Source organism: Pinus tabuliformis, chromosome 6 (assembly GCF_031772625.1).
Source record: "Pinus tabuliformis cultivar Carrire ecotype Pingquan chromosome 6, CPIR1, whole genome shotgun sequence".
Classification (NCBI taxonomy): domain Eukaryota; kingdom Viridiplantae; phylum Streptophyta; class Pinopsida; order Pinales; family Pinaceae; genus Pinus; species Pinus tabuliformis.
Window position 1 is genome coordinate 179,154,525 of NC_142292.1, and position 72,089 is coordinate 179,226,613.

The following is a 72,089-nucleotide window of genomic DNA, read 5'->3' on the forward strand; positions in this document are numbered from 1 at the left end:
TTCCCAGTTAACTTCTAAGAAACTATGCTTTGTAATAATGCTAAATTAACATCAACCAAATGCTATTGTATAAGCATGGAAATTAAAAGCATCAAACATCACTATTGTGCAAGTAAAGGGACTAAAATAACTTTGTTTTTGTCTTTTTGTTCTTTTCATGCAAAATCAAATATGCAAACTAATCTCTTGTGGTGATGTGGCAGGTGGTTTGGGGATGTTTAAGGATGGTTGGAAGGTTTAGGAGATGCCTGGATGGTGTGGGAGACCCTTGGGTGAACTTTGCGAGATTCCTAGAGGTTTTCCCTCAATTCGGCCTCAAAACAGGCCACTACAGGGAAACCTGCAGGATTCCCTGTATTTCTACAAGATGCAGCCGAGAGAAAAACGAGAGGTGTTGGAGGTGATGGAAGGCTTAGGGAAGGTGGTTGATGGGTGGAATAGAGTGTGAAAATTCCTAGGGTCACTCAGAAGTCAATAGTAAGGTTAGGAGATGGTTGGATTCGCTCAATGTGCTTTGAAGAATTTCTATGTAAAATGATGAAATTAGTGTAGGAAATGGTGAAAGAAAGGAATGATTATGGTGGATGAAGTGGAAAGTGATTTATAGCTATGAGATCTTTGTTTTCTCCTAAAGCACCTGCTCTATATCAAACATGTATAATTTCCAAAAAGTCATGTAAACAAGAAGCATTCGCATAAGCTATAAAAGAAAAATTAATGAACTAACTGTCTACCTTGTGCATGAGGAAAGTAGTTGAAAGGAATGGAATCAAGGATGAGATCTACTGCAAGAATGAAGATAGAAGAGATGGCAATGCAATCCTACTTTGCATAACTGATCAAATACTAGCTTAAATATAGTAAACTCTAAAGCTTATGAAAGAAATAGAAATCTGTGTTTTTGGGGCTGCACAAGGGCCCCTTCCTCAAATCATGATCCCAGAGGGAAGAAGTGAGGCCAAGACACCTGCTGACAGCCTTTTGGTGCTTCTTTTATCCCTACTAACCTACTAGTGAAGTAAGGCACAAATCGAATCAAACTAATAAACAACCAATCAAATCTACACTACTTTTCAACGAAAATACCTCTAAAGACAAATTAACAATGAAGCTATGAAACTAATGCTAGACATACAGATAAAAAAAGAGGAACCTTGGCTGCTAGGATTGGGCCCTAACCCAAGATCTTCAGTCCTCTTAGTTAACTCAGTGTTAGCTCAAAACAAAACTCATTCTTATTACCAAAACAGAAAATTACATCAAAATCTTCAACAAGTCTGGAGCTCAAAAATAAATTAGAGTTTTACAAAAAAAGTTGAATCCTAATGAGGCTCCATGCCTCTCTACTTATACAACTGAAGTCCCCAGTTATTTCCTTAAAATTAGGTAGGCTTAGCTCCCAAACTCAAGATAAACTAGCTCTTTGTCTCTCACTTGCTCGGCTACCTTCTAATCCTCATGACTTGGCTGCGTGCACTCCAAACTGGTGTGATAAATGAAGGAATATTTGAATGGAGGAGAAGTAAATGAGGAGGATTTACCTCCTACAATCCCTCTCCCTTGTCCCATTCTAGTTTCAACCTTAGTCTTTGCCAAAATTCCTTGATTTCCTCCTTCAAACCTGCAATCAATGCATATTAGTCCACTAGGCATGACATCCCACTCTAACTCATCTCATAAACAAAATATAATCAAAAACATGTAATAAGTTGTGAGAAAATTTGGTTTAACTAAGCTAGGATGTGAATTAAGGCCCATATAATTACCCAATGATGAGGCTCATCAGGTAGTATTAGATGAAACTAAAATTGATAGTTTTGGTGACTGTATGCCTATTAGCCCCATCAAGCTTGATTATGAAGCCATCCATTTATCTTATGTGGCTCATTCTAATCTAGTCTATTCGATCAATTGGGCTGATCTTTCATTAGATTATGGAAAATCTTCGAATCTTTTCTCTCATGAATTCCCTGTCGATGAGAGCATCATGGAGATCATGATGCCAGACAATGTGTGGTGGGACAATCATCACCATCATTCCTCCTTTTTAGACTCCATCGAGGATAATCCTAATGAACTTTAACAAAACAATATCATTGATCTCTCTACCAATAATGATTCCATTCACGAAGTTTATTCAGAGAAAACCTATCAAATATTGAAGAGATTATCCCTCTCGATATCTTGATTAAACCCAATATTGTCGAGAATCTACATATCACTGCATCTTTCTCTACATATGATATTAAGACTTACAAAGCTTTATTTCGGGATTTTGAGATGTATTTTCCTGTTCTTATGAATAAATTCCAGAGATCAATCCAAACATTGTGGTTCATGAAATAAAAACGTATCCTGATGCTAAACCATTCCGACAGTGCCTTCATCCGTCCATCCCAAGAAGGTTGTCGCAATTGAATTTGAAGTTTTATAACTTCTACACATTGAGTTCATCTATCTAGTCGCTTTGAATGATTAGGTGTCAAATATTGGTCCTGTCATGAAGAAACAAGGAAAAATTCGTGTATGTGTCAATTATCGGGACATAAATCACACTTGTCTAAAGTATAAGTATCCCACCCCATTCATTGACCATATTTTTGATGACTATGCTAGTTGTGAGATCTATTCATTCATGGATGGATTTTCCGGCTATAATCAGATCGACATTCTCCCATTGAATCAACCTAAAACTGCATGTATTTGTCCATGGGGCACGTTTTCATACTAGAAACTTTCTTTCAGATTGAAGAATGTTTGGGCTACGTTTCAAAGGGCGATGAATTACACCTTACATTATATCAAACACATTGTGCAACCTTATGTGGATGACCTCCCTGGTCACTCGAAACGTTGACCTAATCACCTGATGTATCTTAGGGCCATTTTCTTATGATGTAGGCATTACAATATTCGACTAAACACTCACAAATGTGTGCTTTGTGTTACCTATGGATGACTTCTCAGTCTTTTGGTTTCAAAACATGGAATTCATATCAATCCTCTGAAAGTTTAGGCGATCATAAATCTACCTACGCCTTCTTCCCTCCTTCATCTCTAATAACTCCAAGGGAAGGATAGCTTTCGATGGAGGTTTGTCCCTAAATATGCTAAGTTTACCAAAGGATTCACTTTCCTGTTAAAGAAAGGGATTCCATTCCATTGGGACGATGCTGCTCAAACAATGTTTGATGCCTTGAAAGATGTATTGGTTCACGCATCTCTGTTATATCCCCTAGATTACCAGCGTGACTATTTCTCATATCTTACCGCTCTAATTACTACCATCGCAATGGTATTTATCCAAGAGGATGAGGTAGGGACTAAACATTCCATTTTCTACTTGATTCAGAATCTCAATCATACCGAATTCAAGTATACTCACATTGAGAAGTTAGCATTAGTGGATGCTCAAGCTATCCAGAGATTCTGCCATTATATACTACTCCAGAAAAATATGTTCATTTTGGATTGTAACCCTCTGACATACATTTTGTCACGTCAATTTCTAAGGGGAAAGTAATTCAAATGGATCGTCATCCTACGGGAGTTTGACCTAGAATTCATCAAATCAGAGTCAAAGAAATCCTCAATTTTCACTGAGCTGATCTGCGACCTTCCAACTGGTGGTTTTGAATCCATGTTCGAAAATTCAATCCCAAATGAGTCGTTGTTTCTGATCTCTTCATCTGACCCCTGGTATGGAGACACCCTTGTAAATCTCCAAACCTAGACTTCTCATTCTAATACCTCTCGCTCTGGGCAACGACATATTCGATTTCATGCCAAGGATTATATAATCATTAGCGACACCCTTTATCGTCATGGTATCAATATGGTTTTCCGAAGGTGCCTCACCCATGAGGAAGTTAAGAAAATCCTTAAATAATTCCACTTAGTGGCATGTGGTGATCATTTATCTGGTTATGCTACCGCACAAAAGATCCTATGTGCTGGTTACTTTTGGCCCACCGTTTTTCGTGATTGTATCCTCACTGTACAAAAGTGTCATTCATGCCATATTTTTTATCATAATACCCATGTTGCACCTCCACCTATGCATCCTATTGTCTCTATAGGTCCTTTTTCGAAATGGTGTATTGATTTCATGACATGTAACCCTCACTCGGTCAGGGGACATGTCTATATCATTGTAGTGGTTGATTACTTTACCAAATGGACCAAGGCGATGCCTACATTTAACAATACCGAGGAAACAACTGCATATTTATTTTTTGACCATGTCATCGTATGGTTTGCCATTCCACAAGCCATAGTTACGAATCACTGAAGAAATTTCTAGAATAATATGATGGATGAAATAACTTCCAAGCTAGGACTTTCCCATGAAAGTTCCACTCCCTACTATCCATAGGCGAATGGACAAGTTAAGGCTATAAATAAGGTTCTTAAAACCATGCTTCAACGTATATAGGGGTCCATAAATTGGACTAGAATTTGCTTCTTTTTTCTTCCTTGTGGGCATACCGAACCTCTATTAGGACTTCTAATGGATTTACACAGTTTCAACTGATTCATGATCTAGAAGTTATCCTTCCAATAGAATGTGTGATTTTGTCATTGAAAATGGCTATAGAACTTCTTCCTACCACTTCTGCAGAAGAGGACTGTCTTTTACATCTGACACACTTAGATGAGACATGGTTTGATGTCACTTTAGATAATGAAGCTCATAATAGACGTATCAAGGTGCAGTGTGACAAGAGTGTCAAGCCTCACATCTTATCAGAAGGAGACCTTGTTATTCTTTACAATCAAGTGTCTGATAAATTAGGTTCAAGAAAGTTCGAGCCAATGTGGCTAGGTCCATACATTTTCAAATGTGGTCTTGAAAAAGGGACCTATGAGCTAGTAGATTTTGATGGAGTTCCACTAGCACAAGCTAGAAATGGGTTGTACCTTAAAAAGTGTTATGGTTTATTTTCCATAGTACACTATGTACATGTTGTATATAGGTGTGTTGAGTGTATTTTCATTGTTTCCCTTCAAAATTTCCTTTAGTTTCTATTAATCCCATTTACATGTGGTTTTTAGATGTCAACTTCCTTGGAACCATTTGTTGGTTATGATGATGGTGCTAGGCATAGTACTCAGAACCTATCTTCAACAACATGGTCCATATTCACTCTAGATGATGACTTAGTGAGTCTAAAAGTTATTTGTATCACTCACTCTACCAATAACATCATTGCATATAGCATATTGATCGAACTACTACCTAATTATATTTCACATGGTATCCGTCGTATAGTCATCAGATTGGACTCACGGCTTGTAGTACTAATGTTGACTCATGTTTACTCAATTATAAGTCCAACTATGATTTGCATGTTCTTAAGGGTATGCCTTCTAGAAAGACACTTTGATTACATCCAATATCAACATATTTATAGAAATCTAAATACATTGACAAATTCATTATCTAATCATGTTTTAGATAGACATTTGTGACACATGTAAATAATTTCAATACACATAACATCAACTGAAAATGATAATAGAAATGTAGGAAACAATGAAGACATTTATATATAAAAAAAAATAGTTTTGCAAAATTTGGGCTTGAGACACATATGGCCACACGGCCCATCATATACAAAAATATACATGAAAATATGGTTATATGCCTCCTAGTAGACTAATCATAGTGCTCATGATAACATTCAATTGCACGAGCTACCTTGTGCAGTAGTTGACCGACACGGCCTAGCACTCCAATAGTATGTCGTTGTAATCACATAGGAAGTTAGTTGACTATGGTCTCAGATATGCAATGTGTCATCCCCTCCATATGATGCTCCACCTCTGCGAGGGTCACTACTATGGTGATATCTTATATTAATTCTCATCCTAATGTCTCTACATGTACTAGTGTTGGTGTCGGTTGCAGGTATCCTTCTCGTTGGAGATATGAGACATGTGAAGGTCGAATGGGTCTAATATTTGCATGTACAAATCGATATTTTAGTCTCAGAAACATCAAAAACACAAGAAAAAATTGTAAAACTCAAAATAAAAAATTGTCAATATATCTTACCTATAGAACTCCATTGCTCTCCCTTGACAAACACAATCTCTGGGTCTCCACAGAAATCCACTCCTACGTATGTATAGTCATCTACCATAATAAACTGCATGCACAACCATCTAAACAAAAGTAGTGTGAAGCTCATGGAAGATGGACCTGCAAGGAGGGACATGAGATCTATCCACCTACTCATCTGTGGAACTCTCACATCAATGGGCTTGAGTGAGATATGTTGAAGTCACAGTAATGGAATCCTCTCTAGAGCAAAGGAGATCAAGATTTCTCCATAGCCAAAGTTATTTAGTCTCCCATATTTTTCTTTAGCCAGTTTTTCTTTCATGTTTACCAATGCTCCCTCACTCCAGTTGAAGACAGTTAGCTCTATGCATTCTAGAGAGTACTTCATATATGACCTATTGGCCACATGTAGTGTAGAGCAAATTGTCGATATGGCAATAATGAACAGGATTGTCCTCATAGGAAATAAAACCACATATTTTATATTGATTTTCCTATCATTGGTTGGATAGGATCGAGGTCTGCAATGAGTACAACATAATCCTTGACTTTTTCTCCTCCCTTCTCATACCTGTGAAAGAGACAGGGGCACCTCATCTAGATAGAATAGTCAATGTTGATCTAGATTGTCATTGATGTCAATATGGAAATATTCTAGGATACTAAATGATGATATGAAGATAAGGAGAAGAAGAGAAGATCCATGAAGAAACAAGAGCAAGAATCCAAGGAGCAAAGCCATCAGGGAAGTCATTGGAAAGACATTGGAAGCCATTGGAAGTCAAGAACAGGAGCAGTCAAGAATAAGAGGAAGAGTTCATCAGAAGCCATTAAGGAAGCAGGTTATCGCATATGCCCAAGGGTAAGTGCTATCGGAAGAAGAAAGAGCAACAACGATATCAGAGGAGTAAAGAAGAAAACATTGGAGGAGCCATATTGGGAGTATCACATGTAATACATGCCCAAGAAGAACTGATAGGAAGAAAACAATGGAGGAGCATAAATAAAACTATCGGAGCAGTGTATCAAAAGTCATAGGAGTGAAGAGAAGCCATAGGAGAGACAAGCCAATACAAATCAGATCTATCACATGTTCCAAGAGTAAGAGCCATATTAGAGATATCGCATGAAATATTGGAAGAAGCAAAGAGGAACACGCAGCAAGGAAAGAGCCAAAAAGAGGAACACATCATCAAAAGAAGAGCTATTGGAAGAGCAAAAGAGTGCAGAAAAGTCATAGGAGTGAGAACCTAAGAGTAAGAGCCATATCGAAAGAATTAAGGAGAAATATCGAAGGAAGGAACAAACCGTGTAAACCCTTTAAAAGTTCACAAGGCATTGGAGAAATCAATATCGGCAATATTCATCGACGGATCTATTATGTGCCACTACCCAAAACCCCCAATGCGATATGTACTAAGGACCCAAAACATATTATGGAAACAGACCTATACAATATCACATTCATTATGTCGTAAGTATTGAAGTTGTTATTACACTGAAATCCCCAATTACGATATGTAATACGGAACTGATAGTTCCATTACATATGCCTTAATATGATATCGCATCTGCCATACTGCAAGTGTTTAAAGCCTTGTCACGTTAAAACTGCAATTGTGATATTTTTGTGGAACTAACTACACCACTATGACATAACTTAATGTAATATCGCATCCGTTGAATCACAAAGTTCAAAAGGGATGACATGTTAAATCCGTCAATTGCAATATGCTGGACCCGCTGCACCATTATGATACGTCCTAAATAAATATTGCATCTGTAGCATATCGCAAGTCTTGAAGAAATGTAATGATGGTAAACTGCGATTGCAATAAGTCTTGTGGACCCCACAAACCACCGATTATGATGGAGCTATGGACCCGACGGATCTATTGATGACTGTTTAATATCATATTGCGTCCATTTCGTTAGTAGTAGTGGAATCACTGTGTTATGTGCAAACCTCCGAAAAACTGCAATTGCGATTAAGGTGATGATGAGGCTGGTGGGACCACCCATTATATGGTTTTAACTATGTTAATATGTGAAGATCGATGATGTTGTTATCAGAGGACAAAGTATGTTATTGGCACGACTTATAAAAGACCTCCAGAAGTTGCGATTGCAGTTAAAGGAATGATGTGGCATGTGGGATCTCCAATGTGGGGGTAACCTCTTTGGTGATGTGATTTCCATGAATAATTAAGTCTGTGGATGAAAGGGCCTCTCTGATACAATTCTAATATGCGACATCATAAGTCGACCTCTCTTCCGAATGAACATGTATTTTGAGTATTGGTGAACTCGAAGAGACAGAGGAAGCTGAAGAGTGGGAAGCCGAAGATCAAGTGAGAAAAGGAGGAAGCTAAAGGCCCAGCACGAAAGGATGAAGCCAAAGGTCAGGCATATCTGGAATCTATAACAGAGAACTAGAAAATTTTACAGTGTGTGAACTGGAAGAAAGATAGAAAGCAGTAGGTCCAGCAAGATAGGAGGAAGCCGAAGGTCCAGCAGGACAGGAGGAAGCTGAAGGTCCAGCAAGACAGGAGGAAGCCAAAGGACGAGTGTTGGCTTATATGGGCCTGACCCAGGTTCGGAAAAATTATGTAGCCAAACAAATCCCGCAGCTACCGGCCCTTTCAGTAATAGCCCGCGGAGCACGGACTGAGGTCTCACCTGAGGTAGCAGGGGAGGGTGTTGGAACTAGGTTTTCGCACCCTTGGGATGTCTATATGTGGTCTGGAAGGTTCACGCACCATCTTGCAGCTTCGCACTGCTTTGTTTCACACAAATCTGACTTGGAATAATCCTTATTACTTATTATTGCATTGTTTATGTATTCAATCTAATTATTGTGGTCTTCAAGCAAGAATTTATCAGATTTAACCAGTTCGCACACTTAGAATGGACTTAGATTCACACGCATTCATAATATAATCATATGTGCATAGATTAAACAGTTATTTTAACCATACCAAAAAGCCAGATCCATGATAATTCAGATTCAACACAAAATTACAGAAGCAATTTATCTTTATTTCCACTGTATCACCAATACATCCAGATCCACCCTGCGCACTCAGCTGCAGGGGTCCACACACATAGTTGTGGACTTTTCCAGGCCTCTGTGCACACAGCTGTAGGCCTTTATCCCTTCCCCAATACCCTCGACTCGGTCTTATAGACGATTTCAGACTTTTCTCCTAAAAAACCCATTACAATTCAGATCCAAGACCATGCCTAAGAAAAGAACTGCCTGCTCCCCATAGAGCCACGCTCTATTTATACCTTCCTATGGTTTTTGGACCAACTTACTTCCTATTATTCTATATTATTTCTTGGGCGGACAACCCTTTGACTCGACTTTTTACATTTCGCGCTCTGCATATTTTGGAGGTTTACAATATTTTTATCCTAACGTCTAGGCTATCAGACCCAAAACTATTATGCAGGACCTCTGCTACCCAATAGTCCCCCAACACAATCATCGTGACTCATCCCAAGTCACTCATCGGTGCGGCACAACATGCTACCTTGGCTTCGCGGTTCACCTCCCTCTGAGTGATGCTCGTCATCCTACTGCTTCTTCGTTGTCTCTTACAACACTTCGTCCGACTCCTGCTTCATTGTTTCTCCCAAGTCTGGTGACCGATAATGCTCATTGTGCTCTGTTCAGTTAACATAGAACACCCCCCATAGGATTTTAGCTCGAGCGAGGGATCCGCATACGCGACCTCCTTGTACCACTATAGCCAATTCCGACCTTTGTATCTGCTCTTTGCACTTTCTGTTGCAGCTTGTGTTGCAATTTTGCAAGATCTTTGCTGCTATCCGCGAAATCCAAATCCTCAAGGTACCTCAGAGACAACATATGAACTACATTGCTGCCAGTGGTCTCCGACGGTCCATCCTTCCTCTATTTTGTTGTAGCTCGCCAGCCTGCCCCCGAGCGGGGCGACGACATCCAGACCAATTCTGCTTTGTGTCTACCCTTTTTCGGTACATCCCCTATTATTGATGTTGCATGCTGCGGGACGCCCTCAGTTGTCAACACCATGGACCTTAGAGAGTCATGCTTGCCCATCGGTCATATCACCATCCTTGGGCTTACTCCTTATGCATAGATAATGAAAAATTCCATATCGATACCCACCATGTGTTTTCCAAAAGTGTAGGTCACCCAGTGGATGCCCCTCAATGATTTATAAGCGGTTCGAATTTCAAATTCCTTAGTTCCTTCCCGGTCTAACGTCCTCATGTAAAATTTGCAGCAGCTCGTTCCATCGCTAGCTCGTACTCCTCCTCTTAATTGCCCACCACCCGCTCCCTTTTGCCATAGTGAAAACATCTTGTCATCAATAGTGACAAGAACGGTCACCTTTCCTCTTAGCAATGCATCAGTGCAGTCCTTGCCACGTGACTGTGGCCTTTGTGGTTGGCCAACTCTATTCGTATCCTGGTAATCACGCTTCTTTTCCCCAGCCTCCTTTATCGTCCCACGCTCTCTTTCAACTAGCTGGAGCAGTGAGATTGTCCCTCGGTCGATTAGTCAAACGGGCATCCCTCTCGTGTAGAGCTTCAGGCGACTGCCATTTACTCGGCCCGGGAAGGGGTCTCCATTGAGTTTGGATAATTGAACCATGCCACCATCGGTAACTTCTTTGATGACATAGGGTCCCAACCAATGCATTTGGAGTTTGCCAGGAAATTTCTCAAACTTATTATCGTATAACAATACTAGATCATTCTCCTTGAAGGTGTGTACCTTGATACAGTAATCATGCCATGCTTTCCCACATTATTTCTACACTTGCTGATGGAATCCAGCCAAAAACCGTTCCTCCTCCAGTTCTTCTAGCTGTGCGAGTCATTCCTCCAAAGCCTCACGATCGGTCATTCCTATTATTGCAGTGATCCGTAGACTAGGCACAATATATTCCATAGGCATAATGGCCTCTTTACCATAGACTAACCGAAAAGGTGTCTGGCCTATCAGCTTCTTGCACGTGGTTCAGTATGCCCATAGCACAATAGGCATGCACAAGTCCCAGTCATTTCGCTACACATTACAAACCTTGGTCAATGCGGTTTCCAAGATTTTGTTGAATGCCTCGATGGTCCCATTCGCTTGCAGGTGGTATGGCGTACTCTGTTGGTGATATATCTGGAATTCCTAAGTGAGTGCGCTGATCATTTCATTCAGAAAATGCGTTCCCTGATCGCTCATGAGAATTTTGGGACATCCAAACCTTGTCAGTATGTTCTCAAACAAAAACTTTGCAGTAGTCGCAGTTGTGCAGTCCTTAACCGGTTGTGCCTCTACCCATCGGGTCAAATATTCTGTCACAGTACTGATGTAGCACGCGCCCATCTTCCCTCATGGCTTGATAGGTACTATGGAATCGATTGCCCACTTCTCAAATGGCTGTAGTGTCATCTGTGGCTGGAGTGGCATTTCATCTCTCTGTGATGGTTTCCCCGTCCGTTGACATACGTCGTAGGCATGACAGTATGCTTTCGAATCTTGATGCAGAGTGGGCCACCATAATCCTATGTGAAGAATCTTCTGGGCTGTGGCGCGACCCGCATAATGTCCGCCATCAACCCCCCCCCCCCCCCATGTGCTTTAGCCAGGATTTGTCCTCGCTCGAACTCTGGGACATACCTATGTAATATTTCATTGGTTCCCATTTTGTAGAGGTGTCCTATAATCACGGTGAAGTCTACTGCGCGGATCACCAATTCCCTGTTTTGTTGAACAAAATATCCCTGTGGCACAGTTCCTGTAGTTAAAAAATGGATTATATCCTCAAAATGGCCATCTTCTACGCACGCCGCATATAACTGTGCATCTAGGAGTTCGTCTTCTAAATTTGTGGGCTCTTCGCCAGTCTCAATTCAATACAGGTGATCAGGGCTTGCATTTAGACATCCTGGCTTTATGATGACCTCAAATTCATATTCCTAAAATAGCAGCAACCATCTGCAAATGCACCCCCCCAACACAGGCTTATTCACTAGGTATTTTAACGCAGAGCGTTTGGTATACATCTTAAAGTGGCCTCTGAGCAGATAGTGGTGGAATTTTTGAAGTGCGTATACCATCGCTAATCCCTCTCACTCAGTAGTGGAGTAATTATTCTCAGCTTTTGACAACTGGTGACTTGTGAACACAATCGGATGGTCAATTCCCTCCACTCCTGGTTGAGTAAGCACCGCCCCCAATGTGATACATGATGTGTCAACATGCACATGAAATTCAACGTCCCATTTCGAAAAGACCAATATAGGGGCGGATGCCATCTTTTCCTTAAGCGTCTCCAGACTTTTGTTGCATTCCTTGTAGGTTTTAACCCCATACAGAAATTACTTGCATACGAATTCTAAAACGCAAAGAATAAACAATGCAAGAGAATAACACATAAAACACATATACACAGATATTTTCCCCTGGATCCCAAAACCGAGACTACCAGCTTGATTTTTCATTATGTTCGTTTCAATGTTATAATACATATTTATACATGCCGAAGCATCCAATGCCATGGATCGAAAACCATCGTGTCCAAAAAACATGTGCGAAAATCATGTACAAAACCATAGGTGGGTCTGCCCAACCTAACATAGGGTCCAAAATCGAGACCCCATAAAGTGGGGTTACAGGTACCCCTCAAACCCCTTGTGACCTCCCCCCCTATAACCCCCAGTTAACTACGTGGGCTAGTCATGGAAAGAATATAACACAACCCAACATTCTCCCACTTGTTGTTTTCTTTCCATAGGGGGCCACAAGAGAGCTTAGTCATTTTTCTAGCCCTGAAACGCCCATTGTCTCTCTACACCAAGAGAACTTCTCAGAGCTCACAGATTTCGTCCATGCATCTGCAGTATTCTTCAAAGTGTCCACCTTTACCAGCAATACCTTTTTGTCTTCTATCATATCCCTCACAAAGTGATATTGAACATCAATGTGTTTTTTCTTTGAATGATATGCGGGGTTCTTTGCCAAGAAAATTGCACTTTGGCTGTCACAGTGTATCCTTATAGCTTCCTGTACTAACCCCATACTTGAACACAATCTCTGCAACTAAACTGCTTCCTTGCTGGCATGAGTGGCTTCCATGTATTCTGCCTCTGTAGTTGATAGTGCCACTACAAATTGTTTCTTACTCATCCAACTGACTACACCTCCAAATAGGTTAAACACATACCCACTTGTAGATCTTCTCTGATCTAGATCTCTAGCCTAGTCTGCATCAACAAAGCCACGAATATCCAACACTCTATCCAATCCTGGCCTTCCTTGGTAGCACAAACCATAATCACTATTGCCATGCAAATACCTGAAAACCTACTTCACTGTTGTCCAATGCTCCTTTCCTGGTTTTGACATAAACCTGCTCAATACTCCCACTGCATGTGCAATGTCTGGTCTAGTACAGACCATTACATACATCAGGCTATCGACTGCACTTGCATATGGAACACAGGACATGTCCTCTTCCTCTTCTTTTGTCTTGGGACACTGTTCAGCAGATAACCTTACACCTACAGGAATAGGAACCTTCACCAGTTTACTATCCTGCATATTAAACCTCTGCAGTATTGTCTTGACATACTTCCTCTAGTTTAACCAGAGCTTCCTCTTTGCCTGATCTCTTTTAATTTCCATGCCCAAAATATATTTTGCAGCACCAAGATCTTTCATGTCGAATTTGGAGGACAATTGCATTTTCAAATCCTAGATAATTTCTTTGTCATTTCCAACCAACAACATATCATCCACATACAAGACTAGATAAATAACACGCTCACCAATTAATTTAAAATACACAGAGTGATCTGCTTTGCTTCTAGTGAAGCCAAGTCCCCATATAAATGTATCAAATTTCTGATACCACATACATGGTGATTGTTTTAACCCATACAAAGACTTCTTTAACATGCATACCATTTCTTTGTTACCCTTCACCGCAAAGCCTTCAGGTTGCTTCATGTAGATTTTCTCTTCCAGATCCCCGTGAAGAAATGTTTTCTTCACATCCATCTGTTCTACCTGAAAATAAAAAGCAGCAACAACAAATAAAGTAATCTAATAGAAGTTACCTTAGAAATAGGAGCAAAAATATCACCAAAATCAATTCCTGGCACCTAGGAATAACCTTTTGCTACCAACCAAGCTTTGTATTTCTCCACTTTTCTTTCCGCATTTGTCTTCTTTTTGAACGCCCATTTTCTACCAATGGGTTTCCTTCCAGCCGGCAACTCCACCAGATACCAAGCCTCATTTTTGTGAAAAGGTGCCATTTCATCAACCATGGCCTCTTTCTAGAGTTTTCCATCCTCTGAATCCACTGCTTCCTTCACAGTTCTGGGATCATCATCAATAATAGACAAAGAAAAATTTGAACAGAAAGCAGATGGACTATACCTTTCTGGCTACCTTCTTTCTCACAGCTAGAGTTTGTGGCTCTTCATTTTCTGATTCCTCCTTTGTTGTAGAGTCTGATTCTTTCTCCTTTAGCTCAAACTCTATCTTCTCAGGTTCCTTTCATTGGATTTCATGTTTAATAACATCTTTCACCTCTCTGAACACCACATCTCGGCTATACATAACCTTCCTTGTTACTGGGTTCCAAAGCTTATAACCCTTTAAACCATCCTTATACCCAATAAAGATGCACTTTTCAGATTTACTATCCAACTTGGTTCATTTCTCCTTTGGAACATGTACATATGCATCACATCCAAATACCCTTAGATGTGAAAGAAAGGGTTTCTTACCAGTCCATACCTCTTGTGTAGTCATATCCTCCAATGTTGATGAAGGTGACCTATTGATCAAGTAACATGCAGTATCCACCGCCTTTGCCCAGAATTCCTGTCCTAACCTGGCACCACTAAGCATGCTTCTTGCCCTTTCCATCAACGTCTTGTTCATTCTTTCTACAACTCCACTTTGCTGAGGTGTATATGGAGTAGTCTTATGCCTTTATATACCACACTTCTAACTGAATTCTTCAAATTCCTTGCTGCAAAACTCTCCACCATTATCTATCCTCAGCACCTTTATCTTCTTCTCTGTCTAATTTTCCATGAGAGCCTTAAATTCTTTAAACCTGTCAAAGACTTCAGATTTCTTCTTAAGGAAATATATCCATGTATTCCTTAAGAAATAATCTACAAATGATACATAGTACACAGACTTACCCGGTGATGGAACCTTCATAGGTCCAAACACATTACTGTGCACAAGCTCTAATATTTGTTTCGCCCTCTTACTACCAGAGGGGAAACTCACCAGATTCTACTTCCCATATACACAATTTTCACAGAAATCAAAATCCAGAGAGTTATTACTCATACCTTCTACCATACCTTTACCATGAAGTATTCGAAGGCCTTTCTCTCCAATATGTCCAAGCCTTTGATGCCACAACATGGTCTTCTCTCTACAGACCACTAGATTTTCTGCTCCACTTTCAGGAACCACCAAAATGCTACACCCATCAATAACAGTGCTACCTTGTAGCTTGTACAGAGTTCCAATTCGAACTCCCCGCATCAATACCAGTGCTCCCCAAACCATTTTGCAGGTATCCTTCTCGAACACCATTTTTACACCTGCATCATCTAGCTTGCTTACAGAAATCAGATTTCTAACCAATACAGGAATATGCAGAACACCCAGAAGTGTTCTAACCCTTCCACCTTGCAACTTCAACTTTAGTTTTCTACGACCAATAATTCTAGCCTTCCTATCATCCCCTAAGAAGACATCACCACCATTGTATTTCTCATACTCGCAGAACCACTCTCTATGGGGAGTGAAGTGAAAGGATGCACCTGAGTCAATCAACCATGCCTCATGATCTACATGTGTACTTGAAGAAGCCAAGTACATATCCCCACCTTCATCTGAGGTGGTTTTTACCTCTGCAGAAGAATCATCATCAGATCCCTTTCCTTTATTAGGAGCTTTAGATTTATAGTCCCTTTTGTAGTTCCCTTCCTTTCCGCATTTCCAGCATACCACCTTTACAGGCTTTCGTGGAGATTTAGATCTCCCTCTAGATTTAGATCTCCCACTCAATGACTTATTTTTGTTTCTGTTCTGGGACCATCCTCGTACAAACAAGGCATCACCATTCTGGTTCTCCATATTTTTCTGTCTCATCTCCTCCATCAGCAAGGATGAGACTATTTCATCAAACTGCAAGGCAGTTGCATTGCTACCTATTGCAATAACTAGACTATCCCATGAATCTGGTAGAGAACACAACAAACTGATGCACTTATCTTCATCTGAAATTTTAACATCAGCAGATGCTAACTGACTTACCATAGTATTAAATGCATTCAGATGCTCTGTCACCAAGTCTCCATCTTTCATCCTTAGGTTATACAGATTTTTCCGTAGGAACAGTTTATTCACCAGAGACTTAGATTAGTACAAAGTCCCTAACTTGTCCCAAAAATCCTTCACTATAGCTTCCCCTAATACATTTAGCAATACTGAATCTGAGACACACAATCGTATTGTGCTCTTTGCCTTCTGATCCAACTTCTTCCATTCTTCATCGGACACTCCCATTGGTTTAGTACCTAGATCTATCACGATCCATTAATCTTTATCCACCAACAGATCCTCCATCTTGAGTTTCCACAACTCAAAACTCTGACCATTAAATTTCTCGATCTCTATCTTTCCACTGCTCGCCATCTTCTTTCACCACCAGAATCGATCTCGCAGATCTTCCACTGAACAGGGTCTACCATAGGCTTGAGCTAAACCCCTCAGCAACAAAGGTGTCCCCTTGAAGCCAAAACAAATCCGATACCAAATGTAGGTTTTAACCCCGTATAGAAATTACCCGCATACGAATTCTAAAACACAGAAAATAAACAATGCGAGAGCATAACACATAAAACACATATACATAGAGAGTTTCCCCTGGATCGCAAAACCGGGACTACCATCTTGATTTTTCATTATGTTCCTTTCAATGTTATAATACATATTTATAAATGCCGAAGTATCCAATACCATGGACCGAAAACCATCGCGTCCAATACCATGGACCGAAAAACATCACGTCCAAAAAACATGTGCAAAAATCATGCACAAAACCATAAGTGGGTCCGCCCAACCTAACATAGGTCCAAAACCCTTACCCCATAAACTGGGGTTACGGGTACCCCTCAAACCCCCTGTGACCTCCCCCCCTCTAACCCCCAATTAACTATGTGGGCTATTCATGGAAAGAATATAACACAACCCAACATTTCTCATTCCAGCAATATGTAGCATCCTTCTTCAGCAACTTTTCCACTGGAGCCGTGATCTAGGCATAGCTTTTGATGAACTTCCTATAATAGCCTGTGTGTCCCAGTGAGGCGCGTAGTTGTTTGACGCTTCGTGGCATTTGCAGATTGAGTATGATAGCGATCTTTGCTAGATACACCATCAGGCCTTGCTTACAGACCACATGGCCCAACAGGTTCCCGAATGGGACAAGGAAAGTACACTTCTTTAGGTTTATCACAATCTAGTGTCGACGGAAAGTATCCAGCATTAACCGTAAGCTCGCCATGTGTTGCTTAACCAGTCTAAACTGTTATCGGGAAATCTAGTGTCCACTCGGATCTGCTAGTCCCACTAAGATTGGTAGCTATCTTAGAAACAATCAAACTAAAACCACTTTTGTTTTCCTTTATGAGAAGTAGATAAGAGTGGAATGAAGGACACCAACCTTAGTCTTGCGCTTGGTTCCTTGCTTGATTCTTCTCCTTTCTGACAGATCCTTGCCACTTCTCCTTTATCTACCCAGCTTCAAAGAGCACCTGTGGAATCAAAACAACATAATACTATCAAAGAACAGAGATCTACAATCATAAACAATATAGGACTAGATATATATTGACCACACAAATGCATATATCATCAAACATACGAGAATGTGGAGGAAAACTTGAATAGCTTTATTAATAATCAAGAATAAGCAAAGAGGATTACAACCAATTGTTCTGACCGAGTGTCATACTCCAGCATGAAAGCCCTTCTTTCACGTCATGAAAAGCTTAGATCACCCAACACTATGATATTCCAACAAGAAACCAACAGCACTTCCTTACAAGATACAAAATTCCAGCCTCCGGATCTCTAAGATGAGGGATCCATATATAGATGATTGCAGTGGGGTGAGTCAGCTTCTGGGATTCTGATTAATTTCCTCTCTCTAATAGTTCTTGATTCCACTTGGATATTGATGATCTCTTACTCATCCCTGGGCGAATTCAAAGAAGCAAGTGTCACAGGAGAAGTTTCTGGAAGATTCCATGATCATCCACCTCGCAAAATGCCTCTACCATTTGCCCACTCTTGCCCATCGCACCCTATAGAAGGGTTTTTCAGTATGCATCACACCTCCCATGTGCATTAGGTGGGATGCATCGCACTTTGACCATGGAGTAGGTGAGATGGTACAATTTTGACCAGTTCTGAGTAGTTTTTCATGGAGAACTTCTGGGAGATGATGTAATCAACTGACCTTGTTCTTTTAGGGTATGGAACAACACTTTTATGGACTTAGGAGCCCTTGGTTTATGGACATGTCTGATTGGGGTTGCAGTGCCCAAAAATGTCTATAACAGTTGCCCCCTAAAGCATGAGGTCGTTAATCTTTTGATGTCAGGTGAAATGCTTTATCATGAGGATCTGAAGTTTTTTCGAGCTGGAAGGCGACCTGTAATAAGATACAATACAATTCATTATCTTCATAATATTTTTCACGATCTAGCTGAGGCAGGCATTCCCATGCTCAGCTTTATAAATTCATTTTCATGTACATAAGACAGACAACCGTCTATGCGGGAGACTGATGATTCTAATAGAGTCATCACCCTTTGATTTGGATGATATCTGTGCAGCAGCAATGTACATTTGATGTCTTTATTTTCCTGAATATATCGCAGCCTGGATGGATGAAACTAGATTCAGGGTCTTCAAACTCGTTCAATCTTCACTCGGAGTACAAGTTGATCCATGTGAAAGATGTTCTGGAGTTGAACATGGAAAGACATCGCCTGATTACCAGCCAATAATGTAAGCTGTTAACAGACGCGAGAGGAATCACCGATAATGATGATGACCCTCAAGGTACTACAGTACAATTCGCGTGGTGTGAATAAGGGACTTGGCGTCGAACACCACGCAAAGTCTTTCGGTCGAAGGCCATTGATGTAAACCTGTCGCCGGAAGTGAGAAACTTGCCATTGAGGCATGCAAGTTTCAAAGTACTGAAGGGGTTGTTCCTAAGTCGACTTATTGGATAATGAGCTGATGTCGACAAGAAGTGACTTGCCGTAGGAGGGCCTTAATGAATCCCACATCTACGACATGGAATGGAGTAAATGATTTTAGAGGTGAAAACGGTCTGATGATACAGGGTTCAGGGTGGCGGTCATGAAAGAATGGAGTGTGAATGTATTGCAACGGATGAGACACAGGTGAATTCTCTGAGTGACTTCTCTTGAACATACCGGCGACACTGACATGATGGATTGGTAGCGTTAACCCCAAATGTCGATGGTGTGATGAACCAATGGTGATATGACCAGTGAACGGAACAACCCAACCCGACTCGGATGCGGAGTGAAAGTGTCATGTTCAAGAGCGACTTGCTACCAATAAATTTTTTTCAAGTTTTCTTCCCAATTTTTCCCCAGTCATTGCTGACCAATCCCTCTTTATTTTTGTCAAGCTTGAGGGGGATAACATATGCTTGTTCTATAATTTTCCCTTAGGGCAAACCCGTCACTATATTTTAACGAGCCTAACGACAGTGAAACTCGTTCTTGTCTGTATGGACAAGTTTGTCGCTATTCGGTTTTAACGAGTTTAACGACAAAGATAACTCGGTCCTTTTCAATTTTAGAGAGTCTGAAAGGGATGTAAAGGAAACTCCAATAATCCTTTTTTGTCATGTAATCCCTTAAGTCCGAAAAAGTATAAAATAATACAAAAGGGATGAATTTTTGGTAATTTTAACGAGCCGAACAAAACAAGTGCTAGATCCTTTTCTGTAATAATCCCTTAGGTCCAAAAAGATTAAAATCTAGAGGGATAGCACTTCCGGTCGCTTTAACGATCTAGAGAGGCCATTCGCTCGGCAATATTTTCATGTTTTACGAGTCAGGTGAAAAGAGCTTAAAGGAGACTCGTTTTTGAGGAACGAGTGATAATTTCGGGTAGCAACTGATTCCAGGTAAGGTTTAGAATTTTCCAATCACGGCAGTGTCACAAGGATGGCTAACAGGATCGCTCTTTGCAACTATTCCTCAAAAGGGGTAAACAATCAAATGGAGGTGAATGATCGGCTAAAACAAAGTGGAGGTGATGATGAGAACACGACCAGGGCTCAAAAGCTGATGATAATGCATTCACAATGGTTATTTACCAGAAATTGGTTCATTTTTTAATGAGCTTAAACTCTGGGGGAACGTTTGCTCACTTCTTATGTTTAATTTTTAACGAGCTTGAACTCCAAATAAAAACTGCTCGTGTGGGTTTATTTTTTAACGAGCTTGAACCCTGCGGTAACACTGCTCATGGCGAGTTTATTTTTTAACGAGCTTGAACCCTGTGGTAACACTGATCATGATAAGTTTGCATGCCCCAGCATAATAATGCAAATCGAGGTGCATGCCCCCCAAGCTTCATTCCATTCCACTCGGTGGTTGGAATGAAGGTTTACCTCCGAGATCTTTGAAAGACTCGACTTGGAAAGGGAGTTGTTTCATTTTTTAATGAGGTTGACATAGTAAAAGAACTATCCTCATAATCCACCATATTTACAGTATTTGATAGAAAATTGAAAACTGAAGGATGATTAAGGTTGCCAGAATAATCCTCGTGGTAATCCAGAAGATGGGAACAATGGTGGTAATCTTCCCATGGTGCCTCTCCTATCATCTTTGACTGAATGATTCCTTCATCTGTAGAATGAATAGGCGACCAAGGATCTGAAGAGGTGCCATATTCCTTAGACCTATCTATCCAAACACTCAATGAGCATTGATTTGGGTTTGCCCCCCCAGCCAAGAAAATTGATTGCTACAATATTTCTATAATGGCGATGATCCATGCTGTCAAAATGTTCAGGAATCTTCTGAATCTAGAAGATATCATATTGTAGGTTCCCACCGTGGCCACTTCCACCAGATTGTTTGGAGGCAGTAGGGAAAATGTACCCATCAATGTAGGGTCTTTTAGTAGGCCTACTCCAATATTTTGAAGCGAATGAGGGCTTCCATGGATCATCGGAATGCTTCCCATAACTTGTGAACTATTGGGGAGAAATGTTTGTTGGTCGACAATTGTAATTCCTCCTTGAAATGGAAATGCAATCTTCCTGAAGTAGGTTGACACAACGGCTGCCATAGCATATATCCAGGGCCTTCCCAGTAGGATGTTGTAATCGAGTTTTCCATCAATTACTTCAACATAAATTTCTACTGTTTTTCCCCCCAGTTCGACTTGCAAGTTACTTAAGATCCCGTATGGGGTGTATGTTCATCCATCAAATGCTTTTAATGTTGTCGAATATCGTGACAAGGGTGGAGATCCTAAAGTTTTCCAGCAACTCATTGACATAATACATGTAGATTCCCCCTCATCAATAATAGTTCGATGAATAGTTTTGTTGAGGGCTTTCACTTGAATTAGGAAAGCTAGTTGAGCTGGTAACTGAGGGCCATATCCTTTGTGATTAAAGGACATAAGATTGGAATCCGTTGGGTCAATCCCACCTATTGCTAATAACAAAGCCTACTTTTGAGAGGGGCAATTTTGCAGTACCTCAAGTGTCGACATAGCGGATGGAGATTGGGCTAGATCCTCCAATATATTATAATGCTGTGCTGCTCTGGCATGAGGATTAAATGTCACTTTGTGTACTACTCCCTTTGGCGGCTTTATCGTTAGTTCAGGAATTATGGGTGGCACAACTTCAGTCGAAGTTGTTGTCGAACTACTAGGTTGATCATTGGCCTTGTTGTCCGACAGCTGTGGATTCCCGTAATCTTTATTCCTTGTCGATATCAAAGCATCGTTTTGCTACTTTGAAACTGACAACATTAGCACTTGGGATGGGGAAGCATTGTCACTAGCAACCAGATTTGTTCCTGGATTTGGAAACGGATCAGTCAATACTGCCGATGTTTTGGAATTCTTGAAGAATTTTCTAAGCTCATCTTTATACGGACACTCTCTTGTCCAATGATCCTCATCATATATTAGGCATGGACTTTTTGGTTTCCTATCTCCAGAAGGGTTTTCAAAAGATTTTCTAGGGGACGACTCTTCCTGTTTTTTCTTTTTCCCTTTCTTTTTCTTCTTACCTCCTGGTTGCTTGGTTTCTTTGCCTTTGTCAGTTGATACGGCATTTACTTCCGAGGCGAGAAGTTCTTCATTTGCATTTTGACCTGAAACCGTGCAGGCTTTCTTCGACTTAGCCTTTGCGTTTTCGTGTTGGTCGTTCCTATCATGCCGTCCCTGGCATGAGAGTCTTTGTTTGATTTAGGAGATGGGGGAACGGAAAATTCCGGTCTAGGAGCATCAGGGATTTTATCGTAGAGCGTGCCAAACTGAGTACAGATCAAGTCTAGATATTGCTCATGAGCAATTACTTGCTCTTCAGTGATGACTCCTCCCTTTGCCACATCTTCTGTAATAGAAGGTAACAATGACTTAATAAACCATTCATCCAATAGCTGATCAGGAACATATGTTTTTACCATGCTACGACGACGTCGCCACTCATGAATATGATTGGATATGTGAGTGGATGTCGTTTGCTTGAAATTGGTAAGAAGCTCTGTTCCCATTTCGTACCTTATAGGTAACTAAAAATGGGTTAAAACGGTTGTGGCTAGGGCGCTAAAGTTATCAAACAAAGCTCTAGGAAATTTGATATACCATTTTGCTGCCAGACCAGTTAACATTCGCTGAAAAAGGCGAAACCTGATCGAATCATCATTTAGGGTGTTAGATGAACACCACGGGTGAAAGGTCATCACATGATTCAACGGGTCTTCACCCAGATTTCCATTAAATTTAGGAATATCTGACGGAAGTTTGTGAGGAATCGCTGGCCACCAAGGGGCGTAAGTAATTGGATCATTAGTTAGCCAGTTTAGATCTGGTAACTCTAAAGTTGCCACGAAGGGCAACTGTTGATTCAGGTTTGGTGAAGCATACCCATGATAAGATGGGATTTCCTGAGTAGTGGGTCTTTGCATACTAGCATAGTGCATTTGATGTTGATAACTTTGATAAGGTTGATGGGCATAACCATTATGAAATGGTAGATGTTGCCCGTTTTGAATATAGGGTTGTGAGACCATGTGTTGTTGCCCAATACTAGCTGTTTGATCGAGATGAGGGGTAATGGTACCCGTTTGAGCCTGGGTCACTCCAGTTAAGGAGCCACTAACCGATGATTGTGGTGGTGTCGCAGGGACAAGGGGCTGTTGGATTGCGACCTAAGAGACCTGAGGTTGGCATACAATAGGTAACACTTGTACTTGCGACACCGTCACAATAGCCGATGTAGTGGGGATATTTGACATAGGCAAACTTTGTTGCATTGAGTATACAACTCTTGGTTGCTGAGGCAGTATTGGCATCCAACCACTGGATGTAATTCCAGCATAACCTGAATTTTGTTGGGAACTCTCATATGTTTGACCTCCTTGAGGAGACAATGAAAGGGCATATTGCTCCCCATACGGTGGTAATCCGGTGCTTAAGGGAATTATTTTCCTTTGAGGACCAGACTGCCAAAATTGACATTGCGAAGGATCAATTTGCTGAGACTCAACATAAGAGATTCTAGATATTATTCTGGACAAACAAACAGGAACAGACCATACCATCGAAATAGCCCCTGGATGGATCCCATCCAGTGATTTTGAGCTAGTTGCGATAGATGGTACACCGGCGAACATTGTCGGAGTAGCAACAGGAAGTTATGCCGCTGCTGTGTCAGATGACACAGTCCTAGATGTTGATGGTTGTTCAGACATATCTAGTCTATCCAAAAGGTTTCCTAGTGATTCTACAGGAACTTCTGATAATGGTAGACTAATTTCTGATGAAGAAGGATATAGAGTGACCCCTACTCCAAATTGCGATGGAGTACTAGATGGTGGATCCTCTACAATCTCTTCTATAGCAATCAAACCGGGTGGAAGAGGTAGACCATCAGGTCCATAAAATATTTCCGGTGCCAAAGAAGGTATAGATTCTATAGTGACTGATGTTTGGGGAACAACACCTTCTGAATCAGCTATGGATGGAGCTGGTTTAGGTATATAAGTGTTTACCTTCACACTAGGATCAGTTCTACTGTCCTCTTGTGGCTGCAGAACTTCTTCTGTAAAGGAAGGGGTACAGAAATGTTTGGAGTAACCAGAGTCTTCGAGGGTGTCGGAACACTTGTTCCATCCCGACCAGGGGACTTTGAGCCGGTTAAACGAGTTTGCTTTGTCCGGAATAGTTTTGATTCTAGGGACAAAGACAGTTGACTCATAAGTCTCTGCGAACGACGAGGTTTCAATTGACTTTCTTCCACGATTGTGGATTACTCGATCAACTAAAAATAAAGGGGAAAATGTTTCCGAATTAAATGAATTTTAGACGCTTTGACACAACTTGTTTTTTCAATTCTTAAGAGTCGAGAAAAAACAAAAGATGACTCTAGTCGCCTTCGATTTTTAATGAGCCTAAAGTGACAAGTGCTCAGATGGACCTTTTCCTTTAAGGAGTCTGAAAAGGAACGAAAGAGACTACTCCGGAAATCTAGGCAGAGGGATTACCAAACCAATCGCAAAACTACAGAATACTTTTTATGGTACAGCAGTCAATCTTCCCGAATGCTGTGTTCAGTGCATTGCGATCGATAGGTCAGTAGACACGGCTTCCTATGGATAAAGGATATAACCTATTGTGGTCTCCCAATATATACTCGACGGTATGTGGGAGCACAAGTCCATACTGGGACTTGTCATCTCAAAGAGGAGGAATCACCCAACCAATAGTTAAAGCGACAGTTACCAGGCTTTACGACGCCGGAATACGTCTCTAGCCTAGACTTCTAGATGTTGTGCGTTAGGTTCCAAAGCGTTTTTAGGTTCATTAAATTTATTTTACAGTTGATCTTTCTTAAGAAATTTGCCTTTCAGGTTCACCACGTGACGTAGATGTACAATTCCTAAAATGCAATCTAAGATGATAAACAATCGTTTAATCTTCTTTTTGCAATGAAAATCCTAGCTACTAAAGAAAGAGAGAAGATATTCTTTCAACATAGAGCAGAGAGCACACACTAGATGCATTGTCCTAAATCAAACCAACAAGCTGTCTAAATGCAAATGCACATGCATGTATTTGTTTTTAGCTTTCTTAATGTGTGGATAACAAGAAGAATGCTAAGTACAAATCTGAATTATTTTTCAAAGCAACAGTACTAACAAATTTCTCTTCAAAACGAAAGGAAGACAATGATGACACTTTACTATTTTCAATTGAAAACTGCTTTCGACACTTGAAAAACTACTAATTCAAATCAAATACAAGAGTAACTATATAATCGGCCATCAAGAACAATGGAATTCTTTTCTTTGACTGAAAACGACACTTTCAAATCAAAAGACGACAGTTCGACTATGCTACTACTTCGTAAAAGAGAACTGAAAATGGCGGAAAATACATAAAACATTCACATTTCTTTGCACAATGGAGGTGGAATTATGGAAAGGAAGGGGGTTTCCATAGTGGTATATTGATCACAGATAGCAAAACTCCACAATAGAGCTGAAAAGAGTGAAGAAAAACCAAGACCTGGAGGAAAAATTAGCCTTTTCTGATCATCGCACCTGTAACACAGGGAAACAGCGATGCATCCCACCTACTGCACATGGGAGGTGTGATGCATACTGGTTTCCTTGAAGAGAGGGTGCGATGGTACCAGGAAGAGACTTTGCTTGGCTCTTGGTCACAGTTTGCAACTCAGTTCAGGGATTTAGGCCGAGCAAATGATGTATAGCAAATAGAAATCACAGGTGTTGATCTAATGAGGTTACTAGAGCCACCACTAGGGCAATTAGAAAGTTTGTAAATTGATTGTTCAATTTATAAACAAAACCCGGAGATAGACTGAAGCAGCATTGATCTACTTTACACTTCAGTTCGAAGGCTAGCTAGCTTGACTTCAGGCTCCATCTGTAAGTTTATAAAACAAAGAAATATAGACAAACAAACAATCTATTCGCTCCCCAGCAGAGCCGCCATTTTGTTATCGGGAAATCTAGTGTCCACTCGGATCTGCTAGTCCCACTGAGACTGGTAGCTATTTTAGAAACAAACAAACTAAAACCACTTTTGTTTTCCTTTATGAGAAGTAGATAAGAGTGGAATGAAGACACCAACCTCAGTCTTGCGCTTGGTTCCTTGCTTGAGTCTTTTCCTTTCTGACAGATCCTTGCCGCTTCTCCTTTGTCTACCCAGCTTCAAAGAGCACATGTGGAATCAAAGTAGCATAATACTATCGAAGAATAGAGATCTACAATCATAAACAATATAGGACTAGATATATATTGACCACACAAATGCATATATCATCAAACATACGAGAATGTGGAGGAAAACTTGAATAGCTTTATTAATAATCAAGAATAAGCAAAGAGGATTACAACCAATTGTTCTGACCCATCATCATCCTCCAGCATGAAAGCCCTTCTTTCACCTCATGAAAAGCTTAGATCACCCAACACTATGGTATTCCAACAAGAAACCAACAACACTTCCTTACAAGATACAAAATTCTAGCCTCTGGATCTCTGGGATGAGGGATCCATATATAGATGATTGCAGGGGGGTGAGTCAGCTTCTGTGATTCTAATTAGTGTCCTCTCTCTGATAGTTCTTGATTCCACTTGGAGATTGATGATCTCTTACTCATCCCTGGGCGAATTCAGAGAGGCAAGTGTCACAGGAGAAATTTCTGGAAGATTCCATGATCATCCACCTCGCAAAATGCCTCTGCCATTTGTCCACTCTCGCCCATCTCACCCCATAGAATGGCTTTTCAGTATGCATCGCACCTCCCATGTGCATTAGGTGGGATGCATCGCACTTTGACCATGGAGCAGGTGAGATGGTCTAGTTTTGACCAGTTCTGAGTAGTTTTTCATGGAGAACTTCTGGGAGATGATGTAATCAGCTGACCTTGTTCTTTTAGGGTATGGAACAACACTTTTAGCGACTTAGGAGCCCTTGGTTTTTGGACATGTCTGATTGGGGTTGCAGTGCCCAAAAATGTCTATAACATGAACACGATCCAGTCATCAAGATAGACCTCTAAGAACTTGTGTATAAATTCCTTGAAATCCGCTACCACTATTCGTGAAAATATCACTAGCGCATTCTTCAGTCCAAAGGGCATCACCATGTACTGAAAGCAACCCCATTCGATGGTGAACATTGTTTTGCTTCTATCTTCTAGTGTGATCTTGATCTGGTGGTATCCTGAGAATCCATCTATGAAGGAGTAGGCTTCCTGCCCCCCCACATTTTCCAATGCCTCATCTGTAAATAGTGTTGGGAATGGATCGTTAACACAGGCATAATGGAGCTTCCTGAGATCCACACAGATGTGAATCTCACCCTTCTGTTTCTTCTCCTGCACAACCATCGAACTTACCTAGTTGGACTCCTCGACTGGTTCAATGATTCCAGTTGCCAGCATCTTGTCCAACTCTTCGTGGACCTTTTCTTTATATTTTGGATTCAATCGGTAGGGTCGCTACTTAACTGGTTTTGCGTCTAGCTTCAACATTATATTTATTATTCCTAGGTCTCCTAGGATACCTTTGAGCTCCATGATTTTTGTTGGGAATAAATCTCAATATTCCGGAAGCAATTCGACGACCTTATCCACTATGGCGTCATCCCAATAGTCCCCAAGCGTTGCATACCTGGGCTCTTCTTCTGTTCCGCTATTGACCTGTTTTGTTTTCAACAGTGCCGTGATATCTGGATCTTCGATTTCAGGCCCACGCACTGCACGACTCCCCTATTTTTCAAGAATATTGATGTTTCACGAATCGTCCTCATCATCTTCTATCTAGATATTATAGCAATAGAGAGCCTGGCTCATCTGTCGCGACCCGTCGGGTTGCATAGTTTCTTCTCGTTCCAGTGGCATCTTGAAGATGGAAGCCTTTACCAGCTGTAACGCGTCATCCACGGGATCCATCCATTGATCTTCAAATAGGAATGTAGACAAAAACCCTTCGCGTAAGATATCCCACTTACCTATGTCATGCCGGAGCTCCACTTCAGTGTACCAGTTTCTGGGAATAACATCCAAGGTGTGATAAAATAAGTGCACCCATTCTAGGTGAGGTTCCTCTCCATAGGCTTTGATCCATCTGGTAAGGTGCATGCACAGATCATCACGTCCATCATATTTCTCCGTTATGTGTAGTTCTAGATTTCCAAATCTGATCTTCATCATGCGCCTGCAACCGCGCCAATCCTTGAAAGTCCCTTCATGTGTGCCCCACAATTGCACAGGCATTCTGCGCAATGCCCACCTCAATGCATCAAACCGTTGGTGCTCTGGTATTGCGATTTCAAATTTGGTTATGAATTCATCTATTATTGTCAGCCCATCATATGTCAGCAATACATGATCCTCGACCCTTACGCAGTACAAATATTGGGTCACCATATTGCAATGTAGCGTGGTCACTCCGTTCAACCTATTATGCCACCGCTCGTCTTCTTCATCTGAGTCAGTGGTACAAGACTCTACATAGCCCCATGAAATTCTTCTATCCTCCGTTGTCTTGACCCAGTCTTGCCTTTTTGCAGCCATTCTATAGATACCACCTGATCCATCGTTGCTTTCTTCGTGGTGCACGGGTTCAATATAGCGTGGTCCTTTAGTCAAATCTAGCAAAACAACTACGCGGAGTGACTTTGTTTCAAATATCATTGTCCACTTCTTTAAATTAATAACCCTATTCATGTTGGTGGCCCAGTCTATTCCTAACAACACAAGATAAGGTGTACTTTCATCCATGATTTCAATTACTTCAAAGTCCATCGGAGTACTTGCGCCGTTAATATCTACCATAATTCCTTGTAGCCTTCCCATGGGTAGGACCTTCTGCTAGTTTTCCATCCACAATTGGATAGGGGACTGTTGGTCACTTTAATTGTTTAATAATAAAACAGTTGAGTGCCACATAAATTATCAACCCGGGAAAGTATGATTATTCCAAAGGTGACTACGCACTGTATGTACTCAATATTAATGGTATTAAAAGTTGTAGTATAAACAATCTACTATGTATTAAATCCCTACTCCGTGTTACAGCAGTTACAGTAGTTACAGCCTATTGCAGAAAATGAAGTAAGAACAAATAACTTAAAGGAAACAAATCTGCAAAAGGAAGTGATGGCTATCCTGCAACAAAGGATCAGGACCCTATCCTCAGAGTAAGGACTTTCAGCACCTGCCTCTGTTGTCTAGTTCACCCATACACTTTGTAAATCCTAATCACTGGTGAGGCACTCATATGCAACATCAATCAGTTAAAAAAGAAAATAGAGTTTCAGCAAAAGTAAATATCATTAGAAGCAGTAACTGTGATATAAACAGAAAACACACACACACACCACACAACAGAAAGAGATGGGTGAATCTTGTGATGAAGGTGGGCCCTGTCCTTCTCACAAGATTCCCCAAAACACAGGAATTAAGATAAAATACTCAGAACAAGATTGTATTCATCTGCCAATAAACCATATTACAAAAATAGATTCAGTCTCATCCCTTCACTACAAGTTCTGTGTTACAGTTTGTTCCCCTCCTTTCTGTCCCCCTCTCTAATGTAGATGTCTCCTCTTTATAGAGGAGACATCTATTACAAAATATTTTCATACATTTTGACTCAACCCTTTTGTACCAAAAATAAGAAAGTCAGTTCTTAATAACAAAATATTGTTACAGCCATGAGGATCATGATCATTACGACCAATATAGTAATCGGTCAGACTCCTTTGCCGATGCAGATTTGTTATGCAAATCCCAACTGTTCCTCAAAGTGCACGTGCTATTCGTGCTGTTTCAGCTTCGAGGTTCATGCTATTCTTGTTGTTTCAGCTTCACGATTTGTGTTGTTTCCGCTGTTTCAGCAACGGCAAAATGTGATCCTGCCAGTTAGGTAGTTTCAGCAATTAGTCAACACTTTAATCAACTTCAGGGAACAATTATAAAGATAGCATGATTACGTGTTGAATAATTAAACATATAGCAATGAGGAAAGTTATTCCTTTTGGAGTGATTAAGCCAAAACACTAGCAAAGGCTTCCAACTAAGGGTTGAAGAGGGTAATACAATGGCAAAATATACAGTAAAAAATAAACAAAATGGGAACCTAACATCCCCCCAACTGAAAATGTTGCATGTCCACATGCAACGTCTAATCTGAATCAAACTCAGAATACTGGGCTGAACAGTGTAGATTGCTTATGCAGTAAGTGTAGAAAGTGTTGTCAACCATGTCTCTGAACCCTTGGGCATTCTGAAGTCTTTTCCATGCTGCCAATTCTTCCTTTTTAGTCAATGTAAATTGAGCCTTGTATTGTTCTCCAGGAAGCCATAAGAGAGGGAAATGAAAACAGTAACCAATCCACCGTTCAGCATATTGTCTCATGCATTTTACATAATCAAGTATCTGTGATACTGTTGCCTGAAGATTGAGGGGATTGTAGGGATTGTATTCCCGTCTTTCTTTGGGACAGTGTTCCCAGAATAATTCATTTGCTTTTATGGCCAGAGGTCCTTTACCTTTGACATAATGTTGGCAGTCTTCCAAGACTGCTGCTTACAGATTCCTAATGTGATCGGTCATCCCTGGTTCTCTTAGATTTCGTTGATGTTCCATAAGGAAGATAGCTGCATTCTGTGGTTCCGGACGGATCCAGAGAAGACAGTTCTCCTCATTGTGTTTTGCAGACATGAAAGCATTCTGCCAAGTGAGTTGGTTGGCCAAAAAGGAAATAAAATCTCTTATTTGAATATCACCACAAATAGAAAGTAAATTAATCTTTCTATCTTCAGACATAGCCTCATTGTGAAGATAGAGTTCACACAACAAATTCTGGTCATTGTTTGGTGCTTCTGCAAAAGTTTCAATGAATTGCTGTGGTGTAGAGACCTGGTGTGGTCTTCCATCCTTTATTGCTTTTAATTGGAGGAATGCTAAGCGTTCTCTCAAGAATATAGAATAATTAAAAGAAGGCTTTCTTGTAGCCAGTAAGCGTTGGACCAAATCGAAGATAAGGGACAGTCTGGCCTTTAATTGCTTATTTTCTTTGTGCTGTGCATGAGACTGTTCCATTGCTTCCCAATTCCTATAGGCATAGTTAAACCATAATGACTTCTGCTGTTGAAATGCCTTTCCTTGGGAGAGCTCGTATTCTGCTTTCCATGTGTTGCTTAATTCTTGAAAACTAGAAGTCTATGCATGAGCATTGCTAACACAGGGAGGTTCAGTTTGTATATGCACAGTTGTAAAAGATTTTGATTCTGGTTTCTGCTCATCAATAACTTGGGTAGGCCGGGGTGGTTCTATTTCTTCTTCTGAAATCCTTGAAGACCCTGCTGGTTCTTGTGTAACAGCAGGGTGTTCCTTTTTGAATATAACAGGGCTGGCTCCAGTCAATGGGACTGCAATTATTTTATATCCTGCTTGAGTATAGATATCCCCACATTCACTGCACATGTATTCACTGTATTGCTCTTTCTCTACACTCTTTTCAGCTTGAGATGCTACCTGAGCTAACATGTACAGATTGAGTTCTTCTTTATAGGCTTCCCTAGCCATTGCTAACTCTTTCTGATAGGCCTTAATTTCTGATTTTAAGAACTCATTTTCTTCTTGTAGGGAGGCTAGAGTAACTGGGGCTTCTATAGTTACAGATTCCAAAGGAGAAGAAAATTGTTGTTCAGCATTAACTTCATCATATGCGTCCCCAACAGGTGGTTCTTGTGTTTCACCTATTGGGTCAGTTTGTGTATCAGTTTCACCTAGGGCATCTTCTTCTTGCTCCCCAACAGGTGGTTCTTGTGTGGCACCTATTGGGTCAGTGGCTGGTTTTTGTGTAACAGCCACATGCAGGTCATCTTCTTTTTGCTCCCCAATAAGTGGTTCTTGTGTGGCACCTATTGGGTCAGTGGTTGGTTCTTGTGTAACAGCCACATGCAGGTCGTCTTATTTTTTCTCCCCAACAGGTGGTTCTTGTGTGGCACCTATTGGGTCAGTGGCTGGTTCTTGTGTAACAGCCACATGCAGGTCATCTTCTTTTTTCTCCCCAACAGGTGGTTCTTGTGCGGCACCTATTGGGTCAGTGGCTGGTTCTTGTGTAACAGCCACATGCAGGTCGTCTTCCTTTTGCTCCCCAACAGGTGGTTCTTGTGTGGCACCTATTGGGTCAGTGGTTGGTTCTTGTGTAACAGCCACATGTCCTATATCAGCTTGGATGTCTAGTTTGAATTTGTCGGCAGCTGGTTCTTGTGGAGCAGCTGCCTCTGTTGAGAAAAATGATGTTACAAAATCGTGAACACTTTGAATTTCAGCATCTGAGGGTGAAGGAGGAGAAGGTTCAGGGCTATGCGGAATACGGGGATTTAAAATGATAGGAGGAACGGCCTTAGTTGTTGCAAACAACCTTGTTCGTTGCCAAGGTAGGGAACTAGGAGAGACAGTAGTTTTCCTCTTGCGAGTACTTTTACTCATGGAATCATCAGAAATAGTAGCTGCCTTTACTGAGGCCCTGGTTCTTCTTTTTAACGGGGTTGCAGTTTTCTGTTGCTTTTTCCTTTTAAGGAAAGTGATGAGGGTATCCTCGTCTGAATCATTGGTAGGGATATGAACTATGGGAGTGGACGGTTCGGCTTCATCATGGGGTGAGGACTGCAGTAGATTTTCAGTGCTTAATTGGGGTGTTCCTGCTGCTGGTTGCTGAGTTTCAGCATCTTGTTGGGAATTTTCTTCATTTTGCTGAGGATTTTCCTCAACATGCTGGGGAGGGTTAATGAGGGGAGGTGGGTTATGCAGGGCGAGGCCTCTGTTTATCAAGAGTTGGACCAAACGATGGTGCGTGAGGCAGAGGATTTGGTGCCTAGCATTCACAGTGTAGTGTGCCATATTTTTCAGACATCCAAGGAGATAATAAGGCATATTTACTAGACGACCATGCCGCAAATGATTTAATAAGACAAAGTCATGTTGGTAGACTACCTGATAGAGGCCCTCGCAAGTGAAGTAGTGCTTGACGAATTCTGCAACTTTTGGCCAAGGTGGTGGTAATGACCGAAGCGCAACACCCCTGCCTTTGGCTTCCACCTGCTCCCCAGGTAACAGGAAATCTTGCTGTGCATTGAGGATAAGATGCTTCCTGTTAAACCAGTGAATGCCGTTGGTTGGAAGCCCCGAAACTTGCGCGATGTCTTCTTCTGTTACTGGGATTCTCACCCCTTGGACAGTAGAGTACCCCTCCCTCAAATTGCATGCAAATTCGAGAACCTGCTGCAAATCAAATTCCGGAAGTCTTCTGAAATAGTCCTCCCATCCTGCTTGTAAGAAGATTTGGTATGCATTTGGGTAAAGTTCCAGTAATGTCGTCGAGTCGAGTTCATGTCTAACAGGATCTCCTCCCATGGTTACTATTTTAGGCAGAATACAAAGTGCAGAGCTGAGTTGCCGAGGTCGAAACAGAGCAGAATGTTGCAAAATGAAATTATGACGTGGTAAGGCATAAATGAGGTGGATTAGACACAACCGTGAGGAATAGGGATGGTGGTGATGGGCATGTCCTGTAATGATTACGATATTTCGATAATCCCCCCCCAACTGCGGCTGAATGATATGGTTGCCAGTACGACGCTTTTAGCGGTCATGTCAACTATCTCCTCATTAACTACAATTTAATATTCACACATAACATGCATACCTTTATAATTACCTTTGGTTGTTGTGCCAGAAAGTGTTATCTCGTCCTTAATAGGTCAATGATCATTATAGAAAGGGTTTGTAAGGTGTGAGGGTTTTTATCCATGAGGTTTTTATTATTCACGAGAGGCAGTAGTGAAGGGGTATTATTAACAAGATAAATGGCTGATTCCTTTGAACAAAGAATGATATGTTTCTTTTTGAAATAATAGTTCATTCTCGGGATTAAAAATGGGGATATTTAGGAAAATAGAAAAGATTGGTGTTTAAGCAGTGGAATTTGGTGTTTCGACACTGGAAAGTGGTGTTTTAGCAATGGGAAATGGTGTATCGGCAACGGGAAATGGTGTATCAGCGACGGGAAATGGTGTATCAGCAACGGGAAATGGTGTATCAGCAACGGAAAATGGATTATGATCTAGAATGACATGGCAATGCTTTTCCAAGCTGCAGATTAATTCTTCCTATATTGGAATTTTTCTTTTCAGCCACCATCCAAAGCTAAGATCTGCAAAATAATTAATTGTAACATGGCAACTCTTGACAGGGATTATTAGTTAAGAAATCTAATCTAAAAATAAATACATAAACAGGAAATTAAGTGCATTGAGGAATAGCCGGTTCCCCCAAAAAAAACATAGTGTATGTCTGTCATGCAAGTAGCTTTGAAATCCTCTTTAAAAACAGGCCATTGATACAAACGGAGTCGATACCCATTCACTAATAATGGTGTTCTACTATCATCAATCGTTAGGAGTCTGATTGTTCCATTTGGAAAAAACAGCATCTACTTCATAAGGTCCTAGCCACCTTGTTTTTAATTTCCCTTGAAAATTTTCAAAACTGGAGTCATATAGTAAGGCCCAATTACCTTTTTGGAACTGCTTGTGCTTAATATTTTTGTCATGCCACCTGCTTCTTTGCTGTTGTATCATGGTTGTTTGATGGATGGCATCCAACCTCTTTTCATCCAATTCCTGAAGCTGCTGCAACCTAGCTGTCTGTGCATCAGTCAAATCAAGGTTAACAGATAAAGCAGTCCTTAAGGTTTTGATTTCAAATTCCACAGGAAAAACAACACTTTTACCATAAACTAATTCATAAGGTGAAAAACCGGTAGTGTTCCTCCAAGTAAATCTGTGAGCCCATAATGCTTCAAGCAACCTTTGAAACCAGTCCCTTCTATTCTCCTTGACTGTCTTTGTTAAAATGGCTTCTATGACTTTATTTGTACTTTCCACTTGCCCATTTTCCTAGGGGTGATAAGGTGTAGTCATTTTATGCTTGATGTGTTATTTCTGGAGTGTATTTTTGAAGCCATGAGAATTAAAAGGAGGTCCTCCATCTGTAACTAGCTCTCTAGGCAAACCAAACCTAACAAAGATTTCTTCAAATAGAAAAGTTAACACTGATTCTTCATTAGCTTTGATGAGTGCCTTAGCTTCTACCCACTTAGTCATATAATCTGTACAAACCAATATATAAACTCTTTGATTGGATGGAGGATTGATGGGACCTATAAAATCTAGTACCCATTTTTCAAAAGGTTCAAGTATTACCTGGGGGTTAAGTGGCATTTCATCGCTGTGATTAGGCTGGCCCATTCTCTGACAGCTGTCGCAGGCCCTAACATATTTCTTTGCGTCCTTGAAATTTGAGGGCCAATAGTAACCCATTCTGAGAACTTTGTGTGCTGTTTTTTTGTCCGCAAAATGCCCTCCACAAGGGCCATCGTGGCAAGCCTTCAATCTATCATAAACTTCATCTTCTCTGATGCATCTTCGAATCTCTTGATCGAGTCCTGTGTGAAAGAGACACCCACTTATCCAGCTGTACCTAGCACTTTGCTGAACGATCTTTCTTTTCTCTCTGTGCGATAGGTGTGATGGTAGTTTCCCTGCAACTAAGTAATTGGCAATGTCTGCATACCAAGGTGAGTGAGAAGATACTACAAATAAATATTCACCAGGAAAAGAATCATCCACTAGAATATTTTCATCAGTTTTTAACCAAGAAAGAAAATCAGCAACTACATTTTCTTTACCTGGTCGATCTACAACTGTGATATCAAATTCTTGTAATAATAATAACCATATGGTAACTCGAGCATTTGTAACTGATTTGTTCATTAAATATTTAATGGCCGAGTGATCAGTATGCACAAAATTAGTGTAACCAGTAATATAATGTCGAAACTTATTAATAGCATAAATAACTGCTAAGAATTATTTCTCGGTGACTGTATAATTAAGTTCAGCAGGGGTCATATTTTTGCTAATAAAATAGATAGCATAGGGAAGATTGTTTTCTTCTTGACCCAAGACACCTCCAATTGCAGTATCTGAAGCATCAGAGGATATATGAAAGGGGAGTGCCCAGTCAGGTCCTCTTAAAATGGGAGTTGTAGACAATTGAAGTTTAAGTTCATTGAATGATTTTTGACAACCATCAGTCTACTTAAATTCAGCATTTTTCATAAGTAACACAAACAAGGGAGAAGCTATTTTAGAAAAATCCTTGATAAATCTTCTATAATATCCAGCATGTCCTAAAAAACTTCTTACATCAGTTTGTGTTTTAGGGATAGGCAGGGTCTGAATTACTTGTACTTTAGTTGGATCAACCTGAATTCCTAGGAATGAAATGAAGTGTCCCAAAACAATACCTTGATTCATCATCATATGACATTTTTCAGTAATTAAGGAAAGATGTGCTTTGATACACCATTTAAGTACTTTTTCAAGGTTTTGTAAAGCATATTCAAAAGTCACACCATAAGGAGTAAAGTCATCCATAAATATTTCTAAGGAATCATTAAGCATATCAGAAAAAATTCTTATCACTGCTCTTTGAAATGTTGATGGGGCATTACATAGTCCAAATGGAAGAACTCTATAGGCAAAAGTCCCCCATGGACTAGTAAAAGTGGTCTTGTCCTGATCTTGGGGTGCAATCTTGATCTGATTATATCCACTAAATCCATCCAAAAAGGAAAAGAATCTCTTACCTGCCAAATTATCTAGTACCTGATCAATAAATGGTAAGGGAAAATGATCTTTCTGAGTAGCCTTATTTAGAGCTCTATAATCCACACACACTCTCCATTTCCCATTTTTCTTAGGTACTATTAATAATGGTGAAACCCATTCACTATCAGATATAGGATATATAAATCCTGCATTCAATAGTTTTTGAAGTTCTTCCTTCACAATTTCCCTTAAATTGGGATTCATTCATCGTTGGCATTGGCAGACTGGGCGGGATCCTTCTTTAATATAAATACGGTGAGTACATAATTCAAAAGAAATTCCCTTCATATCTATGTAATCCCATGTGAATGCTTGTTTATTCTCGTGGAGTAACTTCATTAACTGTTTTGTTTCAACATCTATTAGGTTAGGGTTTATATTTAATGTTTTTCCAGGTTCGATTTCGACTGCTATACTTTTGGAGGGGGTGTCAGCTGATGTCTGAGATAAGTCTTCAGTTTTAAGATTTTTCTGTGATTCAGATTCCAAGATTGTAGTCAAGTGATCATGTGTTTCAGAGTTAACCAAAGAAGGTTCAGAAATAAAGCTACTAATTAATTCATCTTCGGTTGAATCTTTAAAAGTTAGGGCTTGTCCGACAGTCAAGATGGGTTGAGTCTCATCATCCTCATAATCTAACCACACAGAGTTATCATTATTAATCATAGGTGTAGCATGAGGGTACAGAGTAAGCTGTTTGGTTTCACATCCATTAGAAATGTTGGGTGTGGAGCCTGATTATCTTCTATATTCAAAGGTATCGCCACATAGGACCCCAGTTCGAAATGGGGGCGGCAACGCCGCCCGTAAAATATTCGCTGCAGGGGGGGTCCAGGGGGGGGCTTCGGGGGCAGCGCCCCCGAAGCTAAAAACAGCTGTAAAATTGCCTTGTAAAAGTATAGTAATTTCTAGTCAATCTGGGCCATTCATTAGGCGGATGATCTGATGGTAGAACTTATGTTTAGTTTAGGGCTTTTTGCCCTAGAAGGCAACCCCTCTCTTTGTATGAGGGTATTGTATTTGAGGCTGTGAGATAGATGTGTATTCTGTGAGCGATGAATAGAGAGGTGAGACTGTGAGAGAAAACAGAGGATATTACAGCGGATTTGTTGTAGGTTGTGTCTCTTCATTTTGCTGGATAATAGAAAGGAAGGACTGGCTGTTCGGGGTGGACGTAGCCCAAACTGGGTGAACCACGTATATCTGTGTCTCTCTTGTTTTGTGCGTTTTTCTGTGTTTATATTTCTGCAATATTTTATGTGTTCCATTGCTCCGTAATATATAATTTTCTAACAACTGGTATCAGAGCCGAAGGTCTATTTGGCTGATAAACTCCCAGGAAAGAAGGGTTCCTGGTTCGAGTGGGAGTAATGGCGGAAGATGGTAAGTTTAGGGTCGAGAAATTTAACGGCCAAAACTTCTCGCTTTGGAAGATGCAGATGGAAGATTATCTGTATCAGAAAGATCTATACCTACCATTGGGCGGAAAAACAAAGATGTCGACGGGTATGAAAGACGAAGAATGGAACCTTCTCGATAGAAAGGCACTTGGAACAATACGGTTGTGCCTTGCTGCGTCAGTCGCCTTCAACATTTCAAAGGAAACCACGACAGAGGGTTTGATGCAGACGTTGTCGAAACTATATGAAAAACCCTCGGCCTCAAACAAGGTATTTCTTATGAAACGGTTATTTAATATGAATATGTCGGAAGGTGGATCTGTTGCAAACCATTTAAATGATTTTAATACAGTTACAAGTCAGTTAAGCTCTGTAGGGGTAAACTTTGATGATGAAGTTAGAGCTCTGTTATTCTTGTGCTCATTACTAGAAAGTTGGAATGGTTTGGTAATGGCCATTAGTAACTCCGTTTCTGGATCTAGTACTTTAAAGTTTGATGATGTTGTCGGTGCTATCCTTAGCGAGGAAATGCGTCAGAAAAGCTCCGGTGAGACATCGGGAAATGCTTTGAGTGCAGAGTCTAGAGGAAGAAAAATGGAAAGAGGAAAGAGCTCAGGATATCGCAGTAAATCAAGGAAAGGCAGATCCAAGTCCAGATCGGGGATAGTGTGCTGGAAATGTGGAAAGAAAGGACACCTGAAGAAAGATTGTAGATCTCGAAAGGGAAAAGAAGGAGATGCACAGCAAGAAAACAATCATGAAGAAAATGTGACAGGTGAGGTTTTACAAGATGCTTTGATTCTTTCTTTCGAAAATATTACTGATTCCTGGGTGGTAGATTCAGGGGCTTCATTCCATGCCACACCTGATAAGAAATACTTTCATGACTATGTTCAAGGAGATTTTGGACAAGTTCGTCTGGGTGATGATAAACCCTGTAAAATCGTTGGAATGGGTAAGGTTCTTGTAAAACAGCAGAATGGAAACCAATGGCTATTAAAGGAGGTAAGGCATGTTCCAGATCTAAAGAAAAATCTAATTTCAACAGGGCAGTTAGGCGGTGAAGGTTGCGTGACAACTTTCACAGATAAAGCTTGGAAGGTCACCAAAGGAGCCCTAGTAATAACAAAAGGTGAAAAGGTTGGTACATTGTATTTATGCAATGGTATTTCTAACTCTGTTAATGCTTTAACTTCCAAAGGAGCAGATGCAGCATTATGGCATCATAGGCTCGGACACATGAGTGAAAAGGGGATGAAGATTCTTCACTCAAGGAATTTGTTGCCAGGTTTGAAGAATGTTGATTTGGACTTCTGTGAAAATTGCATTTATGGAAAACAAAAGAGAGTCAGATTTCTCAGAGTTGGGAAAGAAAAGAAGAATGAAAAATTAGAGCTTGTGCATACAGATGTATGGGGACCTGCTCAGGTATCATCTCTCGGTGGCTCTCGTTATTATGTTACTTTTATTGATGATGCAACTAGAAAAACTTGGATTTATTGTATTAAGAATAAATCTGATGTATTTGATACTTTCAAGAAATGGAAAGCTTTGGTTGAGATTGAGACAGGAAAGAAATTGAAGTGTCTTAGATCAGACAATGGAGGTGAATATTGCAGCAAAGAGTTTGATAGGTACTGTTCAGAGCATGGAATTCACAGAGAGAAGACAGTTCCAAGAACACCACAAGAAAATGGTGTGTCAGAAAGGATGAATAGAACAATCATGGAGCGTGCAAGGTGCATGAGATTGCATGCAGGATTGCCTTTACAGTTTTGGGCAGATGTTCTAGATACTGTTGTTTATCTGATAAACAGAGGGCCTTCAAGTTCCTTGGATGGTGGTGTTCTAGAGGAAGCATGGACAGGTAAAAAGATAAACTACTCTATTTTAAAGCCTTTTGGTTGTGAGGCCTTTGTCCATATTGATAAAGAAAATAGAACAAAGCTTGAGGCAAAGTCAAAGAAATGTACCTTTATTGGATATGGTGTTAATGATTTTGGTTATCGCTTATATGATTACGAAAATCACAAAATCATTAGGAGCAGAGATGTAATATTCAATGAAAAGGTCTTGTATAAGAATCAGTTGCAGGAAAAGAAACAAGAAAAGGAAAACAAGGAATACGCAGTTCTTGATGAAATCACTGAAAAAGTAAAGGTGCCTGAAAATAATAATAATCAAAAACCACAACAACAGCAACCACCACAACAACAACAGGCACCCCAAACACCTGAAAGTGGTGTTAGAAGATCTACCAGAATAGGTAGACCCCCTGAACGATACTCTCCTTCATTATATTATTTATTGTTGACTGATTCCGGTGAACCCGAATGTTATGAAGAAGCAATGCACGTTGAAATCAGGAAGAAGTGGGAGGTAGCCATGGACTCCTTAATGCATAACCAGACTTGTGATTTAGTCAGGTTGCCTGTAGGAAAAACTACATTGAAGAATAAATGGGTTTACAGGCTGAAGGAAGAAGATGGAGGAAAACAGAGGTATAAAGCTAGACTTGTGGTGAAGGGGTTTGCACAGAAGAAAGGTATTTATTTTGATGAAATATTTTCTCCTGTTGTTAAAATGACTTCAATCAGAACTATTTTAAGTCTTGTAGCAGCTGAAGATCTGCATCTTGAGCAGTTAGATGTAAAGACAACCTTTCTCCATGGGGATTTGGAGGAAGAGATATATATGCAGCAGCCACAAGGATATGAGGTGAAAGGGAAGGAGAAACTAGTGTGCAGGTTGAAGAAGAGCTTGTATGGCTTAAAACAGGCTCCAAGGCAGTGGTATCTAAAATTTGACAAGTTTATGTCTGAACAAGGTTATACTAGATGTCACTCTGATCATTGTGTTTATTTGAAAAAGCAAAATGATGGCAGCTATATTATATTGTTACTGTATGTAGATGACATGCTTGTTGCAGGATCTAACATGTAGGAAATAAATGTGCTCAAAAGAAAATTGGAAAATTCATTTGCAATGAAGGATTTGGGAGCTGCAAAACAAATCCTTGGTATGAGAATAACTAGAGACAGGAAAAATCGTAAATTAACATTGTCTCAGAATGAGTACATACAAAAGGTGTTGAAAATATTTAACATGCACAATGCAAAACCAGTTAGTACACCTTTTGCTAGCCATTTCAAACTTAGCAAGGAAATGTGCCCAAAGACCCAAGAAGACATGGATTATATGTCTAAAGTTCCATATGCATCAGCAGTTGGAAGCTTAATGTATGCAATGGTCTGCACAAGGCCTGATATTGCACATGCAGTGGGAGTTGTAAGCAGGTACATGAACAATCCAGGAAAGGAACATTGGATGGTTGTGAAATGGATTCTCAGATATTTGAAAGGTACCACAAATCAAGAATTATGCTTTGGTGGTTCAAACATCTCCCTACAAGGATATGTTGATGCAGATATGGCAGGTGACAGAGATAACAGGAGGAGCACTACAGGATATGTATTTACTGTTGGAGGAACAGCTGTCAGTTGGATTTCAAAAATCCAAAGTGTTGTTGCACTTTCAACAACAGAAGCAGAGTATGTTGCTGCTACAGAGGCTAGTAAAGAAATGATTTGGTTACAAAGGTTTATGGGTGAATTGGGTAAGGAGCATGATATGGGCACGTTATACAGTGATATCCAAAGTGCCATTCATCTTGCAAAGAACTCAGCATTTCACTCCAGGACTAAACACATACAGCTCAAGTACCATTTCATACGATCAGTGTTGGAAGATGGAGAGTTGAAGCTAGAAAAGATACACACTAGCCAGAATCCTGCAGATATGCTAACAAAAGTTGTAACCAGGGAGAAACTGAGAGTATGCTCAGTTTCAGTTGGTCTTCAAGGATGACGATGAAGATGAGAAACAGCCAGGTCCAAAGAGGATTCATTGTCCAGCAAATGGAGCTCAAAAGATCTAACATGTAGGAAATAAATGTGCTCAAAAGAAAATTGGAAAATTCATTTGCAATGAAGGATTTGGGAGCTGCAAAACAAATCCTTGGTATGAGAATAACTAGAGACAGGAAAAATCGTAAATTAACATTGTCTCAGAATGAGTACATACAAAAGGTGTTGAAAATATTTAACATGCACAATGCAAAACCAGTTAGTACACCTTTTGCTAGCCATTTCAAACTTAGCAAGGAAATGTGCCCAAAGACCCAAGAAGACATGGATTATATGTCTAAAGTTCCATATGCATCAGCAGTTGGAAGCTTAATGTATGCAATGGTCTGCACAAGGCCTGATATTGCACATGCAGTGGGAGTTGTAAGCAGGTACAGGAACAATCCAGGAAAGGAACATTGGATGGTTGTGAAATGGATTCTCAGATATTTGAAAGGTACCACAAATCAAGAATTATGCTTTGGTGGTTCAAACATCTCCCTACAAGGATATGTTGATGCAGATATGGCAGGTGACAGAGATAACAGGAGGAGCACTACAGGATATGTATTTACTGTTGGAGGAACAGCTGTCAGTTGGATTTCAAAAATCCAAAGTGTTGTTGCACTTTCAACAACAGAAGCAGAGTATGTTGCTGCTACAGAGGCTAGTAAAGAAATGATTTGGTTACAAAGGTTTATGGGTGAATTGGGTAAGGAGCATGATATGGGCACGTTATACAGTGATATCCAAAGTGCCATTCATCTTGCAAAGAACTCAGCATTTCACTCCAGGACTAAACACATACAGCTCAAGTACCATTTCATACGATCAGTGTTGGAAGATGGAGAGTTGAAGCTAGAAAAGATACACACTAGCCAGAATCCTGCAGATATGCTAACAAAAGTTGTAACCAGGGAGAAACTGAGAGTATGCTCAGTTTCAGTTGGTCTTCAAGGATGACGATGAAGATGAGAAACAGCCAGGTCCAAAGAGGATTCATTGTCCAGCAAATGGAGCAGCGGTGGAGTTGCTACAATCAGTCTCCAAGTGGGAGATTGTTGGGTGTGGAGCCTGATTATCTTCTATATTCAAAGGTATCACCACATAGGACCCCAGTTCGAAATGGGGGCGGCAACACCGCCCGTAAAATATTCGCTGCAGGGGGGGTCTAGGGGGGGGCGGCTGCGACCTTTGGGAGCCCCACCCTGGCCGGGGGTTTCGGGGGCGCTGCCCCCGAAGCTAAAAACAGCTGTAAAATTGCCTTGTAAAAGTATAGTAATTTCTAGTCAATCTGGGTCATTCATTAGGTGGATGATCTGACGGTAGAACTTATGTTTAGTTTAGGGTTTTTTGCCCTAGAAGGCAACCCCTCTCTTTGTATGAGGGTATTGTATTTGAGGCTGTGAGATAGATGTGTATTCTGTGAGCAATGAATAGAGAGGTGAGACTGTGAGAGAAAACAGAGGATATTACAGCGGATTTGTTGTAGGTTGTGTCTCTTCATTTTGCTGGATAATAGAAAGGAAGGACTAGCTGTTCGGGGTGGACGTAGCCCAAACTGGGTGAACCACGTATATCTGTGTCTCTCTTGTTTTGTGCATTTTTCTGTGTTTATATTTCTGCAATATTTTATGTGTTCCATTGCTCCGTAATATATAATTTTCTAACAAGAAATTGTCATTGAACCTTACCTACAGCTGATGAAGGCATTTGCTGTAGCCAACCAAGGTTTCCCTAAGATCAATGGATGACCCCCCAAATTTGTTTTGGTCTGTAATACCACAAAATCAGCTGGGTATTGTTATAGACATTTTTGTTCCTTACAGCTCTAAGCATGAAATGTCCATAAACCAAGGGATCCTAAGTCCCTAAAAGTGTTGTTCCTGCCCCTAAAGGAACAAGGTCAACAAACTACAGCTTCTCCTAGAAGTTCTCCACCAGAAACTGCTCAGAAACAGTCAAATCAGGATCATTTCAGCTGCTCCACTAGCTAGCTGCGTTGCATAGCACCCCACTACACTAACTAGGTGCATTGCAACGCACCTAAATGCACTACCAGGGTGCGCTGAGCGGGAAATGACAAATGGCAGTGTCATTCCGCGAGGTGGATAGACAATGGAAGCTTCCAGAATCTTCCCCAATGACACTTGCCTCACTGAGTTTGACCAGGATGAGTAAGAGGCTCTCAGTCTCCAAGTAGAAGCAAGAACTAACAGAGAGAAGCCACAAGTCAAATCATAAGCTGACTCATCCTCTTTGCATACATCTATATATGGATCCCTCATCCCAGAGATCCAGAGGCTGGAATTTTGTACTTTGCAGAGAATTGCTGTTGGTTTTGAGATAGAGATCAGTGCATTGGGTGATTTATGCTTTGTTGGAGGTGAAGAGGGGATTCCTTTGCTGGGGGGTTGATGCTGGATCAGGAATCATCGGTTGTAACTCCTCCTGGACCTTCTTGTTATATCAATAAAACTATTTGAGTTTCTCCTACATGCTTGTGTATCAATGATGTTTTGTTATATTTGCATGTTTAGCTTAAATCTGATCCTAAGTTATTTATGAATTTAAATCCATGTCTTTGTGTAGTTTTCCTCTTCTGTGATCTTGCAGGAACTTGGTGAAGCTGGGCAAGTGAAGGAGCAGGTAGCTGGAAGCTATCAAAGAGGAGAGAGATTGGATCAAAGGACTAGCGCAAGACACATGTTAGTTCATCCTATTCCTCTTCATTTACAGTTCATAAAGAAGAATACGAAAGTAGTTTTCCTTGTTTGTTGCTAAGGCACTGTCACACCTTAGTGGGATAGGGGCATTCTGAGTAGACACTTTTCCAAACAAAAAAATGGCGACTCCGCTGGGGATTGTGTCTAGTTAGTTTGTTTGTGTTTCTCTTGTTGTTTGTTTCATAAACACAGAAGTAGCAATCGAACTGCATTTGCCATTATCAAATGCAAAGTAAATGCCTGCTACTTCAATCCATTCACTGGATTTGTTTATGATTTGAACAGCTGATTCACAAATGATCTGATTAACCTTTGTGATAGCTCTTAGACCTCCTTTAAATCATCCCTCTGATTGTACCTTACTGATTGCTTTTACTCGGCCAAAATCCATAGATTAAACTGCAAACCGTGACCCAGAACCCGGATAGAAGTCTTGTTTCTACCCCAGCGCAGGCACTGTGAAGAAACTCTGCATTTCAATGCAGTTCCCGAGAGGGCTACCTGCGCTGCAATTCAGTTTCTCTGTGTAACAGGTGCGCTGATCAGCCTAGCCCTGTGCAGCTGAGGTTCATTGCTTCATTTTTTTCAGTTTTGTCTCTGATTTTGCAGCCTGTGATCAGTGTGTGTCTGTTTTAAAACCCCTTTTCTTTGCCTTAATTCTACCTCCTTTGTACAAAAAGACTGTAGATGTTCTTTGTGTGTTTGTTACATCATTTACAGCTTTCCATTGAAAGAGTAAAATAGTCATACTGTCGTCCTTGGATTTAGATCTGTTGTAAGTGTCGATTTTGATCTTAGGAGAAAGTTTCTTTGCTGTTGACAGTCGATTATGCTTTTACTTTTGCCTTTGGTTTGAATTTGTCACTTTCTAGTGTCGAAACGAGTGTTTATTTCAAAATCATAAAGTGTCGTAATCTTCTCTACCTTTTGATTTCGAAAAGAAGCTTGTTTGTGTTTTTTCACTTGAAAGCAAATTCAGATTTGTACATCAACTTTCTTTTTAGGCATCAATATTAAGAAAGTGAAAACAAATACATGCATATGTGCATTTGCATATTGATAGTCTGTTTGGCTTGATTTAGGAAAAGTGCATCTACAGTGTGCTCTTTGCTCTTTGAGAAAAGATTGTGTCTTTCTTTTCCCCTTGTAGCTAGGATTTTCATTGCTGAAAAGAGATAAAAGATTTGCTTATCATATTTAGATTGCATTTAGGAATTACATCTACATCTCGTGGTGAACCCAAAAGGCAAACTTCATAAGAAATATCAACTAAAAATAAATTGAATGAATCTAACAACGCTTTGGAACTTAACGCACAACATAGAGGTCTAGGCTAGAGATGTATTCCGGCGTCATAAAGCCTGGTAACTGTTGTCCTCACTGATGGTTGGGTGATTCCTCCACTGTGAGACGATAAGTGCTAGTACGGACTTGTGCTCCCACGTACCGTCGAGTATATATTGGGAGACCCCTATAGACTTAAAACCTTTTATCCATAGGAAGCCGTGTCGGCCGCCCTACTAATCGTAATGCACCAAACACAGCATTCGGGAAGATTGACTGTCGTACCGTAAAAAGTATTCTGCAGTTTTACGATTGGTTTGGTACTCCCTCTACCTAGATCTCCAGAGCAGTCCCTTTCGTTCCTTTTCAGCCTCCTTAACGGAAAAGGTCCATCTGAGCACTTGTCACTTCAGGCTCATTAAAAATCGAAGGAGACTAGAGTCATCTTTTGTTTTTTATCGACTCTTAAAAACTGAAAAAACAAGTTGTGTCTAAAGCGTCTAAAATTCATTTAATTCGCTAACATACTTCCCCTTTTTATTTTAGTTGATCGAGTAATCCGCAATCGTGGAAGAAAGTCAATTGAAACCCCATCGTTCGCGGAGGCTTACGAGTCAACTATCTTTGTCTCCAGAATCGAAACCAGTACGGACAAAGCGAACTCGTTTAACCGGTTCAAAATCTCCAATTAAAGTTAGAACAAGTGTTCCAACAACATCCGAGATTCCGGTTAATCCAAACATTACTGGAAACCCTGCCTCTACAGAAGAAGTTCAACAACCACAGAGGGACAGTGATACTGATCCTAGTCTGAGAGTAAACACTTGTGTTACTGAACCAGTTCTATCTACAACCGGTTCAGAGAGTCTTGCTCTTCAAACATCTGTCGCTGTCGATTCCACCCCTTCTTCGGCACCAGAAATATTTTACGGACCTGACGGTCTTCCCCTTCCACCTGGTCTGATTGCGATTGAAGAAATTGTAGAAGATCCTCAAACAAGTACTCCAACGCACTTTGGAGTCGGGGTCACTCTATTTCCTTCTTCATCAGAAGTTGGTCTACCACCAGTGGAAGTTCCTGTAGAATCGCTAGGTAATCTTTTGGATAGACTCCAAATGTCTGAACAACCGTCAACATCTAGGACTGTGTCGTCTGACACAGCGACAGCAGAACTCCCTACCGTCACTCCAACAATGTTCGTCGGCATACCATCTGTCCCAACTAGCTCTCAACCGCTAGAAGGAGCCCACTCAGGGGCTATTTCGACAGTATGGTCTGTTCCTGTTTGTTCCTCCGGAATAATATCCGGCAACTCTTATGTTGAATCTCAACAAATTGATCCATTTGGAGGTCAATTTGGGCAATCTGGTCCCCAAGGGCAAACAATTCCCTTGAGTTCTAGATTACCACCGTATGGGGGGCAGTATGCCCTATCATTATCCCCTCCGGGAGGATATCCATACGGGAGTTCACAGCAATATTCAGGTTATACCGGAATTACCTCAAGTGGTTGGGTACCTATACTACCTCAACAACCAAGGGTTGTGTATTCGATGCAACAATGTGTACCTATGTCGAATATCCCGACTACACCAGCTATTGTGACAGTGTCATAAGTTCAAACGCTACCTGTTGTATGTCAACCTCAGATTTCTCAGGTTGTAATGCAACAGCCCCTTGACCCTGTGACTCAACCACAATCACCAACTAGTGGGGCGACACAGGTCCAGACGGGTACAATTACCCCACACCTTGGTCCAACAATTATTATAGCGCAACAGCACATGGCTTCTCAACCATGGCTGGTGCAATACCAACAACCACAATTCCAACAAGTATACCAAGGTTCTGAGCAGCAAATCTTTGCGAACAATGGACAGCCGTACATTCAAAACGGTCAAAATCAACCATTTTACAATGGTCATGTCCACCAACCGTATCAGTCATACCAGCATCAAATGCATTATGCTAGCATGCAAAGACCAACTGCTCAGGCAATCTCGTCTTACCCTGGGTATGCTTCACCTAATTTGAATCAGCAGTTACCATTCGTGGCAACTATAGAGTTACCTAATTTAAACCGGTTAACAAATGATCCAATTGCTTACGCCCCTTGGTGGCCAGCGATCCCTCATAAACTTCCATCAGATATTCCTAAATTTAATGGAAATCCGGGTGAAGATCCATCGAATCACGTGATGACATTTCATCTATGGTGTTCATCAAACACCCTAAACGATGATTCGATAAGGCTTCGCCTCTTCCAGAGGACGTTAACGGGTCCAGCGGCAAAATGGTACATTGAATTGCCTAGAGCTTCGTTCGACAACTTCAGTACCTTAGCCACGACCTTTTTAACCCATTTTCAATTACCGATAAGGTATGAAACGGGAACAGAACTTCTTACCAACTTCAAACAGACAACAGCCACTCACATATCTGATCATATACATGAGTGGCTACATCGTCGTAGGATGGTAAAAACGTATGTTCCCGATCAGCTATTATCTGAATGGTTTATCAAGTCATTACTACCTTCCATTACGGAAGATGTGGCAAAAGGGGGAGTCGTAACGGAAGAGCAAGTTATAGCTCGTGCACAATATCTGGACTTGATCTATACTCAGTCCGGCACGCTCTACGACAAAATACCTGACGCCCCTAGACTGTAATTCTCAATTCCTCCTCCTCCTAAATCGAACAATGACTCTCACGCCGGCGATGGCATGATTGGCACAACAGACACGAAATCGACAAAGGCTACATCTAAGAAGGCCCATAAGATTTCAGATCAAAATGCAAAAGACGAACTTCTTGCTTCGGAAGTAAATGCCGTATCGACAGATAAGGGCAAAGAAACCAAACAACCTAGAAGCAAGAAGAAAGGCAAAGGGAAGAAGAAGAAATAGGATGAATCATCACCTGAAAAATCTTCTTCAAACCCTCCTGGAAATAGGAAACCCTCCACAGGGTGTCACATATGTCATGAGGATCATTGGACGAAAGAATGTCCATACAAAGCTGAACCTAAGAAATTCTTTAAGAGTTCGAAAACCTCAGCAGTGTTAACTGATCCGTTTCCAAATCCAGGAACAAACCTGGTTGATAGTGGAAATGCTTCCCCGTCTCAAGTGCTAATGTTGTCGGTTTCAAAACAACAAAATGATGCTTTGATTTCGACAAGGAACAAAGATTACGGGAATCCACAGCTGTCGAACAACAAGGATAAAGATCAACCAAGTAGTTTGACAACAACTTCGACAGAAGTTGTAACACCCACCATTCCTGAATTAACAATAAAACTGCCAAAGGGAGTAGTACACAAGTCGACATTTAATCCCCGTGCTAGAGCGGCGCAGCATTATAATATAGTGGAAGATTTGGCCCAATCGCCATCTGCTATGTCGACTCTTGAAGTACTTCAAAATTGCCCATCCCAAAGGCAGGCTTTGTTATCAGCCATTGGTGGGGTTGACCCAAAGGATTCCAATCTTGTATCCTTCGACCACAAAGGATACAATCCTCAGTTACCAGCCCAACTAGCTTTCCTTATTCAAGTGAAAGCCCTCAACAAAACTGTTCATCAAACAATTATTAATGAGGGGGCATCCACATGCATTATGTCGACGAGTTGCTGGAAAACTTTAGGATCTCCAACCTTGTCGCGATCTTCAACGACATTAAAAGCATTCGACGGAAGGACATATACCCCATATGGTATCCTAAATAACTTGAAAGTTGAAATAGGGGGAAAAACAGTAGAAATAGATGTTGAAGTCATTGATGGGAATCTTGATTACAACATCCTACTAGGAAGACCATGGATATATGCCATGGCAGCTGTTGTGTCGACCTATTTTAGAAAGATTGCATTTCCCTTTCAAGGAGGGATTACAATCGTCGATCAACAAAACTTCCTCCCCAATGTTTCTCAAGTTACAGGAAGCATTCCCATGATCCATGGAAGCCCCCATTCACTTCAGAATATCGGAGTAGACCTACTAAAAGATCCTATACTAATTGGAACTTTCGCTCTTCAACCTTCAATCAATCTGGCGGAAGTAGCATCGATAGGAACCTGCAATATGATATCTTCCACAAAGATCTCAGAAAACGATATCAACATGGATCATGCAATGGTTTTTCCCCCAATCTCAATAGAAATATTATAGCAATCAATGTTCCTAGCATGGGAGGCAAACCCGAATCAACGCTCGTCAAGCATTTGGGTAGATAGGTCTAGAGAATATGGTACCCCTTCAGATCCTTGGTCGCGAGTGCATGGAACCGACGAAGGAATTGTACAATCAATGTTGATTGAAGGGGCACCATGGAGTGATTGCCACCATCATTCCCTTCTTCTGGATTATGAAGAAGATACTCAAGATGACCTTTATCATCCTTCAGTTTTTGAATTCCTATCAAATACTGTAAATACGGTGGATTCCGAGCGAAACTTGTCCAACATTGAAGAGACTATCGCCATAAACATCTCGACCAAAACAAATGTTGTAGAGAATATTTATGTTGGCAAATGTTCTTCTCCTTTAGAACTGGAAATATATAACGCTCTTTTTCGTGAATTCAGAGATGTCTTTGCTTGGTCATATGATGAAATGCCAGGCATTGACTTGAGTATCGTTGAACACGAAATTAAGATGTATCCAGATGTCAAACCGGTAAGACAACGGCTACGGCAGGGGCACCTCCAAAGCTCCAACAAACCAAGATCAAATGAAATGGTACAATGAGAGGTAAAAACACTTTTTAATTCCTTTTTACGTAGTTCAAAGTAAAATATTAGCATTTTAATCTCATTTTCAAGCAAATGTTGTTCATTTCTAACTATTTTGATGAAGCAGATGAAAATACAGTACTATCTCTGGAAAGACGAAACTATTTATGGTAAAAAATCAAAACAAGACCATTAATCGAGCAGTTTTAGCACATAGTTCAAGCTCGTTAAAAAATAAACATAAGACCGAGCAAGTGTTTCAATCCGCGTTGAAGCTCGTTAAAAAATGAACTATCCTCTGGTAAATAAACACCGTGAATGTAGCATTATCAGCCATTAAAGCCTTGGTCGTGTTTGCACCGTCACCTCCACTTTTCATTGGCCGATCATTCACCTCCATTTGATTTTTTACCCATTTTGAGGAACAGCTGTGAAGAGTGATTTCACTAGCCATCCTTGTGACACTGCCGTGATTGGAAAATTCCAACCCTTACCTGGAATTAGCTGCTACCCATTTTATCACTCGTTCCTCAAAAGACGAGTCTTCTTTAAGCTCTTTTCAACTGACTCGTAAAATATGAAAAGAATGCCGAGTTTTGGCCTTCCATCTCGTTAAAGCGACCGGAAGTGCTATCCCTCCTCTAGATTTTAATCTTTTTGGACCTGAGGGATTATTACACAAAACGATCGAGCGCTTGTTTTGTTCGGCTCGTTAAAACTATCGAAAATTCATCCCTTCTGTATTGTTTTATACTTTTTCGAACTTAAGGGATTAGATGACGAAAAAGGAATTTCGGAGTTACCTTTACGTACCTTTTCAGACTCTCTAAAAATGAAAAGGACCGAGTTATCTTTGTCGTTAAACTCGTTAAAAAGATTAATAGCGACAAACTTGTCTTTAGACGAGAACGAGTTTCACTATCGCTAGGCTCGTTAAAACATAGTGATGGGTTTGCCCGAAGGGCAAATTATAGAACAAGCATATGTTATCCTCCTCAAGCTTGACAAAAATAAAGAGGTACTGGTCAGCAATGACTAGGGAAAAATTGGGAAGAAACTCACAGAATCTTTATTGGTAGCAAGTCGCTCTTGAACATGACACTTCCACTCTGTGCCTGAGTCGGGTTGGGTTGTTTCATTCACCGGTCACATCACCATGGTCACGCCATACCATCCACATTTGGGGTAAATGCTACCAATCCATCACATAAGTGTCGCTGACATGTTCAAGAGAAGTCATCCAGAGAAGTCCCCCGTGTTCCATCCACTACCATACATTATACTTCATTCCTTCATGACCGCCATCCTGAACCATATATCATCAGATCGTTTTCACATCCATCAAAATAATTTGCTCCATTCCGTGTCATTGATGTGGGATTCATTAAGGCCCTCCTTTGATGGGTTGCTTCTTGTCGACACCAGCTCATTATCCAAGAAGTTGATCTGGGAACACCCCATTCAGTACTTTGAAGCTTGCATGCCTCAATGGCAAGTTTCTCACTTCCGGCGACAGGTATACATCAATGACCTTCGACCGAAAGATTTTGCGTGGTGTTCGACGCCAAGTCCTTTATTCACACCACGTGAATTGTACTGCAGTACCTTGAGGGTCATCATCATTATCGGTGATTCCTCTCGCGCTTGTTAACAATTTACATCATCGACTGGTAATCAAGCGATGTCTTTCCATGTAAGACTTCAAAACATTTCTCACATGGATCGACTTGTACTACGAGTGAAGATCGAACGAGATTGAAGACCTCGGATCTAGTTTCATCCATCCGGGCTGCGATATATATTCAGGAAAAATAAATACATTGACATGTACAGCATTGTAGCACAGATAATCATCCTACCAAAAGGATGATGACTTCATCAAAATCATCAGTCTACCAGCAGACGATTGTCTGTCCTATGTACATAAAAATGAATTTATAAAGCTGAGCATGGGAATTCCCGCCTCAGCTAGATCATGAAAGTAGTATGAAGATAATGTATTGTATTGTATCTTATTACAGGTCTCCTCCCAGCATTGAAAGAACTTCAGATCCTCCTAATAAAGCATTTCACCCGATAAACGACCTCATACTTTAGGGGGCAACTGTTATAGACATTTTTGTGCCTTACAGCTCTAAGAATGAAATGTCCATAAACCAAGGGATCCTAAGTCCCTAAAAGTGTTGTTCCTGCCCCTAAAGGAACAAGGTCAACAAACTACAGCTTCTCCCAGAAGTTCTCCACCAGAAACTGCTCAGAAACAGTCAAATCAGGATCATTTCAGCTGCTCCACTAGCTAGCTGCGTTGCATAGCACCCCAGTACACTAGCTAGGTGCGTTGCAACGCACCTAAATGCACTACCATGGTGCACTGAGCGGGAAATGACAAATGGCAGTGTCATTCCGCAAGGTGGAAAGACAATGGAAGCTTCCAGAATCTTCCCCAATGACACTTGCCTCACTGAGTTCGACCAGGATGAGTAAGAGGCTCTCAATCTCCAAGTAGAAGCAAGAACTGACAGAGAGAAGCCACAAGTCAAATCATAAGCTGACTCATCCTCTTTGCATACATCTATATATGGATCCCTCATCCCAGAGATCCAGAGGCTGGAATTTTGTACTTTGCAGAGAATTGTTGTTGGTTTTGAGATAGAGATCAGTGCATTGGGTGATTTATGCTTTGTTGGAGGTGAAGAGGGGATTCCTTTGCTGGGGGGTTGATGCTGGATCAGGAATCATCGGTTGTAACTCCTCCTGGACCTTCTTGTTATATCAATAAAACTATTTGAGTTTCTCCTACATGTTTGTGTATCAATGATGTTTTGTTATATTTGCATGTTTAGCTTAAATCTGATCCTAAGCTATTTATGAATGTAAATCCATGTCTTTGTGTAGTTTTCCTCTTCTGTGATCTTGCAGGAACATGGTGAAGCTGGGCAAGTGAAGGAGCAGGTAGCTGGAAGCTGTCAAAGAGGAGAGAGATTGGATCAAAGGACTAGCGCAAGACACAGGTTAGTTCATCCTATTCCTCTTCATTTACAGTTCATAAAGAAGAATACGAAAGTAGTTTTCCTTGTTTGTTGCTAAGGCACTGTCACACCTTAGTGGGATAGGGGCATTCTGAGTAGACACTTTTCCCAACAACAGGTAGTTCCAAGATTCGACTGAAATTATCAGGTCTTCAATGACTCCTTCAGGTTTGATTGTGGAGCGGTCAGCCAGCTCTAGAATGGTTGGGGTTTCCCTAATTAAATTTTTTAAATACAGTAACTGTGCTGTTTCAAGTGTCATGATGTTTATTGCAGCACCCAAATCTACTAGAACTCTAGAAACAAAGATTTTACCAACCTGAACTGTGACTGTAGGGTGACCAGGGTCACCATATTTCACAGGGGGTTTTTTTCTGACATTAGAGCAGCTAGATCACCCATCACATGAACTGTGAGGGGGTCCTTAGCTTTTCTTCCAGGTTTCTTAATACAAATATCTAACAGTTCTAGCATGAATCAGTACATCTCTTAGTGCTTGTAAGAGTGTAATTTTAAAATATAAATTCTGCAGCTCCCCTAACAGATTAAAAGCAGGTGGCTCAAGTGTTTTGGTAAGAACCAAACATTTAGGGAATGGTGTCTCTGCTGCTTCAGCAGTATTTTTAGAGGATGTTTCAACTGTTTCAGCATTAGATGACTTTTCTTTTCTGATTTCTTCTTTATCAGAATCAGAAGTAATGTCATCAATAATGGGTTCAACTATTCTTCCAGAGCGTAAATGAATGTCATTACATTGCATAGGGGAAACCAGTTGGTTTTGAACATCAATTACTTGCAGAGCTTTATTATTATTCGGGTTGGGGTTAGGTTGTACAGGCAACTGGGGTCTTATTGTCTGATTATTTGGTGGGGCATTTGATGGTAAGGAGAGAGATTGCTGATACTGAGGTAATTGGTTTGAAAATGGGATCTGTGGAGTTTTCCAATTCGAGTTCCATTGATTAAAATAGGTTTGTTGTAGAGCCCAGGGATTCCACATCGTAGGATCAACAAAAGGAGGGTTTGGTTGCTGCATGGGTGGGAAATTCATTTGATTAAGGTGTGGGTACTGCATTTTATTGAAGGGTGGGTAATTTGTTTGAAAAGGAGGATGATTATTCCAACAATTAAACGACATGTTAGAATTCGTACCCTGTCCTCATGGTTGCCATTGCCTTCTCTGTGTGAGGAGGTACACTGCTTCAGCTTCTTCTCAGTTGGCTGCAGTGCTACTTTTATTCCAGGCAAAGAAGGGCATTGTTGAGTCTCATGGTCCTTTTCATAGATAGTGCAGATTGGTACCTTGTCCAGGGGGCATCCCCTTAGTGGGTGTTTTTCCCTGCATTTAGAGCAGAAAATAGCCAGAGCAGCTTCTGCTTCTGCCTGCTTCTTTTTAACCTGCAAGGTATCAATTTGTGAAGAAAAAGAGCTTAAAATTTCAGTTTTAAATTCTTCAAGTAAGTTACCTATTTCAACCCGTGTTGCTCCTCCACTTACTGATTTTGGACTCTTGAGTATGTACTGTCTTTGCTCTTTGGTCTGCTTGCTGCTCCTCTCAAACATCTTTTACAGAGATTGATAATCTCATCATAGGATTCCTTAGATATGTCTCCTTTTCCAAGCATATTCAACATATCTAAACAATCATCTCGTACCCCTTTTAGCAGTATTGACTTGAGAATATCCTTACTCATATCAGGATGATCAGATCGCTGTAAGTTATATTGTAGCCTTTCCACGAAGTCCTCCAGACTTTCGTCCTCCTTCTGAGTCATCTTGAATAATTCCTCCTTCCTTTCTCTTGTTCGACAATAATCTTGGTATTTAGCCAAAAATTTCTCCTTCATATGGTCCCATGTTTTAATCACATGAGCTCCCAAGCTCATGAACCATCTTAATGCGTTCCCTTTTAATGTAGCTGGAAACAACTTCAATTTCTGAGCAGCATTAACATAGTCATAGCTTCTACACAACATCTCAAATTCAAAAAGAAATTCATCAGGATCTTCTGTGGATAACCCACGGAAATTGGGTAATGTTGAAAGTGGGATATTCTTCATAGGAGTTGCTCCTCTAGGGAGATCTCCAATGGGGAATTCCAGGGTGGAGAGAGAATTTTCTCCCCTACCTTCTATTCTGTGACCTCCACCGAAAATTCCTTCATTGTTATCCTCCATTGGTTGTTTTCCTGATGCGCTTGCCCGGTCTTCGGAGTTTTCTGTTGGAATTTCAATGTCCTGCACTGGTTCCTCCACCTTAACTTCCTCTATTGGTTCTTCTACTGGTCGTTCGTCTTCTTCCACCAGTTCCTCAGTATATTATGATGGTTCTATAACCCTCTCTGGTCCCACTACTTCCTCTGTCTGATAATCTGTCTGGGAAGAGTGTTGGGTCTGTGGCCTTCGAGAGCTTAACCTCTGGGATGTCTCAGCTTTTGAAATAATATCGTCAATAAAAGTTTTTCTTCCTCCTCCTTTGCCCTTGCCACCTGAATGGTTAACCTTCTTGCGTCCTCTCATGCATCCTTCATTTCTAAAGAAAAATGTTAATACCCTTAAAATCTTCAGTCGCCTTCCCCAGCAACGGCGCCAAAATGTTGGTCACTTTAATTGTTTAATAATAAAACAGTCGAGTGCCACATAAATTATCAACCCGGGAAAGTCTGATTATTCCAAAGGTGACTACGTACTGTATGTACTCAATCTTAATGGTATTAAAAGTTGTAGTATAAACAATCTACTATATATTAAATCCCTACTCTGTGTTACAGCAGTTACAGTAGTTACAGCCTATTGCAGAAAATGAAGTAAGAAGAAATGACTTAAAGGAAACAAATCTGCAAAAGGAAGTGATGGCTATCCTGCAACAAAGGACCAGGACCCTATCCTCAGAGTAAGGACTTTCAGGACCTGCCTCTGTTGTCCAGTTCACCCATACACTCTGTAAATCCTAATCACCGGTGAGGCACTCATATGCAACATCAATCAGTTAAAAAGGAAAACAGGGTTTCAGCAAAAGTAAATATCATTAGAAGCAGTAACTATGATATAAACAGAAATCACACACACACCACACAACAGAAAGAGATGGGTGAATCTTGTGATGAAGGTGGGCCCTGTCCTTCTCACAAGATTCCCCAGAACACGGGAATTAAGATAAAATACTCAGAACAGGATTGTATTCATCTACCAATAAAGCATATTATAAAAAGAGATTCAGTCTCATCCCTTCACTACAAGTTTTGTGTTACAGTTTGTTCCCCTCCTTTCTGTCCCCCTCTCTAATGTAGATGTCTCCTCTTTATAGAGGAGACATCTATTACAAAAGATTTTCATACATTCTGACTCAACCATTTTGTACCAAAAATAAGAAAGTCAGTTCTTAATAACAAAATATTGTTACAGCCATGAGGATCATGATCATTACGACCAATATAGTAATCGGTCAGACTCCTTTGTCGATGCAGATTTGTTACGCAAATCCCAACTGTTCCTCAAAGTGCGCGTGCTGTTCGTGCTGTTTCAGCTTCGAGGTTCATGCTGTTCTTGCTGTTTCAGCTTCACGGTTTGCGCTGTTTCCGTTGTTTCAGCAACGGCAAAATGTGATCCTGCCAGTTAGGCAGTTTCAGCAATTAGTCAGCACTTTAATCAACTTCAAGGAAAAATTATAAAGATAGCATGATTACGTGTTGAATAATTAAACATATATCAATGAGGAAAGTTATTCTATACCTTCTGGAGTGATTAAGCCAAAACATTAGCAAAGGCTTCCAACTAAGGGTTGAAGAGGGTAATACAATGGCAAAATATACAGTCAAAAATAGACAAAATGAGAACCTAACAGGGACCATTGTAGCATAAGCTTCCCCATGCACTCCCAAGTTTTTTTTAGGTAGTACGTTGGTATCTAAGCCCAGATCCAGAATGACCTGATCCATCTCATAATCGCCAATCTTCACTGTTAGTCGCATTTCCCGCCTGGTCCGCGATGCATGTCTCCCCAAATTTCGAACCATGTGAGGTTCACTCCATCCTGCGCATCTATTTATCAATTCTTGTAAGCCTTTAACTGCACTGTTGTTTCCGGGAAAACTAGTGTCTTTTCGATCTAAAAGTCCCACTAGGATTGGTAGCTATCCTGTAAACAAACAACCAAAGCAATTTGTGATTTCCTTATGTATGATAGATAAGAGAGAAGCAAAGGGACCAACCTAGATCTTCTGCTTGACTCCTTGCTCAATTTCTCTCCCCCTGGATAGAGCTTGTAACTCCTCTCCTACTTGTCCCACTTAGAGAATACCTGTAGAAACAAAGTAACAAAAAACCATCAAAGCATCTCCATCTATTATATCATAAACAATGCAGAATCAGAAATACATTGAATATACAATGACATTCACAAATAACAAAATTCACAAATACACGATTATATGGAGGAAAACTCAAAGAACTTTATTAATAATAGAAGGGAGAATTACAACCCAGCTGTCTGATCCAGCATCATCCTCCCAGCATCAAATCCCTCTTCACCTCATGAAAAGCAAGATCACCCAACAATACAATGCCCTTTCTTAAAGACAAACTATCAGCACTTCCTTACAAATTACCAAATTTCAGCCTTCAGATCTCTCAAATGAGGGATCCATTTATAGATGTCTATAAGGGTGTGAGTCATCTCTGGGTTTTTGATTGGTGTCATTCCACTTGTTGCTCTTGGTTCCACTTGGAGATTTTTGGATCTCTTACTCATCCCTAGGCGAATTCAGGGAGGCAAGTGTCATAGGAGAAGCTTTTTGGAAGATTCCATGAGCATCCACTTAGCAAACTGTCTCAGACATTTGTCCATCCTCACTCATCGCACCCCATAGAAGGTCTCTTCAGTATGCATCACACCTGGCTAGTGTAGAAGTCAGTATGCATCGCACCCTAACAATGGAGCAGTTAGTATGGTCTAGTTTTCCCCAGTTCTAAGTGGTTTTTTAGGTGGAACTTTTGGGGAATGATGTAATCAGTTGACCATGATCCTTTAGGGTATGAAACAAGACTTTTAGGGGTTAAAGATCCCTTGGTTTATCGACATATAAGATTGGGGTTGCAGTGCCCAAATATGTCTATAACAGCTATTTTCACGAAGCAATTTTATACATGTCTCTAAAAAGGTAGTTATCATCGAGGGATCCCTATCCGACTCATGTTGATCCCTGCTACAGGGGTAGAGACCTCCACGAAGCTCTCCTTAGCTTCCAAATATGTCTCCTTACCAACCCCTACATCTTCATCACTTAAGTTCTTTTTATCCGCTCCTATGGTCGTGCCACTTCTCAGTACCATGTTTACCTTGGGCTCTTCCTCGCAGGGTTCGGACCTCATCATCTGCATGTTCTGGGTCGCGGTTGGCTGCGCTGCCCTTTTTTTATGAATCTGTGCTATCAGCATAGGGCAATCTATCATCTCATGATCGAATTGCTCATAATAACTACATGAAATTCTAGTTGGGTTGGTACACTCCCACGCATAATGTCCTGGACCACTGCAGTTGTAACAAATTAGCTACCCGTGACACCTTCCTGGCCCCATTCTGCCCCATCCCTGTCCATGGCCCTAGAACCCACCACGTGTGATTGCCACGGCTGGACCCTGACCTCGTGCGTCAGTCTGCATTCTGTAAGTAGGTGACTGGTCCACTAACAATTGATAGCTACGACATTCTCTTTCCTCATGGCCCACTGATCTACAAAAGTTACAAAATAGCTGCTGGGGGGTCTGGTTGTATTTTTGCAGTAGATGATAATTGTCAGTGTTGTGTTTTCCTCCTACATGACAGATTGCACACCAAAGTGGGGTTGTTGTGCTTGGCCTTCCCTGTGCCTCTGATCGAATGGTATTGGTCCCCCTACTGCCACATAATTCACTAAGACCGAGCAGTGATCTTTATCGTACCCCTGGCCCCTGCATTTACACACCATACTTCCTCCTAGACTTCTGGTCGTGGCACCTGTTCTTATTTTAACTTCTTCATTTCCAAACACAAATTTTGGATCTACGCTTGGATTTTCAGATATCCTAACCCCGGGTCTTGTAACGGAATTTCGTGCAACCTCATCGTTATTTCTAATGCTTTAGCTTGGGTTGAGATCTTCTATTGTGACAAAGCCATCCTTAGATGTGGTGTTAAGGATGCCATAAACCAAGCACAGTGTTGCGCATCTGTCAATGTCATGTTAGCCTTGCGAATAGTACTCTTCAGTCTTGGGTCCAAATCCCACAGGGTTTCACCATGCATCACTGTGATCTCTTTGAACCCTATGATTGACTGTGTTTCTGACTTTGGCTAGCTAAACTCTTTCTTTAGTTCGGTCTGGATTTCTGCTGTCCCTGCAGTTCGGTGATCGCTAGAGTACTTTATGTACCATGTCGGCGCCCGGTCCTACAGTGCGCTAACCAAGGTATCCTTTCTGATATTATCATCTGCAATCCTATGTGCATTCCATACTGAGGTCAGCACGAACCAAAATTGTTCTAGGTCTTCACTTCCTGCTCCTTTGAATATCGGTAGCTAGATCGCACTCATCATTGCCAATTATACCACCGGACTCTGAACTACTATTGCTCCTAGTCCCTTCGATCCTTCACTTCTTTTTCTACAAATTCCCCGCATTCCACATCAGACACCCCTTAGTCAGATCCCAGTCCTAGAAATGGAACCATTTGTTGGCTTATATGGGCCTGACCCAGGTTCAGAAAATTATGTAGCCAAGCAAATCCTATAGCTACCGGCCCTTTTGGCAACAGCGCGCGGAGCGCGGACTGAGGTCTCACCCGAGGTAGCAGGGGAGGGTGCAGGAACTAGGTTTCCGCACCCTTGGAATGTTTAGATGTGGTCTAGAGGGTTTGCGCACCGTCCTGCAGCTTCACGCTTCTTTATTTCACACAGATCCAACTCGGAATAATCCTTATTACTTATTATTGCGTTGTTTATGTATCCAATCTAATTATTGTGGTCTTTAAGTAAACATTTATCAGATTTAACCAGTTTGTGCACTTAGGGTGGACTCAGATTCACATACATTCGTAATATAAACATATATGCATAGATTAAATAGTCATTTTAACCATACCAAAAATCCAGATCCGTGATAGTTCAGATTCAACAAAAAATTACAGAAGCAACTTATCTTTATTTCCACTTTATCACCAATACATCCAGATCCACCCTATGCACTTAGCTGCAGGGGTCCATGCACATAGCTACGAACATTTCTAGGCCTCTGCGCACACAACTGCAGAGCCTCTATCCCTTCCCCAATACCCTCGACTCGGATTTACAGACACTTTCAGACTTTTCTCCTCAAAAACCCATTACAATTCAGATCCAATACCATGCCTAAGAAAATAACTTCCTTCTCCCCATAGAGCCATAATCTATTTATACCTTCCTATGGTCTACGGACCAACTTACTTCCTATTCTTCTATATCATTTCTTGGGCAGACAACCCTTTGACTCGACTTTTTACATTTCGCGCTCCGCATATTTTGGAGGTTTACAATATTTTTATCCTAACTTCTAGGCTATTAGACCCAAAACTTTATGTGGGACCTCCGCTACCCAACAACAAGCAACTCTGTTGATCAGGTTAACCTTTGAAAGCCTCAGACCAGTGATGAATTAATCAGGTACATAACGCAACCTGAAGAACATTTCTGTGAAGGGAAAAACAAAGTTTCATCTAACATCATTTGAAGGGAGTAGTAGCTAGCTCCAGCATTGAAGCATATGTGAATTTGTTTCTTGGAAGTAAGAGATATCAAGAACAGTGAGAAGCAGTCATGCTTGAAGCATTTACCGTGACAGTGAGAATAGAGGCTTGAAACAGAGAGTTGGTTTTTATGCAAAGCTTAGTGCAGTTCATTGTAAACACACTCAAGTTGTGTGAAGACATTACTGGAGATAATGATGGCTATTTGATATCATCATGAGGTAAATTTGCAGACTCTATGTGGACAGTATGAAGAGTTGTGAAAACTCCTTTTGTTGGGCAACGAATCCCCCTAGAGTGGGTTTTTGGGGCTTGAAGCCCGAATTTTGGTAAGGTGTAATGTAAAGACCCCACGAGATGCGAGCACGGACCACGAGAGTCTAGGGTTGTCCACCCTAAAATAGTATAATTTAATGTATGGTATGTCAGCCTACCCATGGTCTCCGGACCAAGGGAGCGTATAAATAGAGCGAGGCTCCAAGTGTAAAGTTAGTTCTTAGCTTTGAGAAGTCATATGGGTTTTTGGATGATGAATTAGCTTTGAGTCTATAATTACAAGTCTTGGGTTGTAGTAGTAGTAAGAGGCTCTGTAGCTGAGTGCACAGAAGCCTGGTAGAGTCCGCAGCTATGTACATGGACCCCTGCAGCTGAGTGCGCAGGGTAGAGTTGGGATTGTATATAAACAGAGGATTAATAAAAGATAAGTTAATTTTGGAATATTGTGTCTATGCTTCTATTATCTTTATGCATCTCTTTACAGTTTATGATTGCATGCACTTGTTATGAATGTTGAAGGATTAATGAGAATATTGGGCCCACATAATTAAGTTAAGATCTATAATAAATGCACAGTCAGGAATAAGGATCTAGACAGCACCTCTTCACGCTCTTTACAGAGCTACGTGGAAGCAGTTGCACAAGTTGCGAAGGATAGATGGTTGTGCGAAGCAGCGCAAGCATGTAGGATTGGTTCGCGAACTTCCCAGCCTTCATCAAGACATCCCTAGGGTGCGGAAACCTGGTTCCAGCACCCTTCCATACTACCTCAGGTGAGACCTCAGTCCGCGCACCGCAAACTATTGCCGAAAGGGCTGATAGTTTCGAGATTTGTTTCGCTAAATCACTTCTGAACCTGGGTCAGGCCCTAGCAAGCCAACAAATGGTTCCATTTCTGGGACCAGGATCTGCCTAAGGGAACTCTGATGTCATGCCACTGGAACCCAACAAAGAAGGAAATTGAAGAGTGGTTGGACAAGAAGCTTCACGAGTTCGTGACACAGGAAAACAGAACTCCACAGGTATCCGAAAAAAGGTGGCTAAATCGCTACGTGTATACGGAAATCCACGAGATCTTCTTTGCCTCCTTCCTTTTGAACTATACAAGTGGATCGCAAGGTTAGCCGACATCCAGGGAAGGGGTAAGCTCGACCAACCGATAGTGTGGACTCTGGAGTTAGTGCACAGACTAGAGGCATCAGAAGATAAGATCACGCGAGTTGTGGACCATTGGCTTGACTGGATAATAGGGGGTTTTATCACTGAGTTCACGGCAGACATGACCGTGAGCTATAGTGAAGAAGAACAATGTTTTCTCAAGGAACCGCGAGGTGAGTACATTAAATCGTTGAATACTTGGATTAAGATGTTGTTATGTGAAAAGTGGGTTATGCGAATACATTAATGTTTGGAACGACGCAGAGTGGAAAGATCTACAAAGGTAGCAAGGGATTAGGAAACTATCCCTTAATTTCACCTTCACGAGAGAGTGAGGAAGAGCTCGCTCGGCTCTCTCTAAGAAGTGCGGTCAGTTTGATAAGGCAGTGCATTCCAGAGCTACCACCTCCACTTACGCCACCACCCGCTTCACCTCCTTCACCTCCATCTTCACCCACCCCACCTCCACCACCCCAATAGTTCAGCATGGCGAGCATGATCAAGCTACCCATATTTAGATGAGTAGGGAATGAGGATCTGGACCAATTCTGGTTCGTGGTAAGAGTAGTGTGGGAAGCACAAGGGGTCACGGATGACAACATTAAGAGGGCCACATTGGTGAGTGCACTGCAGGATCACACATTGACATGGTATATCAAGCACTCTAATGATCACCCAAATGCAGGAATAGCGGAGATCCAAAATGCGCTGAACAGAGAATTTAACCGGCCGAAATCATAGACACAGTCAATCATTCAATTTAAAGAAATCGCGATGCTTCCAGGTGAGACCCCCTAGGATCTAGATCAAAGGTTGAAGAGTATGATCCGCGAGGCTAATATGATGCTAACAGATGCGCATCACCACAAATGGCTTGTGGCGTCTTTGACACCACACCTGAGGACGGAGCTGTCATAGCAGAAGCTTTCAACCCAAGCTGAAGTGTTGGAAATGGCAATGAGGTTGCATGAAACACTGATACAGGATCCAGGGTTGGGAGTCCAACAAATCCTCACGCAACTATAGAATCTATGCTTGGAGATGTAGAGTTTGAAGTAGGATAGGGCGCCACAGCCAAAGGCGCGCGAAGAAGTGTGGTGCATAAAATGCAAAGGCCAGGGCAATGACAAAGACCACTATCCAGTATTCACCAACTACTTGGTAGGAGGGGGACCAATGCTATTGAGACCAAAGGCATAGTCAGGGCCAAGCACAGCGCCCGCGCTATGGTGCACAATCTGTCAGATACGAGGAAAGCACATGATGGATAACTGTCATTTGTTGTAGAAGTATACACATACTCCCCAGCAACTGTTTTGTAATTTTTGTATATCGATGGGCCACGACAAGCATACTTGTCACAGCTATGAGTTAATGATGGAGCATACCCCAGCATATATAATGCAGATAGAAACGTGAGGCCTTGACCCAGCCACAAGGATGGCGCGTGCTGGATTTCAGGGCTGAGGTCAAGGATGAGGAGGAATGGGACCAGGAAGGGGGTCGTAGACAGTTAATTTGTTACAATTAAGAAGGACTAGGGCACTATGCCCACGATTGTACCAACCCGACGAGAGTATCCTATTCATACTATGCTCGGTTTGATCATGAAATGGTATATTCTCCTATGTTAATCGCCCAAATGCATGAGAAATGGGTGCTCCAGCCTACTCCAACTCAAAATATTCAAATGATGAGGTATAAACCACACGAAGAAGACCCAAATGTGAATATAGTGCTCAGAAGCTGTGCGACTACAGGAGAAGATAAGGGGAAGTAGCTCTGGGAAGATATGTGGGTTCGCCAGGTCCCTACAAAGGAACCTAAGTTTGACTTAGAATGTGCAAAGGAGACATTCATGGAAGCTAAGAAGAGCTTTGCATAGGCCTCCACTTCAGGTAGTAAGGATCAACCAGAGACAGGAATGGATCCTTCTATGCTTACTACCTTCCTAGAGACATGCATGAAACTACTACATGACAATAAAGTAGTTAAAGGACTACAGGAGTTGATAACTAGGTGCGCAGGGTCAGGGGAACCGCACGTAGTTTGGAAACTGGGAAAGCATGCATTGCGCACCGGGAGGGAAATGAGATTGATGGTGCAAATTGGCGAATATGAAATGGATGAGGTAATCCTAGACCTAGGTTCGGATGTGAATGTATTTCCAAAGCAGACATGGAAACGCATGGGCAGGATAGCATTACAGTGGTCCCCTATTCAATTACGAATGGAGAACCAACAGAAGATTTTGCCCATGGGGAGGCTACAAGAGGTAAACATTGATATCGAAGGCACGAGCACATAGGAAGAATTTGAAGTAATAGAGATTGTCAATGATAGAAATCCATATCCTACATTGCTAGGAATAGACTGGGCCACTGATATGAAGGGAGTCATCAATCTGAAGAAGCGGAAGATGATATTCAAGAAAAAGTCCCTACGCGTAGTAGTTCCACTAGACCCAGCCGAAGGAGTGTGCTACATCGAACCAATGCGCGATGATGAAAGCAATGACAAGCTGGATTGTATTTACCAAATAACGGTGCAAGACCAGGATTGGGTGAACCCGACTGTAGATGGGAGAATCTCATGGGAGCGCGACAGTTCCTATACTTCGGATTCAGATGAAGAAGTAGAACGCTGGCAGAACTGGTTGCACGAAGTAACAAAATTGAATTGCAACATGATGATTAGATCCCTGCATTTCATGACAACAGAGGCAAGGGAACTACCAACATATGATGGAGTAACAGCAGTGGATGAATTCCTGGACAAATTTGAAAGTGCAGTACTGGAACATCAGTGGTATGATGTGCTGGAATGGGCGTCGCGCACAACACTTTCATGATAGTGGAGTACACATCAAAAGACTATTAGAAACTGGCACGAATGTAGAAGACAAATGTGCTTATGGTTTTGAAGTCCCCAGCGTCGAATGAGAGCCGGGCAGCCAGGACGAAGCAGTTTTCATGCCCACCTATGTCGATGGGTGCAGACGTGTGCTATGCAAGCACATCCCAGACTAAGGATCGAAAATCAAAACTCAACATGGCAGCAGGAAAAGCGATGCATGCCACAAATATTCCACGTCAGAGCATTCACAAAGCTATGCAGAATCATGACCAGAGTTTACCAGGCGGAATGAACTAATTGGGACCTGCGCGTGCTAGAGGTCCGATGGGATTATGGGGCAATGCATAAGAACTTGAGTGCAGGAATGATTCCTAAGATGATGAGCAAAGTCGAGGCCGTAGCTTTGAGAAAGAATCGTCACGCATTAACTCCCATAATTGGGACAACACGCGAAGACCAAAGTGAAGAGAGTATGTAGCCGCATGAAGACGAACATATGCAGATTTAAGAAGCCATTCGGTGAGGGAACGTTGAGCTTCATGAACTCGAAGAAGATCAGGTACAACTGAAGAAGAAAAGCATATTAATGGATGTGGATATCAGAAAACTAGAAACCAAAATCACACGAGCATTACACGTCGACAGAAGGACATGGCAACTTATGGGCAGCCCTACCACCACACTAGAAGATTGTCGCCAAGAATTCCTAGCTATACTACCATGGTTGTGGCCGCCCCTTATCAAACAAAGTAACCAGGGAAGCGCACTGCATAAGGAAGAATGTAAGGCACTGACTGGCGCCAGCATAGCTAAGGAAGGCCCGCAGACTGGGTCGGAAGGTGACTTGAAGCCTTGCACCAATAGTGCGACCACCTGACTATCCGGAGGAAGCACAGTCTCAGCGCTCCAAGCAGTTGAAAGAGAGCACGAGGCTATAAAATAGTATGTATGGGAGCTATACGACATGGAAGTTGCGCACAGGATCAGTATGACACATGGGTCATTTTCATGCACAAGGGGCTACGTTGACGCGCGGGTAGGCTAGAAAGTGACCGTTGGTGTCACTATTCATGACAAGATGTCCAATTTAAGGCAACGAGGAGCAAACGATGGGCAATTAAGACACAAATTCAGAACGAAATTTGGGACTATTTGCCGCCATTCTCAAATTAATGAGCCTAATATGGGGTTAATGGTTGAATTTGAATTCAAAAGAGCCTACAAATCACAGGTGGCTCTCCACCGAACAACCCTTGGCATTTTGAGAATTTAGTTGTTGCATTATCAAGTGGGTATGAACCTGACGAATTTGGAGGTTGTAAGAGCCAGTCTATGGTTTGAAGCATTGTCGAAGGAAACACAGGATTCCCTGATCAGAATGATGTCAACAACCAAGGGAGCCATGTAGAGCTCTACGTCGCCAGTAGGGGATGCACAGGAAATCCCTAAATCACCCTAGATGCTGAGGCCCAAAAAGGATCCATAGGCAGCACCACCAGTCGGTATGTCTCCGCGAAATCCGCAGTTCAATAAATTGTTTATGGAAGATAAGGGCAAGATGGTTAACATTGAGACAGACGATGACGAGAAGGATCTTTAGGCCTTTGTAGAATAAATTAGACCAAATGAAGAAGTGGCAGAAGACATTCAGCCAGTGCGAACTGCAACAAAACTGACCAAATATGTGCCCCCATGGAAAGGGAAGGCAAAAGTACCCAACGACGTGGACACCGTTAAGAATTCACTCGAAACCCCACTCCTCCCAGATGGAATTCTATTTAAGGGTTCGGCCATGGGTAGCGTACCCATGATGAAATTTGAAGATTGGGACCCCACGAATAGTGAAAAGTTCCCACATTTGGAGACTATCCAACTTATGAAACAAAACAAGGAGGGGGTAGTTACAGCGCTGCAACCACATAAATGGCTGTACGGGGTGGAGGAGGCCGGGCTACTCCACCTACTATGGATTCCGCACTTTCACCAGGAACTAATCATGATATTCGTCATCAGGCAACTGCTTTGCCTAGTGCATGAGGGGTACTTGTGGCTAGAGGAGCCAATTCCCATTACGGCGGAGCTAATTCATAGGATTTCAAACCTTCCTTGCATGGGAAGAGACCCCATGGAAATAGCTGGCCAAAGATGAGACTTGGCACTCACAGACACCATGAAAAAGAAATATAAGTTAGAGAAGAAGCAGAGGGGCTATGTGATTACCAGCATTCAAGACAAAGGGGTGCGCGTAGCCACCTAGCTGCTGGCAAGAAAAATGATGAGAAAATGTCGTGGCAACGAGGTACCAGCAATAGTCATCACGTTGGCTGAACAATTTGCGAACGGGGTACAGTTCAACTAGGCATAGTTCCTCTGCGAGGAATTCCTAACGAATTACAAGGAGGCTTAGGAGCAGGGTAAGACCTTCCACTACACGTGGTTGCTCTTATCCATCTTGTTAGTTGTAGGGGAATTTTCAGAGGACAGTTAGCTTCCCCCCTGGACCAAGACTTGTGAGAGGCAATGAAATACACATCGCTCTGGGTGACAAGGCATGGCACGCACATCTGCGAGATCATGATCTTTTGGATACTCATAGAGGCAAGCATACAGATGTGGATCCACAAACGACCATGCCTATCCCCCACGATATACGACAATCTGCGGAGCTTTGCAGAATTTAAGGCAGATATGCACAATGTGTATATCAAGGTGTGGAAGGATCCAGAGTAGAACTGGACCAAACTCCCATTCATCGCAATCGATGACGCAGAGTTTGTGGTGCTCGACTCATGGCCACCCGAATGGCATGGCCCGCATCTGGTAGTGCATGACGAGGTAGCAATACAAAGATAGAAGGATGCCGCTAAGCTTCTGGCACAACAAAAACGGAACGAGCAGCTCACTGAGGAGGTCAGGGCTTTCTGCGAAGTAGCAAAGGCTGCCGCAGAGCAGACCAAGGTCACCGAGAAAACAACAGCAAAAAGGGCAACCATGAAGCAAGAGGATAGAGGCGTGGACCTGACCACAGGACATGGGATAGATGATATGATGGAAGGAGCGGATGCAAGCACCACCTCTACACAATTGAAATGGTCATGCGAGACGGAACAAACAGGGCCACGGAAGAAGATCAAGGCTTCCAAATTGGATGGGGAGCCTATTACATTGATAGAGGGTGATCTATACGACATCGGCGACATAGTTCGCAGGGTCACCAGGGAGGCACTTCAAGAAGCAATGATGGAGTAGTAGAATGTGTTGGGGGAACTCAGGGCACAACTGCAAGCACTTCAGATGTGACTCCCACAAGGAGGAATAGTAGCCATCTACAGTGCCATGGGAGCATCGGAAATAGAGCAGTTGTTGCGGGCCAAAATGGCCAACACCGTCACGCTGTCAGAAGGAGCACTGATAGTAGACAGCATGGAGGATAAAGCTGTGGTAGGATGGATCAAGGGACTCAGACTAAACTTGGCTACCCTTCCGCAGGAGATTTTATACCAGTTATAGGATGGAGCGACGACAGAACTCCGCACTATAGAGGGACGTGCAGTGCAAATCCTAAGTGAACAACAAATCAATATTGAACATCTTAGCCTACAACACGATGAAGCGGTGGCCTAGAACCAGTAGTTGGACCAGATCATCGAGGAAACATGTCGCCGTGTCCCAGAACTGGAAATTGCGACAGATCTGCCAGTAGGAATGTTGATCCACAAGTTCGTCAGTGGATTCCGTGAGGCAAAGGATGAAGCTACGAGGATCCATCTGGACCTCAACCTGCAAATTATTGAGCTTTGATTGAAGGCGCAGCCCTCCACACCCTTAGAAGTCAGAGCGAAGTGAATCGGCAATATCCGAAAAGGGTTGGAAAAAATTGAACAGGCAATGTAGAGCTGCAACACATTGTTGGAAGAATCCTTCAGGGTCCTCACAACCTTAGAGGAGGACCCCACCTTTAGGGTCCTCACAACCTTAGAGGAGGACCCCACCTTCAGGGTCCTCACAACCTTAGAGGAGGACCCCACCATACAGCGGTTGGAAACCGAAGTGCGAGAGATTAAAATGCAATATGATAGCATGTATGGGATGGCGTAGATAGTAGTCCTAACTCAGTGGTTCATGAGGTTACAACAAGCAAAAGCATTGAAGGAGCAAGTGGACGCAACGTGTCAAAAAGAGGCAGTGCTAAAAGCAAGTGTCCAGCCTTGGATTGATGAGGCCTTCCTCATCACGGCTGACATCGAAGGAAAACTCGTGCAAATGAAAGTGATAAGTGACCTGAGACATGGATTTGACCCTAACACTAAGCATTCAGCCGAGCGAGCATAACAAATCCAACAGAAGGTAGAGCAGTTCACTACGAATCTTTGTGTGCCACAGGCACAGCTGGATGGACTTCACACAAATATTGTCGTGCCAGTAGAGTGACTCGGGACAAGTCATGATGATTGTGTTGGGTGCCTATTGGGCAGCGGATCCCCTGAGAGCGGGTTTTTGGGGCTTGAAACTTGAATTTTGGTCAAGTGTAATGTAAATACCCTGCGAGATGCGGGCGCGGAACGTGAGAGTCTAGGGTTTTCCACCCTAAAATAATATAATTTAATGTATGGTATGTCGGCCTACCTATGGTCTGCGGACCATGGGAGTGTATAAATAGAGCGAGGCCCCAAGTGTGAAGTTAGTTCTTAGCTTTGAGAAGTCATATGGGTTTTTGGATGATGAATTAGCTCTGAGTCTGTAAGTTTGAGTCTTGGGTTGTAGTAGTAGTAAGAGGCTCTACAACTGAGTGCGCAGATGCCTAATAGAGTCTACAGCTACGTGCACGAACCCCTATAGCTGAATGCGCAGGTCGGAGTCGGGATTGTATCTAAACAGAGGATTAATAAAGGGTAAGTTAATTTTGGAATATTCTATGTCTATGTTTATGTTATCTTTATGCATCTCTTTACAATTTATGATTGTGTTATGAATGTTGAATGATTAAGGAGAATATTGGGTCCACATAATTAAGTTAAGATCTATAATAAACACACAGTTAGGAATAAGGATATAGAAAACACCTCTTCGTACTCTTTACAGAGCTACGCGGAATCAGTTTCACAAGTTGTGAAGGATAGACAGTTGCGTGAAGTAGCGCAAGCATGCAGGATTGGTTCGCAAACTTCTAGCCTTCATCAAGACATCCCTAGGGTGCAAAAACCTAGTTCCAATACCCTCCCATACTACCTTAGGTGAGACCTCAGTCCATGCACCTTGGACTGTTGCCGAAAGGGCTGGTAGTTTCATGATTTGTTTGGCTAAATCACTTTTGAACTTGGGTCAGGCCCCAACAAGCCAACACCTTCATACAAAGACAGGTTGACATTGATGTTGTAGCATGGAGACTACAGTGAAGTTGTAAATTGACAGAATTCAGTAAAGAAGATTTTGGGAGAAGAGAATTACTATCAAACATGCCTTGACAAGATAGGGTCGGAACCCTTAGGGTTGGTGCCTCGAAATTGGAAGGATTGGTGTCCTTGGAGTTGGTGCTCCTAAATCCAAGGTTGGTGCCTTAACAAGATAGGGTTGGTGCCCTGGAGGTTGGAGCCTCACAAAAATTCCAAGTTGGTGCTTGGCAACAGATTAGAACCTTATATACATTGTATCTAATTTATTGTAAAGATTATAATAATAAGAGCATTTATTCATGTTGTTCATTTTGTGTCCTAGATATAAATGTTTTAACTGGTAAAAATAACAATTGAAAAGAAATATTGATTCACCCCCCA